This window comes from Pyrus communis, chromosome 4, assembly GCF_041283825.1.
Source record: "Pyrus communis isolate YQ-2024b chromosome 4, ASM4128382v1, whole genome shotgun sequence".
Taxonomy (NCBI): domain Eukaryota; kingdom Viridiplantae; phylum Streptophyta; class Magnoliopsida; order Rosales; family Rosaceae; genus Pyrus; species Pyrus communis.
This window is the reverse complement of record NC_142568.1, coordinates 7,078,293-7,150,381: the sequence shown is the minus strand read 5'-3', so window position 1 is coordinate 7,150,381 and position 72,089 is coordinate 7,078,293. Positions and strand designations below refer to the sequence as shown.

The 72,089-nt window shown below is 38.6% G+C and overlaps 3 protein-coding genes and 1 pseudogene across 5 annotated transcripts; 1 reads left to right on the top strand and 3 right to left on the bottom strand.

Annotated features, from left to right (window-relative positions):
* The first annotated feature begins 26,656 nt into the window (after window positions 1–26,656).
* On the top strand, window positions 26,657–28,865 carry LOC137722796 (ATP-dependent Clp protease ATP-binding subunit CLPT2, chloroplastic). Its single transcript, XM_068461888.2, has 5 exons — window positions 26,657–26,924; window positions 27,045–27,083; window positions 27,179–27,288; window positions 27,864–28,043; window positions 28,495–28,865. The coding sequence occupies exons 1-5, from the start codon at window positions 26,713–26,715 to the stop codon at window positions 28,650–28,652; spliced, it is 699 nt and encodes a 232-aa protein (XP_068317989.1). The 5' UTR covers window positions 26,657–26,712; the 3' UTR covers window positions 28,653–28,865.
* On the bottom strand, window positions 26,688–30,790 carry LOC137722257 (protein DETOXIFICATION 56 pseudogene; annotated as a pseudogene). The gene has a single exon (XR_015961539.1). The product of XR_015961539.1 is annotated as a protein DETOXIFICATION 56 pseudogene (transcript).
* A 12,966-nt stretch (window positions 30,791–43,756) lies between these two features.
* Window positions 43,757–45,386, bottom strand: LOC137734187 (uncharacterized). Its single transcript, XM_088691911.1, has 7 exons — window positions 45,094–45,386; window positions 44,944–44,948; window positions 44,639–44,878; window positions 44,297–44,515; window positions 44,084–44,182; window positions 43,915–43,995; window positions 43,757–43,813 (listed from the first exon to the last, which is right to left on the bottom strand). Exons 1-5 carry the CDS (start codon window positions 45,365–45,367, stop codon window positions 44,084–44,086), a joined length of 837 nt encoding a protein of 278 aa, XP_088548037.1. The 5' UTR covers window positions 45,368–45,386; the 3' UTR covers window positions 43,757–43,813; window positions 43,915–43,995.
* Window positions 45,387–50,405: 5,019 nt separating this feature from the next.
* Window positions 50,406–54,733, bottom strand: LOC137723350 (3-oxoacyl-[acyl-carrier-protein] synthase II, chloroplastic). 2 transcript variants are annotated; one of them, XR_015961538.1, is made up of 13 exons: window positions 54,625–54,731; window positions 54,120–54,219; window positions 53,588–53,698; window positions 53,176–53,271; window positions 52,954–52,999; window positions 52,779–52,858; window positions 52,325–52,393; window positions 51,951–52,035; window positions 51,531–51,685; window positions 51,369–51,449; window positions 51,180–51,239; window positions 50,914–51,081; window positions 50,406–50,639 (listed from the first exon to the last, which is right to left on the bottom strand). XR_015961538.1 is itself a non-coding variant. In XM_068462520.2 (12 exons), exons 3-12 carry the CDS (start codon window positions 53,651–53,653, stop codon window positions 50,965–50,967), a joined length of 855 nt encoding a protein of 284 aa, XP_068318621.2. In that variant the 5' UTR covers window positions 53,654–53,698; window positions 54,120–54,219; window positions 54,625–54,733; the 3' UTR covers window positions 50,725–50,964. The 2 variants fall into 2 exon arrangements, 1 of the variants encoding a protein (XP_068318621.2); XM_068462520.2 differs by lacking the exon at window positions 50,406–50,639 and having other exon boundaries at window positions 50,725–51,081; window positions 54,625–54,733.
* Window positions 54,734–72,089: the final 17,356 nt, after the last annotated feature.

Below are 72,089 nucleotides of genomic sequence, written 5' to 3'. Positions count from 1 at the left end.
CTGAGGGAGTAGATTTTCCCTAGAACGATGCCCTGGTGATTTTTGTACAATTGGCCCATGCAATCGTTGACAGAATCATGGTGGACAACGGTAGCTCAGTCAACATCCTACAACTGTCAATCATCCAGAAGATGGGCCTGGAAAAAATGATCCAACGCAAAGCAGATGTCTTGACTGGATTCAATGAACTCACCACAACTGTGGACCAATGCAAGCCCTTCTTTAAGGAAATCAAAAAGGCGTAGAAGGATAAGTGAGACGATGAGTGCGAGAAAGCATTTCAGGACCTAAAGAAGTACTTAACATCACTTTTACCACTATCCAAGTAGGAAGCAGCGGAGAACTTGTACATTTATCTGGCGGTATCAGAAGTAGTAGTAAGCTCTGCCCTTATACGAGAAGAGTTGGGGGTTCAATTGCCTTTATTCTATACATCCAAAGCTTTCATCGATGCGGAAACCAAATACCCGAAGATTAAAAAGCTAATTTTGGCGCTAGTGTTGCAGCTCGGAAGCTTAGACTTTACTTTCAAGGGCATCTGGTTATCGTCATGACCTAGTACCCATTGCAATCAGTTTTACACAGTCCAAACGCTTCTAAACGAGTGATGAAGTGGGCGTTGGAACTTGGCAAATATGGCTTAGCATACCAACCCTGCACAGCGATAAAAGCCCAGGCATTGGCAGACTTCATAGCAGAATTCACCCTAAGCCTGAATGATGCAGCAACACAACCCGAAATGCCCCGAAGGCAGCTGAGCATGCCATTGCCCTACCAGCCCCACTTGATGGAGATTTTTGGCGTTTGCAAGTAGATAGATCATCCAAACATCAAGGATCGGGGGCAGGCCTAGTTTTTACTACCCCAGATGGCTCGATGCTTGAGCAGGCGATCACTTTAAGCTTCAAGGCATTAAACAATGAAGCAGAGTATGAAGCCTTACTAGCAGGTCTCCGATTGGCAAAAGACCTAGCGGTGAAAAAGCTCGTATTCTATTTCGATTCCTAGCTGATCACTAACCAAACTTCAGGGGAGTACACAACAAAACATCTAAGGATGGCCTAATACCTCGAGAAGGTACGAGAGCAGCTAGCGACGTTCCAGGCGTACGCACTCACTTAGGTTCCATGAGCAGAAAATACCCACGTAGACGTACTAATAAGCCTAGGCTCTGCGCTAGACCATCAGCTCAGGCGCTCCATCCTAGTTGAGTACTTGGAAAAGCTAAGCATAGATGAGGAACCAGCAGTCGAGGTGGTGCAGATCAACACAACCCTGAGTTGGTAAGATCTCTTCATCGACTACATAGTTAATGAAACACTCCCCGCAGACAGACTGGAGTCCAGGAAGCTCCAGATAAAGACAGCACATTGCTACATGTGGAACGACATGCTCATTCAAAGATCATTTTCAAGACCGTATCTCTGCTGCCTATCGTTTTCTGATGACTTGAAGATTCTTAGCTCAATCCACAAAGGCGTCTGTGGAAACCACTATAGAGGTCGCTTTTTGGATAAAAAAACTCTCAACGCTGGCTATGTACAAAAGTGCGACAGCTGCCAGTGCTTCAAGCCCATGCCCACACTACCTGGCGACAAATAAATAGACAAGTAGTGGAATGCCTACAACCTCCCACCACTTCTTGGACCCTGTTCAAGATGAAAAAGTTCGAAGACTTAAGCAGCTTAACGAACGAGATCTCTTATGTCAAGAATTATCAGTTGTTATCTCATTATTGCTTACGATCAAAGTTAATAAAAGCCTCTATTTTCAATGAAGATTAAAAGAATTATTCACAAGTTTGGGCTAAATGAATAAACAAACCGACCAGCATGTGACAAGCAGAAGACACCTGCTACCCTGCAGGCATGGCGTAAGCTTTCCAGCGAGAGAGGATAAACTAATCAACCCTGTGATAAACAGAAGACACCTGTAGCCCTGCAGATATGGTGTAAGCTCTCCAGCGAGAAATGATAAACTAATCACCCATGTGATAAGCAGAAGACGCCCTATGCCTTGCAGACATAGTGTACCCTTGTGACAAGTAGAAAACGCCCTCTGCCGGTTCAGACATGGCGTGTACTCTCCAATACAAGAGGGTAAACTAATCCGGAATATCCAAACGTGGATGGGTGGTACGATTGTTCAGTTTCCCCTGAATACAACGACTACTTAAGCTGGACGACTCCCAGAATTGGCCATTATAGTCATTCCCCTGGAATAGATTTAGCCAACTGAAGGATTCAATTTCGCGAGATCTAGGGTCTCTAACTGGAAGAGACGCTATGTGCAGAACCCCTGTCCATGAAAGAATTCGTGTGACAAGATGGTATGTCCTCGACATGTAAATCTTCATGAAGTGACTTGGTTTTAAAGTGTTGCAATACTAGTTAAGCAACCTGCGGAATCAAAGTTGCCACTCAGAAGGATATGGCCTCTGAGGTGCGATTTTGCCTACACCTTATGCCTAAAATGCCTCCAAGGGTCAGGGATCACGCCTAAAGTGGTTACGTGGGTCGTTTGCTTTTGTAAGTGAGACGCTTAGCCGACGACCTAAAGGCTGGTGGCCCAAGGCAATTTGTAAGCTAATACTTACACCTACTATGACTATGCGGACTCGCTTACTTACTTAAAGCAGCGCTTTCGGCCGACAGTCTAAGGTTTAAGTTTTGCTAGGAAAAAGTCGAGGTACGACTACAGTAGCTACACGGACCTCCTTTGTTTCTTATGAGAAGCATGAGTCTGGTCGACGACTCTGTAAGTTAAAAATCTCGCAACATACCCTAGGAGGGCCAAAGCTCAAGAAGCCACTAAAGTCGAATGTCATGACTATAGCAGTTATGTGGTTCTTCTCTGCTTCCTACAAGAAGCATGAGTCCGGTCAATGGCTCTATAAGTTAAAAATCTTGCAACATGGCTCGGGAGGGCTAAAGCTCACGAAGCTATCCAAAGCTGAGATTCACAACTATAGTAGCTACGCAAACTCGCTTGCTTCCTTCGGAGGCAACGAGTTCAGCCATCGGCTCTATAAGTTGGAAATCTTGCATTTTTCCTCTTGCAGGTAAAGCTCTATAAGCATTAAAACCAAAATTAAAGCCTAAAGTGACTATAATCAACTGCTCCATCAAAGTAGCCAACACGACCGCCCATCCTATGGCAAAGTTTTGCAAGTTGCCTCAAGCAGGCAAGGCTCCCGAAGCCTTGAAGACAAAGCTAAAACCTAAGTGACGACGTGGGATCGGCTGCTTCATTAAGGTAGCTCACCCAACCCAACGTCTTAGGATAAAGTTTTGCAAGAAATATGGCGAAATAGAAGGATGAAGCAAAATAGGGAAAACTGTTTATTAAATTTCTAGCAAATTGATAAACCGGCTCGAAGGCCAACAAAGTTCAAGCAAAGAAAAACACAAAGAAAAAAAAGAAAAATCCTAAGTTTAAGCAAAAAGACTACTCCTTAGCAGCTTACGCAACCACTAGTTCCTTGATTGTCATGCCTTCAGCAACCGCATTGTTCCTAGTAGCTAAAGCTTACATCAGCTCATCCTCAGCCGCCCCCTGCCTGGACTGCCTGACCCTTAGCTGCTCCACCAAATGTAGCCTCAAACGAGAAATCAAGCAGATCAACTGGAGAAATGGAAAAAGTCCTTTTTGGAAAACTCATAATTCGACGACTTGCCCTGAAGATGGTTTACAAAGCCAAGCTTGAAGAAATCGGCTTGACAAGAAGCAAGCGCCATTTTGTGACCAGCTTTCTCATTCTTCAGTTGCACATTCTATTCAACAAGCCCAATGTAAGCGCCCTGCAACTCATCTAGTTTATTTTTCAAGTTCTCGCTAGCAGACAGCGCACCTTGCAAATCCACTTCCTTGGACTCAAGCTTACTAGCAACCTCCTTGAGACGAGACGCTTTAGCATGCATGAAGATAAGCTCCTCGTCCTTGGCAAAGCAAACAGATCGTAGCTCCGAATTGACACGTTCAAGGTCATCGACCATCGGAGAAACACGACTAACTTTCTTCTCTGTAGCTTCCAACATCGCCTGAGTCATACTAAGCCTAGCATTCAAATGGGTGACTTCCTGATGAGTGATCTCCAGCTACAAAGAAGTGGGGGCAGAGACATCAGGCCCTTTCAAAACGACGAGTTCAGATTTGAGCTTCTTGATCTTTTCAGCTACTGAGCGAACCTGAGTCACCATTGCCACTTTGGCCTCCTTAGCACACTTGACAGCATCTTGGCCAACGCGCATAGACTCAGCTGCCAGGATCAAAGTCTTATGCATTGTAGTAATCAGGAAGGACCTCATCGAGTAGGCATGACGCTTTGCCAAAGAGTCTGAGTAGAGGACAACTTTCCTAACACTGTTAACAAACTTGGTGCATGCATCGATGTCCTTAAGCAGCTCAGCTTTCAGCAGTGCACAAACCTCGAGAAACTCTCTAGCCTCAAACTCGATGGATCTCTCACAACTGCCTGTGTGAGTAGATTTCCCCTTCATAGGAGATGAGTCAGTCACGGCAGAAGGAGGAATAAGCTCAGGCACCATCTTAGCAGCATAATCTACCTTCCCGCTCTTCATAACGGTGAGCCTCTCAGAAGCAAAACCAGACTTAGCTCTCGACGGACGCTTCGATACAAACCCGGACACTGGAGGCGTCGCCGAACCCTTCTGCTGGGCAAGTTTCTCAGCAATGGATTTTGTTACCTTCGGAGCAGCAGGTTTCACAGTCTCAAGATTAACGGTATTCTTTGTCTCTTGGGGGAAGTTAGATTAATGACGAGCTTCTCGGCAGCAGACGAGCTCCCACGAGTAGCAGAATAAGTCGTTGGCTTCTTCTCAGCCGAAAGTTCACAAGCAGGTAAGGAATACCTTTTATTTCCACCCTTATTAGCAGCAGGCTCTATAACATCGATTAGGCGAGCCAACGCCTTGTTCTTTATCTGTTCATTCGGTGGCAGGCCACATTTCTCCTGATGAAAAGGGCTGAGCTGCCAGCGCTACCCATGGTACTTTGCAGGAATGCCCAAGGAGATGTGCACTTTCTTCATATCTGCCGAAGTCTTTGGAGTTGAACCAAACTCTTAATCTACACAAAGTAAGAAAGACGATCAATAAATTAAAGTCCTGGAGCAGGTTAACAAAAAATTCAAGCAGGATAAGAATGAAGCAGTTCACTTACCACTGATAAAGGTGGTCGGAACACGCAGCTTAGGAGAAAAGTTAGACTCCCACTCTCCGCTCACCTCCAAGGTATCTCTCGCTCACTCATGATCACTTTTGCTAGAAGCATCGAGCAACTTATGACGAGATCTCAACTACCCTACACCTTCCTTGTGGCCGATCTCAAAGAAGTACCAAAACTCATTTATGGTCAAGCCAAGATCAAAGAACCTGCTCAAGTTTGAGAATCCCACCATTGCACGAATTGCATTTAGGGAGCACTGAGAAGGCATGCATTTCATGGAGTAAATCACCTTCTGGAAAAGACGCGACATGGGAAAAGTAAATCCCAACATGAAGTAATATGGATGGAATTTGATAGCTCTCTTCCTAGTAGAAGCACCCTTGCCGTATGGTTCATGGCCGCTATCATCTTTCACCCGCTTGACACGAACCCCTAATGGAATCGCATGCTTGTACGCCTTAAGAAAATCCTAAAATAGCTCGTCAGAATTGCTCTTGACATGTGCAGCCTTAAAGTAACCCACCTTGCTGGAAGAACCACTTTGACGATACAAAGGTGGAGTATATTCATCACTTGTGCGATCGGAGGAAGACATCTCAAATTCTCTGCAAAAGTTATGAGCAAAAATATTTAAAAGCCAGCTTGTGAGAAGATAATAAAAAAAAAGAGAAACAAAAAAGGAGAACTGCAAGCCCAGTGCCCCGGCGCCAGACCTTACGACCCACATGCTCTCTCTTATGCTACTAGGCCTAACTCGGTAGGAGGCCCGAGCCTCCCTTCTATCTCCTTCAAGCGCCAAGAAGCCCAAGCAGGCCCCGTGGCCCAAATTAACATAGAGGGGGGCGGGGTGCTCCGTGTTTCTCCTCTACTCACTAGCGAGGCCTAAGGCCTCTCGGCCCATACTGTCCATTGGAGAGACTTGGCCCAAGATGGTCTCTATTTATCCTTCACTTTGCGCCTGCACGGGCCCATACCCAGCAGCCCCAAGGGCCTGGCTTGAGCATGCCCTTCTGCGCCCCAGTGCATGTTCATCTAGCCCATGCCAGCCAACGCTCGCGCCATACCATTGTTCTGGCCATGTGTGCACAGCAGCCTATGTCTTCTATGCCGTGTGTCACCAACATCTTTAGCCCTTGTCGAGACAATTTCTCAAGTCGCTAGACTCCCAAAAAAAAAAAAAAAAAAAAAAATTCAAGAAGAAGAAAATTCAATTTTTTCTTACCTTGGTGCGGCATGGACAACCATGAAAAAGTTTGCGTGACTCGATGGTCCATTCTCGAGGTGCAAGTCTTCATGAACGTAGCTTAGTTTTAAAGTGTTGCAATACTAGTTAAGCGACCTAAGGTTTCAAGTTACAACTTGGAAGGATATGGCATATGAGGCACGATTCTAACTGCACTTTATGCCTACAACGCCTCCGAGAGCCAGAGACGATGCCTGAAATAGTCATTTGGGTCGTCTACTTCTGTAAGTAAAACACCCGACTGACGACGCAAGGGTTGGCAGCCGAAGGTAATCCTTAAGCCAAGACTCACACCTACTATGAATACGCAAACCCATCTACTTTTTTAAAAGCAACGTTTTCAGCTGACAATCTACGATTTAAGTTTTGCAGGAGCTAAAGCTGCAGTACAACTATAACAACTATGTGGATTTCCTCTGCTTTTTACAAGAAGCATATGTTCGACCGTTGGCTTTATAAGTTAAAAACTTCACAACACGCCCCAAGCAAGCAAGGCGTGGGATCAACTGCTCCATCGAAGTAGCCAACACAACCGCTAGTCTTATGATAAAGTTTTGCAAGTAGCCTCAAGCAGGCAAGGCTCCCGAAGCCTCGAAGCTGAAACTAAAACCTAAGTGACGACATGGGATCAACTACTTGGTTGAAGCAGCTCACCCAACCATTCGTCATACGGTAAAGTTTTGTAAAAGACATGGCGAGATAGAATGATGAAGTAAAGCGAGAAAAGCTGTTTATTAAATTTCTAGCAAATTGATATACCGGCTCGAAGGCAAACACAGTTCGAATAAAGCAGAACAAAAAGGGAAAGAAGAAAGTTCCTAAGTTTAAACAAAAATACTACTCATCGGCAGCCGGTCCCTCTACTGCCACGCTTTCAGCAGTTAAAGCTTTCATCAACTCATCCTCAATCACCCTTGCCTAGACTGCCTGACCCTCAGTTGCTCCACCAAAGGCAACTCAAACGAGAAATCAAGCAGATCAACTAGAGAAATGAAGAAAGTCTTGAAGTTATTCTCAAAGAACTCATAATCCGACAGCCTGCCTTGAAGATGGTCTACATAACCAAGCTTGTAGAAATTGGCTTGACAAGAAGCAAGTGCCATTTCGTGACCGACTTTCTTATTCTTTAGCTGCACATTCTCCTCAACAAGCCCAGTGTGAGCACCCTACAGCTTATCCAGTTCCTTTTTCAGGTTCTCGCTAACAGATAGCGCACCTTGCAGATCCACTTCCTTGGACTCAAGCTTACTGGCAACATCCTTGAGATGAGACACTTCAGCATGCATGAAGACAAGCTCTTTGTCATTGGCAAAGCAGGCAATTCGTATTTCTGAATTGACATGCTCAAGGTCCTTGACCATCGGTAAAAAATGACTGACTTCCTTCTTTGCATTTTCCACCATTGCCTAAGTTGCGCTAAGCTTAGCTTTCAAATGAGTAACTTCTTGATGAAAGGCCTTGAGCTGCATAGAAGTGGGGGCAAATACATCAAACCCTTTCAAAACAGTGAGTTCAGATTTGAGCTTTCAATCTTTTTAGCAGCCAAGTGAAGCTAAGCCATCAACACCACTTTGGCCTTCTTAGCACACTTGACAACATCTTGATTAACACGCATAGACTCAGTTGCCAGGGTCAAAGTCTTATGCATTGTAGCAATCAAGAAGGACTTCCTCAAGTAGGTAGAATGTTTTGTAAGAGAGTCTGAGTGGATGACAACTTTCCTAACACTGTCAACAAACTTGGCGCATGCATCAAAGTATTTAAGCAGGTCAGCCTTCAGCAGCGCACAAACCTCGGGAAACTCTCAAGCCTCAGACTCGGTGGATCTCTCATAACTACTTGTGCGAGCAGATTTCCCCTTCTCAACAAACAAGTCAATCACGGCAGAAGGAGGAACAAGCCCAGGAGCCGTCTTAGCAGCGGAATCCACCTTACCACTATTCATAGCGGTGAGCCTCTCAAAAGCTGAATCAGACTTAGCCTCAACAAGCACTTTGACATAAACCTGAACATCCGGGGCACAACCGAACCTACCTTTTAGTTGGGTAATCCTCTCAACAATGAATTTGTCCACATTCGGAGCAGCAGGTTTCACATGCTCAGGCTCAACAGACTATTTTGACCCCTTTGGAAAAGTCAAATCATTGATAAGCTTCTTAGCAGTAGACGAATCCCCGCAAGCAGTAAAAGAAGTCTTTGGCTTCTTCTCGGCCGAAGCCTCACAAACAAGTGAGGAAAATCTCTTATTTCCACCCTTGTTGGCAGCATGCTCTACAATAATGATTGGATGAGCAAGCGCCTCATCCATTTTCTATTTTATCTCTTCTTTCGGAGGCAACCCGCTTTTCTCCTAACAAATAGGACTGAGCAGCCAACACCATTCACGGTACTCATCACGTATGCCAAAGGCAATGTGCACTTTCTTCAGGCTAGGAATGATGTAGTTCACTTACAACTAATAAAGATAGTCGGAACGTGTAGCTCAGGAGAGGAGTCAAACTCCTAATCTCCACTTACCTCTAAGGTGTCCTTTGCCCACTCATAATCACCTTTGCAGGGAGCATCGAGTAGCCTATGGTGAAATCTCAGCTGCCCCACGCCTTCCTTGTGGCCGATTTCAAAGAAGTACTAGAACTCATTTATAGTCAAGCCAATATCAAAAAACCTGCTTAAGTTTAAGAACCCTACCATCACACGAATTGCATTTGGGGAACATTGAGCATGCGCGCATTTCATGGAGTAGATTGCCTTCTAGAAAAGATGCGGTATGGGAAAAATGAATCCCAATATGAAGTAATATAGATGGAATTTGATAGCCATCTTCTTAGTAATGACATCTTCGCAGCACAGTTTATGGCCACTATCATCCTTCACCCACTTGACTAACGAAATTGCATGCTTGTACGTCTCAAGAAAATCCCAAAATAGCTCTTCGAAATTGATCTTGACATAAGTAACCTCGAAGTAGCCCATTTTCCTGAAGAACCACCTTGTTGGTATAAAAGTGTAGGACATTTGTCACTTTTGCAATCGGAGGAAGACATCTCAAAATCTCTGCAAAAAGTATGAAGAATAATATTTAGAAGGCAACTTGCGAGAAGAGAAACAAATATATATGTATATATATATATATATATATATATATATATATATATAGGACCATGAGCCTAGCGCCCCAGCGCCAGGCCCCTCAGCCCAACCCTCTCACTCGCAGCATGGGCCTAAATCACAGAAGCCCAATAGCCAGCCAAGCCCCACGGCCCAAACCCGACTCTATCTCTCCCACAGAACATGGCCTAAAGGCCCTTAGACGCCCAAGCACGCGGCCCGTGCCGCTCAGCCTAACACAGGAGGAAACCTGTGTGTCCCTTCCTTCTCCTTCGCACATTTGGCGCCCCAAACGAGCCCTATGGCCTATCGACCCAGTCCACCAGCAAAGGGGGAGGGGAAAGTGCCCCGTGCCTCTCTCCCTCTCCTTGACACTTCAACGGGCTCAAGCCAAGTTGTCACCTCAGCCTGAGCCGAACTGGGTCACTGGCCTACGCCAGTCACTCCCGTGCTACCCACTGTGTATAATAGCCCCGTGGCTTCTTTGCCGTGTGCCACCCACATCCTTGGCCCCCGCCAAGCCAATTTTTCAAGTCCTAAGACTCCCAAAACATTCAAGAAGAAGAAAATTCAAATTTTCTTACCTATGGTGCGGCACTAGGAAGAACAACAACAAAAAGAGACGACTCTTTGCAAGGGCAAGAGAAGAAGAAAGCTAGGTGAAGGGGTAGAAAAATTTCCTCTGATTTCTCTCTTCCAAGTTGGAATGAAGATTGGTCTCCAAATTTATTTAATCCCTTCCTTAAGGCAGAATTAAATACGTATTAGGGGCAATTGGTTTCCTTTTCCTAAAAGAAGTCTATCTCCAAATCAAGAAAAGAGATCAAGTTCAAATTGGGAAACAACTCTACAAACCTATGCAGCTTGAGATTTCTGCACCTACTACCTTTTTCCTACGTGCAGCCTAGCATGTGTGGGGGCATTTGTGGAGCCTAAAATAATCCCAAAATTTCTAGAGGTGACACATGGACTTTTGCATAAGAAAGACAAGATTGCCCTCAATAAATGGCTAGGCTTCTCAGATACTCCCATGTGCAGGTCACACCTCTGAAGATCTTAGCAGCTGAATTTGATTGCCCATAGATCACCTGCCCTTGGCAAGGAAAAGTCAAAGCATTAAAAATACGGATTAATTACCCAAGTCCTATCTTTAATACATGGGAAAACTAATGAAAATAGCTTGAAAACTTTGAGTTTTAGCCAAAAATCATGTAATAACTTTGTTTAATGGTGAGAACAAAGCCCAATATTAAATTAGTCTAATTAAAATGGCCCAAATATTGAATTTACGATTTTATCCCTAATGGCAAGCTTTTGTCAGTTAATCTCTTTTCATTATGGATCTCTCTCATATTCTCTCCCCCATGTTTTCCTGACATTCAAAACCTTCCATTTTTCTTTCTAATCTCGCATAGTAACTCCATTTCTATCACTATGTAAAAACCACAGCTTCAACCCCAAACCTAATTTTGAGCCGTCTCCATCTCTGTGAAAATCGAAAACGATCTATTACAAGCAAAACGGTATGATTTTGTCACTCTCTCTCTCTTCCTCCCTCCCAAAATTTCTCATTCTCTCTTTCTCTTCTCTGTAAAGATGAGCAAGGGATCTGCACTTTCACCGACATCGGCAAAAAAGCCAAAGGTGAATTTCTACCCTCCCTCCTCATTCATCTGATTATTAACTTTTCAATTTGATGAAGAAGAAAAGAAGAATTTGAGGTATTGTTTTTCAATTTTTCTTCTTCAGTGGAGTTCATCGTTTGTTTCTCCAGAAAACAAATTTGAGATTTGTTAGCTTTTTGTTCATTTTTTTTCTTCAGATACAATGTATTTTTTTTCCAGATACAATTTTGCCAACATTTTTTTTCCAGAAATAGTGTTATTTTTTTTTTCCAAAAACAGTGTTATATTTTGGTTTTTTTTTTCAGATACAATTTTGTTTGTACACAAACAAGACAAACACTGTATCAGATTATTTTTCTTAAAACAGTGTTATGTTTTGGTTCTTTTTTTTTTTTTTTTTTTCTAGAGATTATTAGTTTTTTTTACAGAAACAGTGTTATTTTTTTTGTTTTTCCAGAAATAGTTTTATATTTTGGATTTTTTTTTTAGAGACAGTGTTAGTTTTTTTCCAGAAACAATGTTAGTTTTTCACCGGTTTGTTTTGATTTTTTTTTCCATAAACAGTGTTATTTTTTTTTGTTTCCAGAAAGAATGTTATGTTTTTCCAAAAACAGTTTTATGTTTTGGTTTTCTTTTTTTTTCTTCTTTTTTTTTTTCTAGAGATTATTAGTTTTTTTTTTTTTACAGAAACAGTGTTATTTTTTTGTTTTTCCAGAAATAGTTTTATATTTTGGATTTTTTTTTAGAGACAGTGTTAGTTTTTTTCCAGAAACAATGTTAGTTTTTCACCGGTTTGTTTTGATTTTTTTTCCATAAACAGTGTTAGTTTATACACAAACATTGTATCTGATTTTTTTTTTTTTCCCAGAAACAGTGTTTTTTTTTTTTTGTTTCCAGAAAGAATGTTATGTTTTTCCAAAAACAGTTTTATGTTTTGGTTTCCCCCCCCCCCCCCCCCCCCAAAAAAAAACAGTGTTAGTTTTTCTTCGATTTGTTTTGAGGTGGTTCTAGTGTGTTTTGCACTTCTTTTAATTTAGTTTATTCACATGGAGGTTCTAGTACGTTTTCCACATCTTTTTCGCCGATTTGTTCCGACAGAGGTTCTGGTATGTTTTGCATTGCTTTTATGCTAGTTTGTCTCAACGAAGTTTCTGCCATTGAACTTGTTTAAGCGGCTTTGTTCCGATGAATGCTTTCTTTTTCAAATTTGATTTGGTGGTTTTTGAAATGGGGGAATTCGATTTGATAGGAAGACAGAGAGTTATTATGGCGTTTTCGTGCTGGTTTGAGGTTGGTGAAGAGTCAGGACAATATCGAATCATTTAGGGGTATTTACGGAAGTGTAGATTTGTAGTGGGTTGGGCTTGTAAGTTTGGACCGTGGACAATAGTGTTGGATGGTTTTTTATTAAATTTTGAGCTCTTTTGGTTAAATAATATTTTGGGATGGTTTTTGGTTAAATATTTGTTGGTCCAAGCCCTTTTCATTAAAGCTCCCTTAATACATTCCTATTCAATATTTCATGATATTATTTCCTATTCAATATTTGTTGGTCCAAGCCCAATTTAAATCAATTAGGGATAATTACTTCATTATCTCATGATATTATTTCCTATTCAATATCTTGAGAATATTTCTCCATAAAGCATTGGCCAATAGGATTCCTCCACGTGTAGGGTAAAACCCTAACATTATGGCTGGTCCTATCTCTATAAATACCTCATATTCTACAAAATTTCAAAAGCTTTTGCTACCCTTAAAAAGCCCTAAACATTTTACTCTATCAGAGAAATTGACTTAGACATCGGAGATCCATTGGCCTAACCCCCCCACCTCATGGGCGCGTGAGGGTTAGGCCCTTGATCAAAGGTGTTAATTGTTTTGCAGGTGCATTTTCATCAAGATTAAAGACGGTAGAAATTTGCATCGACACAAAGCATTATCAGCATAATAAATTGATTTAACTCTGAGCTTAGTACTAGCATCATCCATATGGAGCATGTAGTAATCGCGATTTCTGAGGTACGAACTGTGTGTGCGAACTGAATGTGGGCCGTTTGATGAAATCTAAACGACTGAAAAACAATCCATCAAAATGATTTTAGGGTGAAACAGGGTCATAAAATGACCTGTCACAAAATGAAAATGGTACTCAATATCAATTCAAAATATTTGGGAATTAAACTGTCCTATCTCGGATATCAACTAAAACCTTCTTAAATTTGTCTTCTCCTTCCAAAACTCTTCATCTTCCATGAGCGCTCAAACATTCTTTCCATCAAAAACTTCATTCCAGTTCAAAAACTAGCTTCCCATTCCAAGCTTAGTGGTTGCTATGTTGTGATTGTCTTATCCAGCCTCACTGCAATTCCAAACAGCAATTAAGAATATCACATGAGTTTGGTTCGAGGGTGTCCAATCAAGTCAACAGAAAAGACGTGGTGTTTCGGTTGATTCAAGCTAGGTTCAGAATCCTTGATTCCCTAATAGTCGACATCATACTTCATTCCCCAAAATAAACTTGAAATTTGATGTGTTTGGAAATTTGGAATCCTAGAAATAGATCTTATTATTTATTCAAATTTGATTAATTAATTTGATGTTTATGGTTAATTATGCAAGTTGGTTGATGAAATTAGTTGAAATTGGTTGATATTTGTGGAATTTTTTAGGAATTTGGGTAGGATGTGAGTTTATGAAATGTTGTTGACAGGTTGTGTATAAAGGATAGGTTGGTCAGTTTTGTTTTGTTGATGTTACATTGTTAAGTTAGAAATGATTTGTTTTTTTAGCCAAAAGAAACATATATTAAACAGAAAACCCTCTGGTATAATCATTTCCAACAGAATCAAAACAAAGAGCATCTAAAGCAAAAGGAGGAACCTGATGCTCTTACGAATGACAACCAGTTAATAGAAGACCCTGATGAGCAAATGCATCAGTAACGAAGTTGGCCTCTCTAAAGATACGATTCCAAGAGATAATACTAAATTTGGTCGCCATCCATTTAATATCTTTAATGGTATGCTTCAGATTCCATGGCATCAAGCACACTCCCTGCACGGCTTGAATGACCATCTTAGAATTGCCTTCCACCATGATCTTCGACACACCCTTTTCTAAGGGCAAACATTAAACCTTCTCTTAGACTTTTAGCTTCAACTTCGAAAATAGTGGCTCCGTCAATATTTAAAGCTCCACCAATAATCAGAACTCCATTATGGTCCCTGATGGCAAAGTTAGCCGCCGCTTTGCCACATGCTACGGAACCATCAAAATTTAACTTAACAAAATCCTTATTTGGTGGATGCCATTTAATAATTGTCAATTCTTCATGGGAACTCTTCTTAATATACTTTTTGTTGTAGTTAAAATATCTTTCACCAAAAGACAGAGCTAAGAATTTAGATCTCCACGGAGTAGGCATAACTCTTATGAAAGCCTTATTATTTCTATCATTCCAAATTTGCCAACATAACAATAAAAACAAACTGAGCTCACTCAGACCTTCCTTATCCACATGATTTAGAGAATCCATCCACTGAACAATAGAAGCAAAGTTATTAGTATTAACAATGTTAGCAGCATTAGAAACCAAGTTCCAAACGAGATGAGAAACACTACATTTAACAAATAAATGCAATTGGTTCTCCTTATCCATATTGCAAAAGGGACACAAACTAGCATTATTAGGCAAAGAACGACTCAATCTTTTCCTCGTTTGTAGTATTTCTCTAATAAACAACCAAGCAAACATTTTAACTTTGGGAGGGATATTGAGGTTACACATTTTATTGATCACCTATGTCTAAATGATTGCACTAGAGAGCCACTCTGGATCCAAGTCGCCGATTTAATGGAAAATTTACTGTTAATGGTAGAACCCCAAATGATCTTATCTTTGGTGTTAAGAATAGGAAGTGGAATATTGCATATTTTTTTGTCACGTTATTACAGACTACTTGGACCAGTTCTCCTTATCCCAACAATTACTAACATTAAAATCACTCACTTTCAAGTTCCAATCAATATTTTGAGAATCAATATCAGGTACGAGATGGAAGAGAGGATAAGGAAAATCCTAATTGTGGGTCTAGAACAATATGTCCTGACCACCCTTAAAAATGACATCCCTGCTCTTCAAAATGTTCTTGCAAGGTTTAACTAATATTTATAGTGAAACCAGCAATCCACACACATGCAGCAGCACGTAAAATCCCACCAGCACTAAAGCACCCCTTGCCACTCTTCCTACTGCCATCCACATTCAACTTGACATAATTAAGAGGAGGAGGATCCCAGGCTAAAAAAATCATACTTTTCACAGGCTTAGCACCAACATTTTGCACCTTAAACCATTCTTGAGCAACTTTAAAAATGAAAATCTGAGGTTGAATTGGGAAAATGAATTAGATGTAAAAATGCTTAAATTCCTCCATTTCCATAACCACCAACAATCAAAGGCAAAAACACCCTACCAAGGCAGATTATGGCAGAGCAAACTTCTCGAAAAAATATTCACTCTCATCTAAGCATGAAAGTCAATATCAACCGAGGACAAAATAATTGAATGCATACCCAATTGATTCCACATTAACTTTGCACGATCACACCGACGAAGAATATGATCAATAGATTCAACACAACCATCACCAAAGTCACAATAGAAATTATTAGTCATACCTTTCTTAGCTCTCTGTTCATTACAAAACAATCTCCTATGTAGAGTCGGCCATAAAAAATGAAGCACTTGAGGAGGTAGCTTAAGCTTCCACATATCATTCCAACTCCAATTGGCAAAAACTTCATCATCAATACTTACAAGATAAGCTGATTTAACGCTAAAATTTCCATCATTTGAAAGCTTCCAAATAATACAATCACTATCTCCATCGTTAAGACCAATAGGAATCGCAGAAATCTTCCAAACATATTCCTCCGGAAGAACAGCTCTCAAGGCAGAAACATTCCAACAATGACCATAGCAAAAGTCTATAACCTTTAAAGCTTTAGCAGAATCATCCAAAGGAATCAAGGCCTTATCAGCGAGAATGTCATCATCAAGCCAGGCATCAAACCAAAAACTAATATTAGCACCTGAGCCAACCCTCCAAATAAGACCATTTTTCAACAATTGACCACCATACACCATAACCTTCCAAGAGCTAGAAGCTACCTTACCAGTTGGTCATTTGAGAATATCGGAATTCACCCCACTTATGTACTTACCTTTGAAAGTACTAGCCCAAAGACCATTATCCAGTTGTAACAAACGCCAACTGGACTTGGCCAAAAGAGCAGCATTCATTTACTTCATTCTCTTAAGACCCCATCCACCTTTGTTCTTCGGAAGACAAATAGAACTACATCTAACCAAACAAGTTTTACTTTTGACTTCAGAAGAACCACACAAAAATTTCCTATTCAATCCATCAATTAAATCACAAGTGCTAACTGGGAGCTTAGCTGTCTGCATCACATAAACTGGAATAGCTGAAGTAACTGCTTGAATAAGAGTAGTTCTTCCAACAAGAGATAAAGTGTTGGCTTTCCATGCAGAGAGTCTACTCTGAACCTTGTTAACAACCTCCATATAGGTGCTGGAATTAATTCTAGAATGAACTAAAGGCACACCTAGATACTTTCCCAACTCATGAACAATTGGAGAGCCACAAATTTCATTAATTAAATCAGCAACACTACTGTCCACATTAGAAGAGCAAAAAATTTGAGACTTCTCAAAGCTAATTTGTTGCCTAGACAAACGACAAAAAAATGTCCAAACAACGTTTAACCACTTTAGGTTGAGAAATAGAAGCCTCGCTAAAGAGAATAATATCATCTGCAAAAAACATTTCAAAATGGCAGGCCCCCTTTTAGCTACTTTGACAGGCTTCCAACATTTATTAGAGACAGCTTCACTGATAAGATGCCCTAACTTCTCCACACATAATACAAAAAGATATAGAGAGAGGATCACCTTGCCTAACACCTCTCTCCAGCCTAAAATTGGTTGAGCATTCCCCATTAACTAAAATCTTGTAATCCATTTTACTTACATAATCCATAATAAGCTTGACAGTCAAATCATCAATACCCACTTCAACAAGCACTTCCCTTATAAAATCCAATCTAAGTCTGTCATAGGCTTTAGATAAATCAATTTTCCAAGCCATATAGCCTCTGGCCCCTCCAGTGATGGAAAACGTATGCAAAACTTCTTGTACAATTATAATGTTATTAGTAATATGTCTTCCAGGGATGAAACTAACTTGATTAGGGCTAATAACGGATTTCATAATAGGTCTCAATCTGTTAACAAGAATCTTGGTCACTACCTTATACAAAGTAGAACATAAACTTATAGGACGAAATTGGGAAATATCTTGAGGGCCATCAACCTTAGGAACAAGAGTGATTAAGGTACTACCAAGACCTTTTGGAATAGAGCCCTTCTTAAAACACTCAGTAATAAGACAAAGGATGTCAAAGCTACATAACCCCCAAAAATTTAAAAAAAATGCAGCAAGGTAACCATTTGGCCCAGAAGCCTTAAAAGCACCAATAGAAAACAAACTATCTTTAACTTCTTGAAGAGACACATCTTCTTTTAAAGCACCAAGCAAAGACTGATCGACATAAGGGAAAAGATTAGGCATCACACCGTTAGAAGTCCCATCAAAAGAATCAGCAAATAAAGAACAAAAGTGACATACCGCAATTTGCTTGAGATCCTCCTTATCATCCACCCACACGCCATCATTATTCAACAAACCTTCAATTTTTTTCTTTCTCTTTCTAATGATGGTAGAAAGATGAAAGAACCTTGTATTCCTATCTCCCTCCTGAAGCCATTTAACTTTTGATTTTTGCTTCCAAAAAATTTCCTCCTGCTCAAGAAGATTATTATAATCCTTAGATAAGGAAGTATTCAACCTCAACAAAAAAGGCCTGCAATTATTACATAGAGCCTTTTGAGCACCCTCAATTCGAGCAAGTAACCTTCTTCTCTTCCACTCAAGATGACCAAAAATATTTTTATTCCACCATCTCAACTTACCAGAAAGAAAACCAAGTTTCTGATTTATACAAACATCTTGGGACTTCCAGTTAGACTCCAAATAATGCTTGAAATTCTCATGCTTCATCCACATAGCCTCAAATTTGAACGGTTTGAACTCTGGATTGGGAATATGCTTGCTTTCCAAAGTGATGAGCACATGAGTATGATCAGAAATAGTTGTTGCAAGGTGTTTGATATGGGCTTCAGGAAACATCTCCTTCTAACCAAGATCACAAATTGCCCTATCAAGCCTTTCAAAGACTCTTACACCATTTTTATTAACACCATCCCAAGTGAAAAAAGGACCCGAAAATCCCAAATTCACCATAAAATTAACATCAAACCAATCATTAAAACCACCCAAACTAATGCTTCCAGAGCTGATAGGAGCATATTTATGCGCCTTAGTTTGCTTGTTTTCTTGCATTTATGTTGCTAGTACTTAGTAATTTTAGTACTTTAAGCTATTTTCGTGTCTTTGTAGGTCCAAAGGGCTAAAGGAGCAAGAAAGTGCATTTTGGTGCATTTTGGAGTAGTTTGGGGCATTAAATGGATTGCATATGCTTAAAGCCAAGTAGATGGACGAAATTGAAGACCAAAGGAGGCTAGGAATAAATAAAGAGATGAAGAAATGAAAATGAAGAACAAAGAGTTCACATTCATCACCAATACAACTATGCAGCCACACATTCTTTCTCCACACTTTGCTGTGCATAACCCACACCTTTCCAACCTAATCCACATGCATTCATCATCATAACCTAGCTATCATTCCACTTCTCTGCCGTGCATTATTCCCCTTTCATACAAGCCACTCCACATGCATTTCCAACCCACATGCACCCTTTAATCATTCAACCATGCAGCCACACATTCACCCACATGCACCCTTTAATCATTCAACCATGCAGCCACATATTCATTCTCCCTTGCCGTGCATTTCATACCCTTTCCAGCATTCCATTTCATTATTGCAGCCACCATTCACTCTTTAATCCACATGCATTCATCATCATTCACCCTAGCTTTAATTCACATGCTTTCACATTCATTTCCAGCACCAAACATCCATTTGCCGTGCATAACCATTCAATTCCAGCACCTCCACACACTTTGCTGCAGCTTTCCAGGTTGTCCATTTCATCATTGCAGCCACATATTCACCCACATGCACTCCCATCCCATTTCCAGCTTTCCACCAACCTCCTAGCTGTCATATTCCCTCTTTTAATCATTCATCCACCTATAAATAAACATCCATTGCAGCCACAAAGGGGGGGATTCATTCATACACAAATTGACACCAACAACAAGCCCTTTGTGCCGTGCCAACCGCACACCATTCCATCCATTCATACACATTTCAGCCATTCACCAAAACCACTTCCCTTTGCCGTGCCTTCCCCATCAATCCATTGCAACCACCCCAAAACCTATCCTTAGACCTTGTGCCGCAACAAAGAGGAAGAGAAGAGGGCCTAAACGTTCATACAATTCAAGTTTGAGTTGTTGGAATGTTTAGGTGTTTCTTTTCCTTTGATTTCAATGTTTAATTTCAATTCTCTTTGTTTTGTACGTATGAGGAACTAAAACCCCCTTGGCTAGAGGGGGATTCGAAATACATGTTTATGCTTGCAATATGATTTGATTACTTCTAATTGCGTTTCATAAGTTGTGAATTCAATTTACTTATCTATGTGAATTACACTTATTTATGTATGTTTATTGAGAGTGCACGCTTAATTTTCATGCATGAATATGACGCTAGAATATAAGTGAGTTTCACCTAATCGTTACAAACTTATATTCACAAGTAGTAAAAGTTGATGATCTCAATTACGTTAAGTAAATTCTTGGCATAAGTTTCATGCAGTTCATAGTAACGAGTGCTTCGTCAATGGTTATGGTTTTCAAAGAACTTAATGATTCTTGCTTGTATCTCTATTACGCAGTTCATATAGGGAACTTGTGGGGAATGCTTTGGGTTGTCGTATGCAATCATCCAATTCAATAACGTTAGGAAAATCTGAGGGTTAATTAGTGCAATTCACGGTTAATCTGGGGCGTTGAGAATTCATGGTTTATTGAAAAGCATTTGGAAATCGTTTTATATGCAAGTATAACATGTGTGGAGATGAACCCCTTAACTAGCATTCATCCATATTTTCATCATATTCATATTTACATTCTGCCTTTAATTACAATCTGTTCATTTAGTTTAATTTCGTCAAAACCTAAATCCCCCTTTACTTTAATGTCCAATTTAGTTAGAAAGTGTCTTAGTTTGTGTTTATAAGGGTTTTGATTCAATTTGTTAAACAAATTCGTCCAGATTCACCAAAGTGCTCAAAACTGCCCAGAAAGTGTTTTTAAGGTAGTTTTGAGTGTTTTGGGTGATGTTTGAGTCTTTTGGTTTGTTTTAGTGTTTTAAGCGTTTAGTTTCACATTCTTTGAGTCTAGTTTAGTGTTTTAAACTTTATTTTACGTTTTTGAGTCAGTTTCCAAGTGATTTGCAATCCCTCCTAATCCCCGGTTAAGAACGATCCCTACTTATACTTATACTACAGTTGTCAAAAAGAGGGTTTAATTTGTGTGCGTATATTATCCACACCAAATTTTGGCGCCGTTGCCGGGGATTAGCAACTTTGCTAAATCCCTTGGATTGTTATTTTCATTTTCTTATTAGATCAGATTCTTATGTTATTTTGTTTCTTGTTTTAGGTACTTGTTTATGACTCGGAGTTCTAATCCGGTTCACGAACATATTTTAGACTTTGACGTCAATTTGACACCATCGGCAGCCATCACTGGCCTGGTGGTCTTCATAGCTTGTTGATCATCATTATTACCAACAGTCGCAATCTCAGGCTCAACACGATTTCATTTCAAAACCTCGAATATGTAGTCTTAAACTCGAAAACAGCAGTCTCTGGTGGTCCGGAGGCTGCCATTCCACTATCGTCCGCCAGATCCACCTTGCCACTGAAAAGCACAAAGCAAAAATCACATGGAGAAAGAAAAAGGAAGAAACTGACAAGGCGCATAAAGCGTGTTCAATTCTTGCTTTTTCGCAAACCTTATTTTGGAAAAAATCTTTAATCATGCACTTAACTGAATCTTTAAGTAATTCCCAACATTCTTGGAAGAAACCAGCATTGAGGCCGTCAGGACCAAGAGCTTTAAGAGCACCAATACCATTAACAGCCTCCCAGATTTCATCATCTGAAACAACGCTCATCAGACTAGCATTTTGATCATTGGAAATACAAGGTTGTATAATATCTGCTAGGGCACAAAGGTCATCAGTGGAAAGGGGGCTATCATAGGAGAATCGTTGTTTTAAATCACGGACAAAAACCTCTTCTAGCCCCTCACAAACAGACCACCAGAAGCCATTCTCATCTTTAACATTTGAAATTCCATTCCTTTTCTTTCGGATAGATGCCATAGTTTGAAAGAAGAAAGTACTTTTGTCTCCAAGCAGAAGCCAATTTGCCTTAGCTCTTTAAGCCCACATAATTTCCTTTGAGATTAAAACATGATTTAACTCTTCCTTTAGGCACTTTTCCTTTACCAAATCACCATAATAATTGTTCATAATTAATTGTTGAATTGCTTCAAGCTCATTGAGAAGATTTCTCTTCCTTTCCTTAATATTACCATAAACATTTTTTCTCCATTTAGACACAAGAAATTTGAAAGTGCCTGCACAAGCACTAAATTGGTTATTAGGATGAACATTAGGGACACACTTCCAAGCATTTTGAGTAAAAGACTTGAAATTCGGATGTTTGAGCCACATTGCCTCAAACTTAAACATGAAAATTTTCTTAGAATCTAACGCATCCATCAGTTTTAGTAAAATTAGGCTATGATCCGTGCCAAAAATTAGATAGTTATGCAGACGATAATTTGGATACATATTTAACCAAACCAAATTAGCTACCACCCTATCTAGTCTCTCAAACACCGTTGTATTATTAGAATGGCAGTTACTCCATGTAAAAGGAACTCGAGATACATTAAGGGAGATAAGGTTACCACGATTAAGGAAATTGATGAAATTATTCATGTTAGCGTTTGTAACCTAAGTACCACCCACTTTTTCTAAAAGATCAATTATATTATTAAAATCACCCATTAAAACCCGAGGTCTATCTACATGGTTAAGCAACAACACTTCATCCCAAAGCAAATTTTGTAAATTTTTCTGAGGATAAGCATAAATGAAAGTCACTAGTTGGTCTTGCTATCGACACGAGAAAAAGCCGAATGGACGAGATCATTGACCTCATCTAAGATAGCAAACTTTGTTATGATCACCGCTTGGCTAGAAAGCTGTCCAAAAGGCTTCGAGGTACATTATTGTGCAGGGAAAACTTTACCAACAGTCTTACTCCAAACCTCACTCTATGTGTTAATCTGGAAATGGACTTACAAATTCCAAGTGACATCCATTCTAGTGTGTGCGGGAACTATTCCGTAGGAGATCCTTTGCACAAAAATCACTAACAGTTGGGTACTATTGCCCACCATGAGGCAAGACACCTTGGACTGTGCTTAGACATGTGACAAGTGTCAAAGATATGCACCAATGAATCATTAGCATGTAGAAGAACTTAACATCCTAACTAGGACATGGGCCTACATGCAGTAGGGCATATATCTCATTAGTCTGCTCAAGAAGGCCGAAGGAAACAAAGAATACCTGATAGTAGCAATGGGCCATTTCTCTAAGAGCAACTCCACCCCTATCCACTTTGCGCCAGCACCCAGCCCATTTATCCACTTAATTGAACAGTAATAGACCCAATGAACAATAATAGGCCAATGCATCTCCACTAAAAAAAAAATGTGCTGGCACCCAGTCTAAAAAATGCGCTGGCACAAACGATCTCCACCCCTACAAAATGCGCTGGCACCCAGTCCATTTAAAATATTAAATAATTTTTTTATAAAATAATTAAAAAAAAATAGTTTTAATTTCGGATAGGATTTTTAACCAATCTTGTCACGCCACGTGTCATTATCCGAACGTACTATTTTTTGAATAGATTTCTGCTAAGATTTTCAACCAATCCCGACAACCCACGTGTCACTTCCTGTTTACAATAATTTAGGCAAGATTTCGATAAGATTTTTAACCAATCTCGTCACGCCACGTGTCATTATCCGAACGTACTATTTTGTGAATAGATTTCCGCTAAGATTTTCAACCAATCCTGACACGCCATGTGTCACTTCCTATTTACAATAATTTAGCCAAGATTTCGATAAGATTTTCAACCAATCACGTAGTGCCACGTGGCATTGTCCAGAACCTCATCTTCTTCTTTTTTGTCCATATAAACCCTACATCCCTACATCCATCCTCACACTAAACTCAATCCTTTTTTTTAGCTCAGAATTCTTCTTTATCGTTTTCAAATCTTGAGTTCTTACAATGTCTTCTTCAAGGAGAGCGTATAAACAGTTGCAAGAGCAGCAGAAAAGGTTGTTGGCACAACAGGAAGAATTGGTCAATCTTGACCAAGGTGGAGGTGGAGATGAGGCATTCGCAATGGAGGAGGATGAGGATGATCACCATAGAAGGCGGAGGGCCTCACATTCCCGCCGTATCATAGAAGCTATGGGTCAGATAGCCAAACTCAGACGTGCGGCAAACATCGATAGAAGAAGGGAAAGACGAGGTAAAGATCTCTTGGAAGATTATTTTATTCCCAACAGCGTTTTCCCTAATCATGTTTTTAGACGTCATTTTAAAATGCAACGAAGTTTGTTCGCTAAAATCATGAGTGATGTTTGCAACCATGATCCATATTTTGTGCAAAAAGAGGATGCTTTTCATGTTCTAGGTCTTCTTCCTAAGCAAAAAATTACGGCTGCCTTGCGAATGCTTGCATATGGAGCATCTGCAGATCAAGTGGATGAGATCGCAAGGATGGGAAAAACAACGGTTCTGGAGTCCCTGATGCGGTTTTGCTTTGCAATTGAAGCCCTCTACACCAATGAGTACCTTCGGCAACCTACAACAAGGGACTTGCGAAGGCTTCTGAGGAAGGGTGAGATGCGAGGCTTCCCTGGCATGATTGGAAGCATCGACTGCATGCACTAGACATGGTGGTTCAATTATTTGTCTGGAAAAAACAACATCTATCGATTCAGCATTTCGCACACCGTTCTCACCGATAATGGTTTGCAATTTACCAACTCTAAAGTCATGAACTGGTACAAGGAATTCGAAACCTGCCATTTCACTTCCAATCTACGATACCCCTAGGGCAATGGTGAAGTAGAAACTTCAAACAAAAGGATCATTCAATGCTTGAAAAAAGACTTCAGTAAAAAAAGGGCAAGTGGCCAGAAGAATTGTCTGGAGTTCTATGGGGGTATCACATTATAGTTCGGAAAGCAACTAGAGAAACCCCATTTTTCATGGCTAGTTTTTAGTTTTCATTGTTTTTAAAATGAAAAGTGGATTGGTAATTACTTTCAGGTTTTAGTTCTGAAATCCAAATTTTATAATAATAATAATAATAATAATAATAATAATAATAATAAGTAACTTTGGTTTTTGGTTTGCAGTTTTCAATTTTGTCACACTAAAAAAAAGGTAGTAAACAAACACGTTTTCAATTTATAAAAATGTTAAAATAAAACTGAAAACAATACGACTATCAAATGGCCTCTGAGTTAAGGCTCATTTAAGAAGTGTTTTTAAATGACTGAAAAGGTTTTGGGAAATTTTATTTAAACCCATCTAACCTATTTCTACACCCAGCTTACTATTTGCACCCATTTGATTTTTAACTAAACTATTAATATCTCTTTAAACCTAAATTTAATACGTAATATACCCCAATAAACCCAATTCAATATGTAGATTTATTTTTACCCCCATGTGATTTTTAGAAGCTAAATTTGATGTGTTTAGACCTAAGTTCTTCCACAACACAAAAGCTGATAATTCAATTGTTACCAACAGAATATGCATGCATGCTAAAAATCACTGCAAAAAGTGGTGTATAGTTATGGGGTTGTCCTTTTGGAAATCATAACTGGGAAAAGGCTAGAGAGGGCTACGACCCCAGTGGGGAAAGTTAGTACACACATAAACAAAGACTGGAGAAGGCCACCTGTTGGGAGTGGTGACGGGTTGTGTTCGGGTAAGTGCTTGCCTGATTTTCTAACAGAGAGGAGTACCGCTCTTATAGCGTGGAAGCTACTACACAAATAACTTCTGCCATAATTAACGGTTAGACTTATGGTATTGAGTTAGTTTATTACTTGGTTTGCTTCTAGTGACAGAGGCTTTAAGTGCTTCAATAGAAATTCAACTGGTGTCTCATCTAACGAGTTTTAAGTTCACTTAGACTTGTTGAGAATGTGTCAACTTGCACAATTTTCACCTCATTAACACAAGCCCTATAACGTACCAGTGTAAATTGTATACAAATGAAACTTCTAAAATAGAAAAGCTTGTTGATTTCTTATGTTTGCTCAATTAATGATTTCATTCATGCATCATTAGTGTGCTGGATTTGAGCATATTTTAACATTACAAATGCCTTAAGAAATTGAACTTTCAATTAAAACAATCAGTACAAAAGTAGCGAACGAGGAGTCCACTTATGGGCAATTCAACCAGTTATTGGGTCCTTTCACACCAGACATTTAAAATTGTTGGATGCTTTCGTTGTTGTTTTAGCCGGAAGGTAGGATGCTTTCGTTGTATTTGTTGAAAAAAATTACAGTAAATAACTTCTACAGTCTAAAAAATTGAAATCAAATGAACAAAAAATTCATAAATTGAGTCATACCTTGATTGGAGGATTCAAAACTTCAAAATTACCAACCATCAATAAAAGAAAACTTATTTTTCTCTGTGAAAGCTATTAAGGTTTTAGCCAGAACGAACGTAAAATAAACAAAGAGTGATCGTAAGGTTTAATTATAGTGTTTGGGTTTATTGATGAATTTGAGTTTGATTATTAATTTCATTTTGTACTTAATATTAATTATGCAATAGCGTAAAATAGACAATTAACATTTAAATTTTAAGTTGGGTGTAAAAAGAGTTTAAATGGGTTTAAATAAAATTTCCCAAACGTTTTTAAAGAAAATGTTTTTGAGTTTCAAGCAGCACCAGTTATGTGCTTCTTGTTTGAAGCATTTCAAGTGCCTTTCTAGAATTAATTTACATTTCTACTAAGAATTGATTCCAAAAATATTTTTTTCTAAAAGCTTTTTGTGTTGTTTAAAAGAATTTCTTAAATGAGCTATTACCTGTAGTTTCGATGTAAAACCAATCGAATCCGGACTGTGCACACCCAACCCACAGTACGAAAGGCCCAATTGCAAAGAACTTTGGGTTGAAGGCCAGCCCAATCCATAAACAACCACAGGGAACGACGCCCTGTTCTTCATCCTATATCATATACTTCCACCTATCCAATTCAACACTGAAGCACCATATTGTTCCACAAATGGCCGCTCACTCTCTCTCCAAGCTTCCAACGACCATCTCCGCCCTCACCCACAATCACAGAACTAAACCCGATTCAAGACCCAACAGTTTGCTGAGCCCATGGCTGGGTGCCAACAGCCTTTCGCTTCCGCCCTCAAGTCTGAGAGTCAGAACCCAAGAGTCAAAGCTCCACCCTTTCTCAGCCACCGTCTGTCTCAGCCTCCCCACCGCGTAAGTCCTACTCTCTCACACCTCCACCGCCCTAATTCTCTCGAATTTTCAATTTTACATTTCTTCACGTTTTGGATGATCAAGCTGTTGTTTCAGATGCTTCTGATTTGGTCGTTGCAGAAATGAGGGAATAGTTTCTTCCACTGAGAAAGTGCCCAAGTGAGTTTTTTTGTTTGATTTTTTTGGTGGGTTTTTGGTTTTGGTTTCTGGGTATTGTTGGGATTGAGGTTTTGGTACTGGGTGGGTGGATGCAGGTGGTCTTGGAGGGCTATAAAGTCATTTGCCATGGGTGAATTAGAAGCCAGGAAGCTCAAGTTTGCAACTACCGGGACTGAAGCAATTCTCATGGGGATCCTCATTGAGGGTAAGCAATTTTTTACCATTCTATGCTTTTTACCATTGAGGGTAAGTAACTTATTTATTTTTTTGAATGTTTTTTCTGTGATCATCTTCCTATAATTTGTGTTACTGCTGCTATAATTATGTCGTGATTCCATTTTCGATCATGTTGAATCACACTTTGAGGTGGAGTTAAACAATCAATAGAATTACAGGACTAATATTCGTAAAACTAGAACTGCAAAATTTGAAATTTCGATGGTTGCAGGATATAATATAGTTTGGAATGTGGATGACAATAATGTGAACTGCATATGTTGAAGCTCAGTTAGCAAATTGTGGTGGTTAGAAGGGCCTCGTGTAGTTGTGTGCACGCTTCTACGGTTATAGTTTATGCACAATAATCACTTGTGATTGTGAAATTAGTGAAGGTATGATCCAAAACAATTAAAAGCTAAGCGGGAATGCAAATATAAGATACTTAGACTGTTATCATCTTTACCAAGAAAAGACAACAATCTTATGAGTATCTGATCCTATCACATACATACGCCGTAGGGATTATGTAGTATACTTAGCCGTCTTTGCTTTGAGCTGCAGGAACTAGTCTGGCAGCAAAATTTTTACGGGTAAATGGAATTACACTTACTAAGGTGCGTGAAGAAACAATCAAGTTGCTTGGGAAAGCTGACATGTGGTTTTTCAGTCCTGAGCATCCAGCATTGACTGAGGAAGCTCAAAGAGTACTTGATTGGGCTGTTGATAAAAAGAAAAAATCTGGTAAGTTTCCGGGCTTTCTTATTCATAAATTTTTTTTTATTCTTTGGAAATTCTTTTTTATATTTTTTGGTGGTGGTTAATTTTTATTTCTACGACAATGATGAATTTTTTTTATATTCCAATGCCATGTAAAACCCTATCAACAGACATATCTCGTTTGGAGTTTGAAAAGTAGTTGTATGTGTTCTTTGTGAGATGGGGAATATCAGATTTAATGGTTTCAATGAATGATTAACGAAATCTAAAATATTGTTTTATGTGATTGTCGACTGCAAACTAGAATAGACCTATCTGAAATGGAGATTGTGTTGCTACTTGTGCCGTGTACTCTTGCGGAATTGTTTGGTTGATCTCCAAGGGCACGTAACCATTTTTTCTTATCAGAATTATCCACTCGTATTCCTCCGCTATGAAGTCTACGTGATTTAATTTCTTAACATGTGAACTGCAGGTAATAGTGGGGAAATTACAACTTCTCATCTGCTTCTTGGCATTTGGTATGAAGGGGAATCTCCGGGTCACAAGATATTGGCAGGCCTTGGCTTCAATGAAGAAAAAGCGAAGGAGCTGGAGTCTTTAAGTACTAAACCTGGATTCATCGACGGATAATATCTTCGATTAGTGTTCATTGATCGATCTGTGATGCAAATTTCTTTATCAAAGAGGGAAAAACGATGTTAATGGTATTGCAAATTCATCCCTGTACAATGAATTTGTTCTTGTTTAATTTTGCAATTCGGAGAAAAGTTTATTCATATGGAATGTCATGCGAGTTAGCCGGATTCTTTCCGCCATGAAATTGGATCGTCCTCATATGATTTTCAACGCCACAGTGGCCTCTTGCTCTCTACCAATATCTTGACTGCATATAAATTGCGCACTTTTTATGCCAGGGGATGTTTATCTTACAATTTGACATATGGATTCATGAGGAAGAAATAACCCCACAAACTACAGAAGTTAACTGAAAGTTACTCTTTTGAAAAAAAAAACATAAAAAACATTGCTAGAACCGGCTTTCGGAGTCATGGTTTCATAGTTGGTGATCCGAAAGCCGGTTACCTGTTCCGGTTTTACTGCGATGAGATGACCTCTCTCAGGTTATTCTTCATTTCTTAGACTTCAGCATCATCAACCCTCTCCACAGTTTTGTGATTTCCATCTCTGTTAAGTTCTGGTGTTTGACAACCAACCGAGGTAAGTGTTTGTGCCTTGCAAGCTTCTTCTTCCAATTGATCCTCAAAAACAAAAATTATCAACAGAATTAAGCATGCAACCATCCCAATTAAGAACCCTCCCAACAATCCTCTGAGCCCAAGTGAAACCTTGAAGGCTAAAACAACTCCTAAGGGCAAGGCCAGGAGGTCAAACCCACCAAGATTTGCATACATGACTAACCACGGCCACGCTGTTCCCCTGACAATTCCTCCACACATTGCTAAAGGGAAATTCGCCACCTCCGCTAAGGCCATCAGCGGCATCATCTTCTTCACGCCTCCTAAAATTCACGTGTCGTGGGTGAACAAAGACCCCCAACTTCCTCTGGCTGCTAACATCACCAAACCGCCCAAGAAACCCGAGACCACACTCACTACAACAGACATAAATGCAGACTGATAAGCAGGGCCTGCTCTGTTTGCTCCAAGCTCGTTGCAGGCGCATGTTGATGCACATGTTGCCAGAGAAAGCATCACTGAGTATAGTAGATAGTCGAAGTTTAATACAATGGCTAAACTCCCACCGACTGCTTGGCCTTCTAAAGCCGGCCTGTTAGCAACATCAGAATCTCATAGCACCACCATTCAAGGCAGGTAGTGAGGCAGCAAGGTCCACAAAGCTTGAGCAGCCTTTTCCAATCATTGACACGTTGATCAAGCCATCCCCCCTTCATTCCACCTCCTTCCTTTGCCTTAATTTCAATCACACACACATACACCGCAAGTAGAATCATAACCATGGGATCAGTGATCCACACAGACATTGCAACTCCCTCGAGACCCTTGGCTTTCACAAGCAAGATGTTAACAGGTACGTTAAAAGCAAGCGCTGGACCCGAGCAGAACATTGAAGGCACTGTGATGCCTTGTGAATTCCAGTAGGCCTTGATGGGACATAAGAGTGAAGTAACTACCAAGTCTGGCAGGAGATAAAACAGGTATGTCTTTGCAACCAATGAAATGTCTTCTTGCTGGCTGAAATGGATGAGGATTTTGTCAACGTTGTGCCACAAGAACAAAATAGGAAGCGTCACGAGAAGCAGCAAGAAAGTTACCATGAGAAGGGTTTTGGGGAGGAGCTTGATATTTTTAGCTCCAAAAGCATGACCACAAATAGGTTTCATGGCAGCACAGAGCCCGTTTAAAACTGAGAAGCCGGTGACATTAGCGAAAGTGAAGCCAAGCGTACCACCAGCCAGTTGGAGCTCCCCGAGCCTGCCGAGAAAAGCTGTTGTGATGGCTATCTTGGCAAACATGTCAAGTTCACAGCCACAAGAGGAAGAGCTATTCCCCTTTGTATTTTCAGCTCCAAAAGCATCACTTTGAAGAAGTTGCCTGGCCATTTTTGAGAGGCTTTCTCAGTTGGTTTCTCTTCAAAATGTGATATTGTTGTTGCAGACATTTTCAAAAAATGGTTTGCAAGAATTGGTGGGTTTGTTAAATGGCTTCCAAATATAATTTTTTTCAAAGGGAAAGAAGAAGGTTTGGCTTTTGTTTTTTGTTTTCCTTCTTCTCTAGAGATAATACTGATTATTTATGGTGCATGGGTTTCGTGAGGATGTTTGTTTCCTAAAAGAAGTAAAATTCACAGGCTCCTTTTGTAACTTACTATTGTGAAAGAAGAGAGAGACAGAGAGTTGGTGGTCGATTTATAGTGCGTGATGATACTGCAAGGGCCCAAACTAAACCTTCATGCTTATTGATCACCATAGAATCTCATGAAACTTGTGGAATTTGTTTAGGTTATAATGATAGTGATAAGAAGAAAATCACCACTTGTAGCAAACTACATACAAGAGGTAAACTCGAAAGAAAGAAAAAAGGCAAAATAATTGAATGAAAATGCCAATCAAAACTTCTGTCTCATTCTGAAAATGACATAATCAACTTGATCAGAACGGATGTGCTCCCCCTCTTTAATTTAATGCTGAATAAGAAGAAACTTGATTTAACATGATAAGAAGTTGGCTAATGGCCAACTTAACTAGTTGAGAAAATTCGCAATCATGATAAGATCCAATTGTTGTTAATTTAGTAGTAGAAATTCTTATGATGTTCATATAGTGCACAACTTGTACTCACAACTAATTTATTGGTTAAATGTAGTTAGAATCCTCGAGGAATGACTTGTTTGGATTTATGAATAATGGTGAAAACGAATACGGATTAAAGTGAACAAAAATTAACTTGTGATGGAGAGTATTACATGCAAAACGTACAATGCCTTGGAGGCTTCAAATTCTTATTAGGAATTCCTTTTTTTTTTTTTTTCGACGAAAGATAGGAAATTTATTAGACTTAAATATGCACAGTTACATTTGCATCTTATACTAGAATATTAAAAAGAAATTCTGGTCCTAACTCATCCCAGTCAAATCACCCACCATGCTTAACAGCGTATGCCCATACCAAATAGGCCACACGATTGCATTGCCAGGGCTAAAGCAGAACCTCACCAACTGGACTCAGGACTCGGATCCGTTTGAATTGGGACCCATTATTGATGCTATAAGTCGAGAGGGTAGGCGTCAAAAAAGGAGAATTGAGGAAGTAGAGGGGATGGGTACGGATGATATTTGTATTCCTAATAAGCGAGCTTTTATTTTACTGAGGCGGAGGAGACCAGCCGTGATGGGTCTCCACGGTCGCCATGAAAACATTATGCTGGAACTGTCAAGGAATTAGGGGTTGCTTGACAGTTGATGCCTTGGTGGAGCAGGTGCAGCTCCACAACCCCAACGTACTGATCTTGTTGGAAACAAAAAATAAAAGCAATCGCTACAAATATTTACTTAAGTTGTTACAAATGGATTTTATGCAACCGGTGGAACCAAAAGGTATTGGTGGAGGTTTGTGTGTTTTTAGGAAAGATGTGGCGAATATCTCTAGCATTGTTTGGAGCAGTTTTTACATTAAATTGGGGGTGGGCAGTGATCCGATTCAGCCGGAATGGAAGATGACAGCAGCCTATGCAAGTATGGATGATAAAAAACGAAAACGACAATGGGCTAAGCTAAGTAAGTGGATCAGTAGCTCATAGGGGAATTGCATGGTGATTGGAGACTTCAATGATATTATGGATGACGAAGAGAAGGAAGGAGGGAACTATCGTTCCATGGTGAGTACGAGCGACTTTTGGGATTTTTTGGCGAATAATGAGCTCGTCGATTTGGGTTTTGAAGGTTATCCCTTTACTTGGAGGAATAAGTGGGATGATGGTTTGATTCAACAAAGGCTTGATGGTGAAGTGGCGACCTTAGGATGGGTGAATTTGTTCCCTGATGCGAAAATTAAGCATGTGTGTTGATTAAGGATGCATACTTAGTTTTCATGCATGAATTTGATGCTAGAGTATAAGGGAATTTAACCTAATCGTTATGAACTTATATTCACAAGTAGTAAAAGTCACTAGTCATGATTGTGTTAAGTAAATTTTGGGCATAAGTATCACGCAGTTCATAGTTACGAATGCCTTGTCAATGCTTATGATTTTCACAAAGTTTAATGATCTTTGATTGTATCTCTATTATGTTGTTCATGTAGGGAACTTGATAAGAATAATTTGGGTTGTCAATGCGTATTCCATCCAATTCAATGAAACTCGGAAAATCTGAAAGTTATTTTGTGCTTTTCACAATTAATTTGGGGCATTGTCATTCATGGTTTAAAGGGATAATAATTGGAAATCAATTTGTTTTGCATATGTGCATGTGTGGAGAAAGACCCTCTAACTAGCCTTTACGCATTCAATTCAACCAATTTAGTGTCTAATCTGTTTAGTTTTACAATCTGCCTAGTTTAGTTAATTAATCAAAATCAATCCCCTTTAATATTTTATGTCTTAACTTAGTTAGAATCTGTTTAAGTTTAGTTCTACTAGTGTTTAGAGTCAAGTAAATGTCAAAATTCGTCCAAATAACGCATTAGTTCTTATTTGTGTTAGTTTTGTCTCAATTCGTCATAATATGTCCATATTGAGTCTTTTGAGTTTTTAGTTCAATTTTCGTCCAAATCACTTTCTAGGACCTGTTTTGAGTCAATTTAACTTAGTTTGTGTGTTTTGAGTTTATTTAGCTTGTTTTGAGTTATTAGATTCTAGTTTTCAGTTTTTAAGCCTAATTTTATGTTTTTGAGTCAGTTTTGAGTAGATTAGTATCCCTAGTTAATCTCCGGTTTAGAACGATCCCTACTTGCATATATACTACAATTGTCACAAATAGGGTTTAATTTGTGTGTCAAGTTAATTTACACATCAAATTTTGGTGCCGTTGCCGGGGATTAGCAAACTTGCTAATCCCTTTTGTTTGTGTGGTGTCAGTGTTTCTTAAGGTCATGTGTGTCATTTGTTTCTTTGTTTCTTTCTGTTTGTGTTTGCCGTGCTCTTTTAGAGTGGTTGCTGATTTGTTTTGTTTCTTTCTTATAGGTACTAGTTTATGACTCGTAGTTCTCAACCTATTCGTGAGAATATATTGGAGTTTGATGACGATTTTGAACGAATGTTAAGAAGAAAGAGAAGGCATCCAGAACCTAGTCCACCTAGTTCTGAGGCCGAATCTGAAGAAGAAGAAGTGGAGAGGAAGAACAAGCCATGGCTACGGATAATCGAACAATCAAGGAGCTTTTAGCCTCGGGGTTAGACAATGCCGTGCCTTTATGCATTCAATACCCTAGGGAGGCTCAAGGTAAGACCGATGAGTTCAAATTGAAGTCAAGCTTGTTGCATCACCTTCCCAAATACCATGGGTTGTCCATGGAAGATCCAAACAAGCATCCTAAGGAGTTTGAAGTGGTTTGTTCGAGCATGACACCCATCAATGTCGATGGGAACATTTTGAAGATGAAGGCCTTTCCATTTTCCCTTTTGGAAAAGGCTAAAGATTGGCTATATGAATTGGCACCTGGAACCGTTACTTCTTAGGAAAACATGAAGAGAGCATTCTTAGAGAAGTTTTTCCCAACTTCGAGAGTCATTCTCTTGAGGAAGAGGATTAGTGGCATTCAAAAAAATCAAGGGGAGTCTTTTCCATCGTACTATGAGCGTTTCAAGACTATAGTTGCATCGTGCCCTCAACATCAAATGAAGGAAGATCTCTTAATTCAATATTTCTACGAGGGACTCCTTCCAATTGAGAGACAAATGCTAGATGCTTCAGCAGGAGGTGCTTTGGTTGACAAAACACCGGTGGCTGCCAAGGTCTTAATTGCAAACCGAGCCTTGAATGCACAACAATATGAAGGTGTTGGACAAAGAGAACCTTCATGGCAGCAACAACAAGTGAATGAGGTAAGTGCAATTTCTGAAATTCAAGCTCAATTGGCTAATCTCACTGTTCTTATGTCACAGGTTGTCGATGGATCCAAAGTGTAAGGTACAGCCATATGTGGAGTGTGCTCCATGCAAGGGCATCTCAATGATCAATGTCCTCAATTAATAGAGAATGAAGGATGGGAAAACGCCAATGCCATAGGTTATCAAGGCCAAAATCAGCAAAGGAATAACCCATACTCAAATACATACAATCCGAGTTGGAGAGACCATCCAAACTTCAAATGGAAGGAGCCCCAACAACCTTAGCAATAAGGAGGATATAAACAGCCACTTCTTGGGCTTTATCAAAGGCCATATGTACCACCACAACCTCTACCACAATCTGCCCAACAAAATTCAGGTTCGTCTTTGGACAATGATAAAATGCTTCAAATACTAACTTCTTTAACTCATGGATTACAAAATCAAGCCAAAGAGATGTGGGAAGTGAAAAAGCAAATTGGGCAGATGGCGGAGTTCATGGGGTAGCTTAGAGAAGAAGGCAAACTATCTAGCTCAACCATTGTCAATCCAAAAGGAGGTTTTGAACCCGCTAAGGCTATCACCTTGAGAAGTGGCAAGGAAGTTGGACCCAACCCCAAACCAACCAAATCAAGTAAAAAAAAGGACGAAAAGCTGCTGCTCGAAGAGGATGAAGTGGACAAAGCCACGACAAGGGTGGAACAAACCTTGCCGCAGCCCCCTAATGCATCAAAGTCGTCCCAAACCACCAAGGTAAGTCCAAATTCGAATTTTGCTAGTTCTATTCCACTAAATGTGCCATTTCCTAGTAGGTTTAGGCAATCAAAGAAAGAAGAGAATGAAAAAGACATTCTGGAAACCTTTAGGAAAGTTCAAGTCAATATCCCGCTTCTTGATGCAATCAAGCAAGTTCCTAAGTATGCCAAATTCTTAAAAGAGCTTTGCACAACAAGGAAGATGATTTCAAGCAAGGAGGTGGTCTAGGTAAATGAGAATGTTTATACGGTGTTACAAAGGAAACTACCACCTAAATCCAAAGATCCAGGCAGTTTTACAATTTCTTGTGTTATTGGTAATACTAAGTTTGAACATGCTATGTTAGACTTAGGAGCTTCAATTAATGTTATGCCTTACTCAATTTATGCATCTATGAACTTAGGAGAGCTAAAAAACGATGGTGTGATTATTCAATTAACTAATTGTTCTAATGCATATCCAAAAGGAGTTTTGAAAGATGTTTTGGTGCAGGTTAACAATTTGATCTTTCCAACGAACTTTTATGTGCTTGACATGGAAGATTCAGCCTACTCTACCCCATTGCCAATCCTCCTTGGGAGACCTTTCATGAAAGCAGCCCGCACCAAGATAAATGTGTTCCAGGGGATGTTAACAATGGAATTTGATAGGGAAGTTATTGATTTCAATCTTTCTGAAACTATAAAATATCCTAAGGATGATCATTCTTGTTTTTCTATTGATATATTTGATTCATTGGCGCAGGACTATCTTGACTCCTTGGAGAGAGATCCCCTTGAAATGACCATTATAAAAGGAATGGGACTCAAAAACCAAGGGGCAGGAAAGGACCAAACCCATGGCAAGCATGAAGAGGTCTTTGCCGTGCCTACATGTGAAGATGAGGCCGCGATGGTTGCTGCCCTTGAGTCGTTGCCACAACACCTTGGTAAGCTCCAAACCCAATTCCAATTCCCGTTTCTACTAACAAGTTGTTACCTTCAGTGATTCAGGCACCCGTTCTTGAGCTTAAACCATTGCCGGATCACTTGAAGTATGTCTATTTGGTAGAAAAAGAAACATTACCCGTCATTGTCTCTTCAACACTCACGGCAATGGAGGAGGAGAAATTGATTTGGGTGTTGAAAGAGCATAACACAGCCATAGGATGGACCTTGGCCGACATTAAAGGTATTAGTCCTACAACTTGTATGCATCGCATACTTCTAGAGGAGGGGGCTAAACCAACTCGAGAGGCTCAACGCCGGCTCAACCCTCCAATGATGGAAGTTGTGAAAAAAGGAGATTATCAATCTTTTTGATTGTGGAGTGATTTATGCTATCTCGGATCCGTTGGGTTTCACCGGTTCAAGTTGTGCCAAAGAAATCTGGACTGACTGTGGTGAAGAATGTCGAGAATGAGCTTGTGCCAACCCGTATCCAAACAGGTTGGAGAGTGCGCATTGACTATAGGAAGCTCAACGCCACCACAAGGAAAGATCACTTCCAAGGAAAGATCACTTCCCTTTGCCGTTCATTGTTCAAATGCTTGAAAGGTTAGCCGGTCATTCTTTTTATTGTTTTCTTAATGGTTATTTGGGATATAATCAAATTGTTATAGCTCTAGATGATCAAGAAAATACTACTTTTAATTGTCCATTTGGTACTTTTGCTTATCGTCGAATGCCATTTGGTTTATGTAATGCATCAGCCACCTTTCAAAGATACATGGTAAGTATCTTTTCAAATTTTGTAGAGAAGATTATTGAAGTTTTCATGGATGATTTTAGCGTATTTGGTGATTCGTTTGATGATTGTTTAGATAATCTCACATTAATCTTGAAACAATGCATTGAAACTAACCTTGTTTTAAATTGGGGAAAATGTCACTTTATGGTAAAACAAGGCATAGTTTTAGGACACATTGTTTCGGCCAAGGGTATTAAGGTTGACAAATCGAAAATAGATCTTGTACGCTACTTACCCTCTTCTACTTCGGTTAGAGAGGTTTGTTCTTTTCTTGGACATGCAGGATTCTATAGACAATTCATCAAGGACTTTTCTAAGATTTCCCAACCTCTATGCCGACTTCTCCAAAAAGATGTGCCCTTTATGTTCAATGAGGAATGTGAAAAGGCCTTCAAACACCTCAAGGAGATGCTCACTTCAGCTCCTATCAATGTTCCACCAGATTGGAGCATTCCTTTTGAGTTTATGTGTGATGCATCAAATTATGCATTAGGAGCTGTTTTAGGCCAAAGGAAGAACAAGCAGCCACATGTCATATATTATGCATCCCGGACCCTCAATGATGCTCAATTGAACTACTCCACAATGGAAAAAGAACTTCTTACTGTTGTTTTTACTTTAGATAAGTTTCGTTTGTATTTACTTGGTACTAAAGTCATAATCTACTCTGATCATGCAACGTTAAAGTACTTACTTATGAAGAAGGAGGCCAAACCAAGGCTTATTCGTTGGATGCTCATTCTTCAAGAATTCGATATCGAAATCCAGGACAAAAAAGGAAGTGAAAACGTGGTGGCTGACCACTTGAGCCGTATGGTGCATGAGGAGGATGCCGTGCCTATCCCAGAGACATTCTCAGATGAGCAGCTGCTGTCCATAGAGGTAAGTGTCCCATGGTATGCTGACTTAGTGAACTATTTGGTGTCTAAACAAGTTCCAAGCAACCTAAACAAGCACCAACGTGATAAACTTAAAAAGGATGCACGTTTTTATCTGTGGGATGACCCATATGTGTGGAAAAATGCCCTGATCAGATTCTACATAGGTGTGTGCATGAAACAGAGTTTAATTCAATTTTAACTTTCTGTCACACTTATGCATGTGGGGGTCATTTTGGCACCCAAAGACCAGCACATAAAGTTTTAGAGTGTGGATTTTATTGGCCTACTATATTTAAAGATGCTAGAACTTTTTGTGTGACTTGTGATCGTTGCCAAAGAACGGGCAATATAGGTGCAAAAGACCAAATGCCGCAACATCCCATCTTTTCTGTCGAAATTTTTGATGTTTGGGGTATTGATTTTATGGGTCCTGTTCCTTCCTCTCATGGTTTTGTTTATATTTTACTTGCCGTTGATTATGTTTCGAAATGGGTGGAAGCAAAAGCCACCCGTACTAATGATTCCAAAGTGGTTGCAGAATTTGTGAAAATTAACATATTTGTAAGATTTGGAATGCCAAGGGTTCTTATAAGTGATGGAGGTTCTTACTTTTGTAATCGGACCATAGAGGCGTTGCTCAAGAAGTATAATGTCATGTATAAGGTTTCCACACCTTATCATCCTCAAACAAGTGGGCAAGCCGAGGTTTCTAATCGAGAAATCAAGTAGGTTTTGGAGAAGACCGTTGGGCCAACTCGGAAGGATTGGAGCTTGCGTTTGAATGATGCATTGTGGGTGTATCGTACCTCCTACAAAACACCAATTGGAATGTCCCCATTTCGGCTCATCTATGGGAAACCATGCCATCTTTCCGTTGAATTGGTGCACAAAGCACATTCGGCTGTCAAGACGTTCAATATGGACATAGATGCCGCTGGAATTCATAGGAAGCTTCAATTGAATGAGCTTGAGGAGATAAGGAATGAGGCTTATGAGAACATGCGCATTTATAAAGAGAAAACAAAGGCTTTCTATGACAAGATGATTCGTAGCAAGATATTCTCTATAAGGCAGAAAGTGTTACTTTTCAATTCTCGCCTTCGTTTGTTTTCGGGTAAGTTACGTTCTAAATGGATTGGTCCCTTTGTTATTACTAATGTCTTTCCTTATGGTGGAATACAACTTCAAAGTTTGAAGACGGGACATGAATTTAAAGTGAATGGACATCGTTTGAAGCCCTACTATAAGAATTTCAAGGAGCATGCAATGGAGGACATACCCTTCCAAGTCGTGAGCCCTATTAAAGCTTAAAAGGAGGTATTGTCCGGCTGGAAGACGTTAAAGCATGTGCTTCTTGGGAGGCAACCCATGTGTTCAAACGAGGAGATGATGGAATTCTAGCTCCAAAACCAGATTTGCGTTTTTAACCCTACTCTTTATTGCTTTTACTTTGCCATGATTGTCATGTTTGTTAGTTGTGTTATTTGTTTGTTTGTTTGTGAGTCTATGCTTAAAACATTGAGGACAATGTTTGGTTTAAGTGTGGGGGGAGGGGGGGTAAACAAGCTGTTTTTGCATGATTTTCGTGGGATTTTATCACCTATCAATTCTAAAGTTGTTACTCACTGTTTTTAAGTGTTTTGAGTGTGTTTTGGAGTGTTTTTATGTGTCTTAAACAGAAAATACGAAAATTTGAAAAAAAACATCAAAAAAGAGTGTTTGAAAAACCCAAAAGAGTCGTTTTTAGAGTCATTTGTGTGTGTTTGTTTGTGTCTTAGGGTACCTTCCAACTTATTGATGAGGATTTGGTTTTTAATTGCATGACTGTTAAAGAAAGTTACAAACATGGATGCAAGTTTGATTTGCTCTTTGGTTTATGCTTTGTTGTAGTTGACATTTACGAAATCACATGTAATCACAAAAAGGAAAAAAATTAGTTTTTGTAACATGCTTGAAGGAAGAAACTCAAACTAACGCTACAACCCTGAGAGACTTGAGCCTAAACTTTATTTGGAGAGTTATTAATCTTGATGTTTTTGTTTTCTAAAGTCGTTGCATGATCTCATTATTCTTTGCTTGGTTGCTACTTAGAATGCGTTTCATCACTATAGTTCCAAATACTAGAACTCATACCTGTTTCATTCAAAGCATGAAATTGATTAGCATAACAAATAACAAGATGAAGTTGTTTAGTTTAAGCCCAGAGCCAAAAAGCCTTAACCCTTTGTATATGTATTGTAGGATTAGCCCCTTTAAGCCTTATTTAGTCTATTTTCTTTGTTAACCACATTATCCTTACCTAGCCTACAATAGGAATATCCATACCCTTGTTCTTAAAGTATAGTGGAGTATGACTTTGAGGGAATTTCTTTTGTTCTACAAATTGCAGAAAAACAAGTGTGAGGGAAAGGATTTTCGTTGGAATTCCATGAAGATATTTGTTTATATGAAAAAAAAAAAGAGAAAAAGTTGAAGAAAAGAAAAGAAAAAAAGAGTTGAAAATAAGTGAGAATGAACTCACAAGTGTTGGTTGTTGAAGAAAGGGTCCAAAAGTTTGAATATAGCCCTAAGTGTTGTGTGAATCTTCCTTTCGTGTTTAGAGTTGATTGCTGCATTCAAAAGTAAATTCTAAGTGCTTATTTCATTACTTTGCTTACTATTGCTTTAAGAACATTTGTTTATCCTTACCTTTCTTTATTAGCCGATACCTTAGTCCCGTTACAACCCTTAGACTTCGATCTTGATTGTTATGTGTTTCAATATGTGGAGTTTAAAATTGGTATGAGCATATGGTATCCCTGGTTCTCGCGTCTAAGTAGTGGCATTCCATTCATGAGATCATATTCATGTTAATAATTCCAAAAAGTGCCTTATTTGATTATACATATGTGAGTATTAGTCTACATGTTTACATCAATCTTCTCACATATACCTAGTGTAGGGAGTGTAGTCAGAAAATCTGTATGAAAATAGAGTGTATCCAGTGAGGAATTGAGGGAATTCTCTAAGGCATGTTACTACATTCAAAATCATGTTTTAATTGATTAAATGGGAGCTAGTGAGTGGTGACTATGGTTAAGTATATGCTTGAGGGTAAGGATGACTAAAATCTATGTGAGTGGTGATCTTTAACATGTCATGTTGCATTGGAAATCCCTGAGGTAATGTTGGAAGGTTTAGGTTGTGTTTTGTTTGTTTTGTTTGTTCCATTTTGCTCGAGGACTAGCAAAAGCTAAGTGTGGGGGAATTTGATAGGAGCATATTTATGCTACTTAGTTATGTTGTTTCCTTGCATTTAGTTAGTTATTACTATTTATTATAGTGTTTTAAGCTATTTTCATGTGTTTGTAGGTCCTAATGACAAAAGAAAAAGCAATTTTGAGCCTTTTAGGGCAATTTTGGGCTTATTATGGATAGCTTGCATATGGAGCAAGGTGGATGGACGAATTTGGAGTCTAAAGAGGCTAGGAACATGCAACAAATCTGGAGAAACAAGTTTAAGACAAAGAAGATAAGGAAAGAGCAAGAAATATGGAAACTTATCCTAAAAACCTTATCTTATCCAAACCTTATCCTATCTTATCCTGACCTAATCTTGTTCCACCTTATTTCCGGCTATAAGGGGACCTAAATACATGATTTCTAGAAGCCTTATTTGCTCCTAAAAGGGTGCCGCACCCTTCCCCCTTTATTCCTTCTAGAAGTACCAAAATCTGCCACAAACCACATAGTTTCTAGAAGGCCTAACTTCTGGCAAATTTCCCTAACCTTTTTTCTCTTGGATTCTGATTTGAATTGGCCCTTTTTCCTTGTGGATTTGGATTGTATAAGTCCATATCAGAAATTAATTGGGCTATGACTTATTTCCCAAGCCTTGTGCAGCACCCTAAGGGCCCTAATTCTTTGTTTCTGCTAAGTTCTAACCCTCATTCTGATTTCCTAGGGTTTGCCTTGCATTATATATACATATCTAAGTTTTTTCGCATCCTCCTTCAGAAAATCACCTTTGCCGCAACCTTGGGAGAAGAAGGAGGTTGCCGTGGCTTCCATAGGAGAAAGAGGACCTTGTGCCGCAAGCAATCTGCATCCATTGGAGATTTTCAGAGTTCTTTCTTTCCTCGTTTCGTTTCCATGTTTAAAGGGATAATAATTGGAAATCAATTTGTGTTGCATATGTGCATGTGTGGAGAAGGATCCTCTAACTAGCCTTTACCCATTCAATTCAACCAATTTAGTGTCTAATATGTTTAGTTTTGCAATCTACCTAGTTTAGTTAATTTTTTCAAAATCAATCCCCTTTAATATTTTGTGTCTTAACTTAGAATCTGTTTAAGTTTAGTTCTATTAGTGTTTAGAGTCAAGTAAAGGTCAAAATTCGTCCAAATAACCCATTAGTTCTTATTTGTGTTAGTTTTGTCCCAATTCGTCATAATCTATCCATATTGAGTCTTTTGAGTTTTTTTTTAGTTCAATTTTCGTCCAAATCACTTTCTAGGACCTGTTTTGAGTCAATTTAACTTAGTTTCTGTGTTTTGAGTTTATTTAGCTTGTTTTGAGTTATTAGATTCTAGTTTTATGTTTTTGAGTCAGTTTTGAGTAGATTAGCATCCTTAGTATCCCCGGTTTAGAACGATCCCTACTTGCATATATACTACAATTGTCACAAATAGGGTTTAATTTGTGTGTCAAGTTAATTTACACATCAATGAGCACTAGTACAAAAAATACTTTGGGTGACATAGGTCCTTTGTCGCACAAAGTCAAAAAAACGTCGCGCGACAAGCGTCGCGCCACGCCTGTGAAAGAAGGTTTTGCGCAACGAAGAAGTTACATGCGTCACGCAAAGTGTCTTTGCGTGACGTAGTAACATGCGTCACGCAAAGTGGGTTGGTGTGACCAAGGTGTGCGTCACGCAAAGTGGGTTAGCGTGACGTAGGATGCGTCACGCAAAGTGGGTTGGCGTGACGGAGGATGCGTCACTCAAAGTGGGTTGGCGTGACGTAGGATGCGTCACGCAAAGTGGGTTGGCGTGACGGAGGATGCGTCACTCAAAGTGGGTTGGCGTGACGTAGGATGCGTCACGCAAAGTGGGTTGGCGTCACTCAAAGACACTTTGCGTGACACATACCTACGTCACGCAAACCCACTTTGCGTGACCTATGAAACTTTTTCGTCGCGCAAAATTTTTATGTTTTAATTTTTTTTTAATTTTTTTGACAAAAATATTTTGGATTTATTAATATTTTTGATTTAATTTTTAATAAATATTGTAATTATTCTAAACAATAAACAATAAACCAAGAAAAAATTTAATTATAAACCATATGAAAATGTGCATGCAAGATGTCTAAACAAAAAAAGAAAAAACTACAACAAGTAGTCTTCTAGGTTTGAAAACTACTGGGTATCGGGTAGGTGAGGTGGCTGGGAGGTCGAAGGTGGAGTAAGATCAGGTGCTGGCAGTTGGATTTGGAGACCAGACACCGCTAAGGCTTGTACAATCATACTCATCTGCGCCCTCATCTGTTCGTTCTCAGCTCTCATTTGCTCGTTCTCCGCCTTTATATGCTCGCTCTGGGCCCTCATCTGCTCACTTTGGGCCTTTATCTGCTCGTCCTCGGCTGCAAGCTGACCTTTTAGGGTTGTCACTTCCTCCTTTAGGGCGTTGACCTCTCCTGTGGTCGATTTGGAAGAAGAGGCACCCGTCTCACGAACCCACGCCTTCCCCATACCCCGAACAACCTTGCCATGAAGACGACCGTACTTTTGATCCAGGACCTTAGTCATGATCTGAAAACCTACATCCTCAGGTAAAGTGACGTCCTTCATCGGGGTTTCTGAGGGAAGTTGCGATGTTGCTTCTTGGAGAACAGCATCGCCCTTTTCCACCATAGTAGCCTGTAATAATAAAGAAAAAACGTATAATGGTTAATAACAAAATATAAATAATATTTGAACGATTCATAAATATAAGAATAATAACAATTACATCTACTTACATGAAGATGCTCAGCGATCTCATTGCCAGGTCGAACGTAAACGTCCTTGAACACGTCGATCTCTGGGAACTTAGAACCCTCCTAAAAAAAAAAAAAACCATTAGGAAAATTTTATTAATCAATAATAAAAAATAAATTGTATAAAATTTCAAAATTAATATACTTTTACCTAACGTCGTGTCTCAAGCCTATACGAAAAGGGCTTCGAACCGGAATGGTGGAGAAGTGTCTTAGACTCCCGAGCTATCTTGCCAGCAACAGATTTCTTCTGTTAAACACACAATATACATGTTAGTGTGACTATTTGAAAGAAATTATTTAAAAAAGCTTAAAAAAATAACTAAAAATTTAATGAATTATTATTAAAATATTAAGTACATACCACAAATTTTGGGTCCGTAAAATGGTTGCAGAGCCATTCCCAATCCTCTGGCCGGTCCTCCAACTCGGATGGGCAACCCTCTAGGCGAGCAACCTCTGGATCATTAAATTTCTTAAAATGCGCATGAAGATCGCTCTTCCAATTTTTGTACCGATTTGCGAAGGTCTCGTCTAAGTAGGTGATGACCTCAGGGGATATGTCCTTAAAATCAAAATTGACCTACAAATAAAACAACAAAATAATAGTAAGAAATTTAATAATATTAAGATAATATACTTTGGTTTATAATATTTGTAAACATAATTAAAAAAATGATAAAAGGCCAAAAATTAATATACTAACCGACAACTTGTCTCGCACCAGTATCTTCGTCTCCTGAGGAATTTCTGCCCAAGTCTCCCACTGCATAGGACAACAATTCTGAATAACACAACCACAGCTAGTAGCGACGATGCTATGTTGCTGTGAGGTAGCCGCTCCACGATGTCGCGAGTCATATGCAATCTTGATCAAGGAGGCAGACAGACGTACATTCTGTGCCGTCTTCAGCATTCGATTAGGCCCCCTGGTTTTTTTTTTTAGCTATCCAAAAAAACTTAAATGGTGAAAATCCTAAGCTTAAATTTCTATAGAAAATTTTGCAAAACCTCCCCTAATAGTATATCATTTCCCAAAACCTTAAAAAAGTAAAATAACAGTAATTCACAACCCGCAACAAATTTTCACAATCATAAAAATAATAGTTTTAAAATGAAAAAAAAATACAACGTAGTGAGAATTAGGAAAAAAAAAACTACCTGGCTGGGAGCCCCCATCCTCAACTCTGGATGATGAGGAAGTGTGAACAGAAGGCTCCAAATCGCAGCGGTGCCGGTGAGGCCGCCGTGCACTGAGCGACTGAACCGACACTGATGACGTCGATGATACAGGTACCTGGGATTCCGTAGCAGTAGCCTCAGTAAGGGGTGTAGGCTCCCCAATCAATGGAGCACTCATGGATGGAGTAGTAAATGCTGATAATGCGGGAGGCGCATTGGTCACACTCCTACGACGAGTGATCAACTGCGACATCTATACACTTTTTGAAGAAAGCATTCAACTCAACATCATTTGAAAGACAAACTTATCAATAAGAAATTTAACAAAAGAATAGAAAACAAAAGGCGAAAGCATAAATCTTTTCTCGCTAAAAAGAAGGTAAAAGGCTTAAAAGCATGCCACACAAAATGTTGAAAGAATACCTTTTCAGCTTTTATAATATTTGCTTAATGGAATATAGGATTTCAAGGTTCAACCACCAAGTTCTTGATGAGAAATACATAACAAAAAGAAATTGTGCAAAGGTCTAATTAAACCAATGTTATAACAATGGAACGAAAAGTTTCACATGCCGAAACTGAAACACACACTACACTGCTACAACTTAGAAATTAAAATGCCAATTATCTAAAGTTAGTCAATTCTACTTCACATATCACACATCACAACTTAGTCAATTCTGAAGTTAGTCAATTCTAAAGTTAGTCAATTCTAAAAACTTCACACATCACATATCACATATCACAACTTAGTCAACTTAGAAATTAAAATGCCAATTATCTAAAGTTAGTCAATTCTAATTCACATATCACAACTTAGAAATTAAAATGCCAATTATCTAAAGTTACTAAATTCTACTTCACATATCACACATCACAACTTAGTCAATTCTAAAGTTAGTCAATTCTAAAAACTTCACATATCACATATCACACATCACATATCACATATCACAACTTAGTCAACTTAGAAATTAAAATGCCAATTATCTAAAGTTAGTCAATTCTAAAGTTAGTCAATTCTACTTCACATATCACAACTTAGAAATTAAAATGTCAATTATCTAAAGTTAGTCAATTCTACTTCACATATCACACATCACAACTTAGTCAATTCTAAAGTTAGTCAATTATCTAAAGTTAGTCAATTCTAAAAACTTCACATATCACACATCACATATCACATATCACAACTTAGTCAACTTAGAAATTAAAATGCCAATTATCTAAAGTTAGTCAATTCTACTTCACATATCACAACTTAGAAATTAAAATGCCAATTATCTAAAGTTAGTCAATTCTACTTCACATATCACACATCACAACTTAGTCAATTCTAAAGTTAGTCAATTCTAAAAACTTCACATATCACATATCACACATCACATATCACATATCACAACTTAGTCAACTTAGAAATTAAAATGCCAATTATCTAAAGTTAGTCAATTCTACTTCACATATCTAAAGTTAGTCAATTCTACTTCACACATCACAATAACTCAATTTTTTCCTACTAATGACAAGTTCGCTTCTAAATGCAATTGGTTTTCTCAAATCATCTTAAACCCAAATGCTCAATGGCTATACAATCACAAATTATGATTCAAAATAATTGAAATTGTGCTAAATGGCTATACAATGGCTGTATAAGACAATAAGGTCTTAATCACATTGATCTAGTACAATCGAAAAGGCCTCCGTGCATGTTTTTCCAAATATACCCAGGTTACAGAAATACCTTGTTCAGCTGGTAGTGAACTTTGATTCCCTGTAGTATCCTTTTAGAGATGTTCCACCATACCCAAGTCACCGATAAGATTCCCAGAGGGAACACACTCTTTCCAACCCTAAGTGTAAACTTCACCAGTCTCTGTAGAATGTAGATTGACCAATAATCCCAATTAGTTCACATTCTGGTCCTGTAGAAATTCATTACAAATAAATTGTTTATGTATGAAAAAGACATGAAGCCCGTGTTTATTCATCTAGAATTCACTACAACCACAAATTAAAAACATGAAGCCCGTGTTTATTCATCCAGAAAGCACAGGAAAAACAAATTAAAAACACCAAATTTCCACTTTTAAATCTTCTTTTTTTCCTATGATGTCAAATAACAACAATGATTCAAATAACAATAATCATTACTAAAAAATTCGATTCATAATTCGATTCAAATAACAATAAACATTTGAGCACAAATTCAATTCAATAGGGTAGGGGACTGAACATGGGTGTGCGGGTGGTGGTAAATGGGGACAAGTCGTTCCCCCCTTAAATAAATTTGTTTTTCAATCACAAAACGAAACAACTCTGGGCCAGTGGTTCATATGCATTTCGGAAGTAGAATCTCGATGCAGTAAAATGTCTATATACTATGCCTGACAGGCTGACAGCCCACATTTAAGAAGCATTACGAATTCAACTCTCAGAAGGATCAATATATATCCTTTCCTTAAAATCTCCATTCAAGTGAAACCCTGCTTAATGTAAAGAAATTTTGGAAGACAAGCTCACCCTAATCCCTAAATAACAATGAACTGCAATTTCACCCTAATCCCTAATCCCTACAATGAACTGCAATTTCACCCATCCCTGCTTTCAACTCCTGCAACTCTGCCACTGCAAGAAGCACGGCTGCTAACGTCGTCGAATCAAAACCCATCCCACCCACAACCATATCTCCAAAACCTCGTATGGAATCAGCGTAATAACAATTCCTCACCAACCCAGATATCATCGTATTCCACAAAACCGTGTCCTTCTCGGGCAATCCATCAAACACCTTCTGTGCTAACTCAACCCGGGAAAGCTTGAAGTAAAAGTCAACAACAATCGACCCAACATACAAATTCAATCCTAACCCATCAACAATCGAGTGCGCGTGCAGCAAAATCACAAACCCTAATCGTAGTGAAACCCTACAATGAACTGCAATTTCACCCTAATCCCTAAATAACAAAAACCCATCGCAAATCACAAACCCTTACCTTGATTTTGGGACTTGATTCCCGTCGGCTTCGAGATTCGTGTGGCTACCTGTCGTTTAGAACGAGAAGGAAGAGAGAAGTCTATGGGAAAGAGAGAGGGAAGACAAGTCTGGGTTAAAGATTTGGGGATCAAGGTTGCGAAGAGGAGAGATGAGCAAGAGGGAAGAGATAGAGGAGACGCAGGACTTGAGCGAGAGGAAAAGAGGAAAGTCTTTTCCTGCAATTTGATTTGCAATTTCAGCGAGAGGAAAGTCTGCAATTTAAGCAAGAGGAAGAGGAAAAGAGGTCTGCAATTTGAGGAAAAGAGGTATACGGAAAGAAAAACCGAGAGGAAAAGAGGATAGGATATATGGTTGCAAAACTTGGAAAAATTGAAAAAAAACGCCTATTTTTCGCCATGGACCGCCAAAATTATCAATTCGCGTGACGTAGGTATACAATTCGACGTCACGCAAAGTGGTTTTGCGCAACGCTTAAAGCGTCGCGCAAGGTTTTTTTATTTTTTTTTTAAAGTAATAAAAAAATTACCAAAAATGTGACTTTACTCCTTTCAAGTTCAATTTTTATTTCACATAAACCCCACAATAATATATTATTCTAAAAGAAACCCATAATAATTTTTTTTACATATATATCATTCAATTTCTTAAGTGTTATAAGTACAAAATAAATAAATTAAAATCTACTTAGTAAATACATATACCATTGCACTTGATGGGAAACACATTGTACGAAACTAGTTTCAACGATCCAAGCGTCAAACTTGTTTATATATGCTTCGAGATTGCATACGCCAAAAAATAGGAAAAGAAAAACATTTAGAGATAAAGTAACGCGACAAAACTTTTCGACGGTCATAAATGAAAAATAACGATTTAACGGTAGTTTTAACTCCGATTTTGATGATTTTTTACAGCTACACTCCTTGACCCTATATGAATCCAATGAACTAATTTGATCGTCCATTTAAAGTATTTACACAAGTGGATACCACAAAATCTTATGTTATACTTAATGAAAGTATTAATAAACTCTAAGTGTTAGTAAATCTACCATTTTGATGGGAAACACATTGTACGAAACTAGTTTCAACGATCCAACCGTCAAACTTGTTTGTATATGCTTCAAGATCGCATACGCCAAAAATAGGAAAAAAAAAACATTTAGAGATCAGGTAACGCGACAAAACTTTTCGACGGTTATAAATGAAAAATAACGATTTAACGGTAGTTTTAACTCCGATTTTGATGATTTTTTACAGCTACACTCCTTGACCCTATATGAATCCAATGAACTAATTCGATCGTCCATTTAAAGTATTTACACAAGTGGATACCACAAAATCTTATGTTATACTTAATGAAAGTATTAATAAACTCTAAGTGTTAGTAAATCTACCATTTTGATGGGAAACACATTGTACGAAACTAGTTTCAACGATCCAACCGTCAAACTTGTTTGTATATGCTTCGAGATCGCATACGCCAAAAATGAAAAATAACGATTTAACGGTAGTTTTAACTCCGATTTTGATGATTTTTTACTCAACCATTTGTTTGTTTTGTTTACTCAACCATTTGTTTGTTTTGTTTGCTTCACCAATGATGGATAAACTGAAAGGGAAGAGAAAAATTTATTAAATTCTCCAACTTTCTGTTTGGTTTTTACTAGATTTCTAGATTTCAGAATGTAGACAAGGATCTACGGCCCAAACCAAACAAGGGTCATCTCTTCACAAGGTTATAATGTTGTCGATGGAGGTTTATTTGTTCTTATTTTTACACTTGTTGCTTACCTAGTTTGTCTTTCAAACTTCCTTCTCATGTGACTATTAACTCATATGATGTCTTTGTTGTTTTGGATTCTTAAGTATTTTCTTTATGTACCTCTTCTCATGTTCTGAATTTATTTTTTGCAGAGGCCTGTGAGAACATCGTTCGAGCTGATTTTGGATGGTCTTCTGTTTTTTTTGGAATTTCATCTTACTGCTTGGCAGCTTCCACCACTGCTCTAGTTTTACACACGAGAATAATTTACTTGGAATTTTTTTTTAAGACAGTCATGTTACATTTGAGAAATGTTATTCCAAATGCATCAGATTTTCATCGTTCTTCATCACATCAGCTATAAGTTGATTGCGAGAATGCTCAATTTGTTAAAATTGTACATTTACTTATGGGACTGATGTTTTAACAAACTGCTAAATGGAAAATAAGAACAGAAACAATGTAAAGAAAAATTCAATCAGTTTGCCAGGGGTTCCATCGAGACCCCCTTTATGGAACGTATATGAAGGAACATAAAAGGAACAAACACTACTGTGGCTATGGAAGGGGAATTTTTCTAACAATAACAAGAAAAAGTATTTCTTGTTAACCATTGGGTGAGCTCTTAATATTTTCTACTTAGGGGCCTCCTCAACATTCTTCTCGACCGATTCAGTTTTCGTAGCTGCAATCCATCCGACCATAGTGAAGATCAAATACAAGGGAGACTTCTTGGGTGCTTACTTCAATGTGGACTCAGTCTTATCTGCAGATAACTAGTTCTGCTTAATTTGCAAGAAAAATAAACGAAAGAAAGATCATTGATTTCATTGTTGAAGAAATATGTGACAGTGCTCGTAACTGTTCTACTATGTTGATTTCAAGTTGAAAAATATTTACTCTCAGACAGAGTCACAATACTGCAGAATTATGTTTCGTACTACTATTTTTCATACGAAATCCCGACACTTTGCTTGATTTGTTTACATATTACAATTCTTTCTCATTTCTAATAAAAAGGTGGCAGTATGCAAACGTACCTTCAGTACAATTGCAGCAAAGGTTGGAGTAGCACACTTAGATCTGTGTTTCTACTTGTATGGGGCAAACAAGACCGATGAGTTGTGGCCACCGAACCCAAATGAGTTAGACAATGCCACCTTAACGTCTAGTCTCTCTTTCTTTGGACCCACTAGTAGTTTTGTATCTTGCATTCACGTGCTGACAGAGTTAGATGATTCCAAATACACTTTCATTGGACATTATATACCAGAAAAGGGTTACAAGGGAACGGAAGACAACGTACCATGCCCTCATCTGGGTTTTCCAGATTAATATTTGGATGTATCCACCCAGTTCTTATCGCCTACCCAAAAAGAAGAAAACATGTCAAGAACTACACTTCAAGCTAAACAAACAAGAATTGTATTTGGTCTTACATATCTGGTCTAAAAATAGTACGGTTTTTCCAAGTCAAAAACATCACGTAAGTTACCTGTACTGCTGCAACAGCTTTTACAGCACCAGATGCTCCCAGTAGGTGACCAATCATGGATTTTGTAGAGTTCACTCTCAACTGTGAAACGTAAAGATCTCATCGAACATAGAAATACAGGAATTAAGAAAACATGTAACGCATCCTATGTATTGTTGTTACCTTAGGATTTTGGCCAAAACAATGAATGAGAGCATTATACTCCTTGAGATCTCCGGCCGGTGTGGATGTAGCATGTGCATTAATGTAATTAACATCTTCCCTAGGCACTCCAGACTGTTCTAAAGCCTTTTCAATGCAGAGAATAACCCCAGCCCCTGTTTCCAAGGACATTAATAAAATAATTCAAATTCCAGGACTTGATGTAATTCATTGAAACAAAGTGCAAGGCGAATAAAATTATTCACACAAAAAGCATGCTATAACGACATTAGTCATACAAATATTTCCACATAATGTTCTTTGATAATGAACCTCTACTAGATCAACAGAAACAAGTTGCCAAAAACTTCTTGGTTCCACAGCTCAACAAAAGAATATGAGAAGCGTATGAGTGAGATTTCCAAAGATAACGCATATTACCATCAGGGTGTGGCTCGGTCATGTGGTAAGCATCACATGTGAAGCTTCCACCAAGGAATTCTGCATAAATAGTTACACCTCTTTTCTGTAATAAAAAAAAAATCGATGAATTAAATCTTCTTTTCTGTAAGATAGAAATGAATGATTAGAAAATGTGTTTGTGAGACTATAGGGGTAGCAGCAAGTTCAAGAAACGTAACAGAAAGCATGATACGGATTAACTTGAGGGAACCACAGGATACAGAATGTCCCTACAGACTTTGCACCTACAACCTTACAGTTACAGATGATGTGATCCTACACAGAAAGAAGAAAAAAGGATATCCAGACAGATACCCAAGTGCCATTGCCAAGGTCAAAGATTTAGAAAATACCTTAGCATGTTCTAACTCTTCTAGAAGCAAAGCGCCAGCTCCTTCCCCCATAACAAAGCCATCACGATTCTGTCCAATAACCAAAAACAAGATTTCGTTAAAAACAACAACTAGGTAAGTCTACATGTAAGTAAGAAACAATTATTACAGTTTCAAACTTTCTTTCGCAATGCAGTAACTTTGCACTTGTTTAACGTTTCTACAATTAAGAAACTCAAAGCTCAAGCTCAATAGATATGACTAGGTTTAGTTATAAATTACGACACATCATTTCAAAAGAGCTGACTAGATTCCAACACAAATTTACGTTGACATCCAATATATGACATGCCTTTCGATGATTTTTACCATTCTTGTTCATAACAATATTCACAAAATTTTCATCATATAACCTAACCAATAATAGTGGAAATAAAAGAATAAATGAATCGAGCATTGTTATTGGCTACATTACACTATCCCAAGGGCGTGATGCTTTGGTCGGATCATTGTTTCTTTGTGACAGTGCTCTGCATGCCACAAAGCCTCCCAATCCTGCAATGATAGCATAAGAATAAGATTATTATATTATTATACGTGCAACTCTGAGTAAACTAAGAAATCAAATATGCAAAGAATGGGAGCAATACCAATAGGTATCATCATTGAATCTGAACCACCACAAAGCATAAGGTCCTGCATAATAGTTCAAAGAAAATTGTAACTCTGTTATTATAATACACTCAAAGATCGTTCATCAGCATACCATTACTTTCAATTTTGCATCTAAACTACCACTAAATTACCTCACGTTGTAGGAAAATATTTTGCATCTAAACTCTACCACTTAATATGATTAGCAGAATACTTACTGCTTCACCTCTAATGATATGATTAGCCGAATTCAAAATACAGAAATTGCTTGTAGCAGAAGCAGTAGAAATTGAATAATTTGGGCCCATCCAACCCTGCAAGTGTAAGAGTAAGTATCAGTTAAATGGACAAGTACAAAATCTCAGCGGTCATCACAAACTGTAAGAGTATGCATCAAATATGTATATATACACACACACACATATACATATATATACATATATATATATATATATATACATAGATACATATATATATATATATACACACATATATACATATAGATACACATAGATACATAGATACATATAGATATACATAGATACATATATATATATACATATGCATGCATACATACATACATACATACATACATACATACATACATATATATATATATTATAATCTCACCAGATCCATTGCCAGCATGGCAGAACCCATATTTGTGGTTGCGAAAGGTACACAGAAAGGGTTCATCTTCTTATAGGAAACCCGTAAAGCTTCAATTGCATCATTGAAGATCTGTTCAATATCAAAACGCAAAATGGATTTATCAAACATGACCGAAGCGATGAAAAACACATCAGATCTTGTCCCAAAAGCAGATTTTGTGGATCATTGTGAGACTATTTGGCTTGGAATTTAATTTTTGTGAGCTACGTTTACAAGATGTTACTACAGGAGAGAGATACTGATACACTGTCTTAAATTAACAAATAAAGAACATAAACAAGTCCACTTCTAAAATCAAAGAAACTAGTTTTCGTGCATCTCCACCAAAAATGACATTTGGAGGATGCGACATAACATTACAAACTGTGATTGTATATAGCCACAGAAGCGAGAATGCTCAATTTGTTAAAATTGTACATATACTTATGGAACGTATATACATATAAACAAGATATAAGCATAAACGTAACGTAAAGATTATAAGACTCACATCAGCTTGCCAGGGGTTCCACCGAGACCCCTGTGATTGTATAAGACCTATCCTCAGGATGAGAAAGTGCTACCTTCACCCCCTTTAAGGCCTTTTTAACCTGTAAGTAACCGAATGCCAATCAGTTTCCAGGACAAATATCTTTAAAAGTAACCATTTGTGAACAAACATAAGTAAATACATAGAACTCTGAATAATTTAGCCTATGTGGACATATACACCTGATCTAAATGAAGTGAATCCAAAATGAACAGGTCAATTCATAATAAAAGCAAATGATTACATGCTAAAACAAAATGCAGCTTCAAAACCGAATAAGCATGAATACTAGCATCTTTGCATAAATAGAACCTATAACAAGTGTAAATAACTTCTACTTCGTTGTTCAGACTGGTAAAAAATAATTACAAACTATCAACATTGTATTTTATTTATATAGCTTAACTTTTAGATAAGTTGCCTATCAAAACTGCATGAAACAAATCAAAGTAAAAATGGAGAATACCTTCAAACGATCACGATCAGATTCTTCCCGTGCCTTTTTTTAGTTTGACTTTGTCTCTCCTCAATCTCCTGGTTTTTCCTTTACAAGTTTATATTAATCCTCATCTGAACTACAATAATAACTCTCACTATCCTCACTACTATCATTTTCGGATTTCCATTCATCCTCATCTTCATTTGCCTCTTCCGGTGCATTGTATCGTGGCAGATCACCAAGGTCAATTGAAATTGACTCTATTGGTATTTCGAATTCGGGAACTCCATCTACTTCAAACGGTTCTTGGACAACATTAGTATCTCGGAGTGTTTCTTCACCAATTTTTATCAAAGATGATAACTGTTGGTCAGCGATGTTGTCGTCGTTGTCATCTTGATTTAGTTCCGGAATATCATATAGCCCTCTTCGATCAATCTTCTGAACAACTTTCCAACCATTGCCGGCTTTCGGGTCGTCTAGAAAGAATATTTGTTTTGCCATAGTTGCCAAAATGTATGGGTCTTCATCGTACCAACGTCTGGTAGTGTTTATTAATAGTAAACCATGGTCTCGCTTAACACTCATTCGGTTATGTGGGTTTGTATCAAACCAAAGACACTTAAACAGTATCACTTGACACCTGTCTTTGTAAAGCAATTGTACTACACTAGTTAGTTTACCATAAAAATCAATGTCTTCACTGTCGCCTGCACCCGGGACGTGGACACCACTATTTTGAGTAGACGACTTGTCATCACGTGTTGCCCCCAAGAACTTGATCCCGTTGACATGACAACCTGAGAACAATTCAACGTGAAGCGGTCCTCTTGCCAAGTTATATAATTCTTCATCGTAAGAGGGTGAATTCAATTCCTTCAATTTGTTCATCTAATATAACATATACAAAAAGTTAACTTGTTAGTGTAACCAAATTTGAAGACAGGCATGAACAAGTTGAAAAATATGCTGAATTCAAAACACATACAACTTACATGTTCGTGAAACCACGAAGGAAACAATTCACGGTGCTTCTTGGCATATAAATGTGAAGGATGTTCCCGCTTCATCAACCGTTCATGTGCTCTTCAAGGTATGGCAAAACCTCATCACAATTGTTGAGTATGAACCAATGTGCTACCTTCATGTCTTTTTTGGTAAACGATTCGCCTTTTACAGGCTCGCCGAATGGTCGCGCAATTTGGGCAAAAACATATAGTTTCTCTTTTCTGACACCACCGTCATTATTGCGTTGAGGACGATTGAAAGCTGTCTCAACATCTTGAAGATACATTGCACAAAAAGTAAGTGACTCATATGCGACCCATGCCTCCACAAGTGATCCTTCGGGCTTTGCCCTATTTCGGACACACTTTTTCAACTCACCAAGATATCTACACAAATAAAAGGTATGCTACAAATTATTCAAAGCGTTCGTTGATCATTAATCTGTTATATATATATATATATACGCTTAATTAAGTACCTTTCTATTGGATACATTCATCGGCAATTGACTGGTCCAGCAAGCAATGCCTCATCTGGCAAGTGAATCATCACGTGAATCATACTTGTAAAGAAAGCTGGAGGAAATATCTGTTCGAACTTGCATAAGACGTTCACAATGTCGTCCTGCAATTGTTTAACATCCGACTTCCGCAAACACCTTGCAGTCAATTGTGAAAAAAATCTAGACAACAACACGATTGGTTTCACCACATCAAGAGGCAATAAGTGTCGAATACCAACCGGTAGAAGGCGTTGGAGTATCACATGACAATCATGACTCTTCATGTTTGAAAATTTACACCCTCTCACGTTCACGCAACGCGAGATATTGGAAGCATACCCATCTGGAAACTTTACAGAAGAAATAAAGTTGAAAAACTCTTTCTTCCCATTCGGATTAACTGTAAAAAAAGGATGGCCTTTCTTCAATGTACCACCAACTTTCTTCATCCACAAGGATGGCCTAATGCCCATTCGTTCTAAATCAAGGCGAGCTTCGACCGTGTCTTTCGTTTTTCCTTCAATGTCTAGAATTGTCCCGACCAAAGTATCAAACACATTTTTCTCAATATGCATAACATCGAGCTTGTGTCTCAATTTTAACTTTGACCAGTATGGGAGCTCAAATAACATACTCTTGTGTGTCCAGTTCAGATGTGTAGTTGGTCTGGGCTTACTGACCCCTTTGCCAAAATGACCAAATTCCAAACAGTTTAATTTATCCAAAATCTCATCTCCAGACCATTATCTTGGTCTTGGTCGAGTCTCTTTTGTGCCGTGGAAGGCTTTATCGTTCTGACGCTACTCGTTGTTGATAGGAGCATATTTATGCGACTTAAATGGCTTGTTCTCGTACATTTACGTTATGTTTCTTTAGTTATTTTAGTACTTTAAGCTATTTTCGTGTGTTTGTAGGTCCAAAGGGCTAAAGGAGCAAAAAGATGCATTTTGGAGACTTTTGGAGCACTTTTGGGCTAAGGACGGATAACTTATGCTTGAAGCCAAAGTGTTGGACGAAATTGAAGACCTAATTGGAGCCAAAGTGTTGGAACCTTGTTCTCTTTAGTTTTAGGACATTTAAACCTTTCCTAATCCCAATCATGCCATGCATAACACACATCCATTCTAACACATTGTCATTGCACATGCATTTCCTTCATTAGTTAACCCACATGCACTTATCACTTATCATCACCACATATCATATCACTTAATCACTTATCACTTATCATCACCACTTAACCACTTATCATATCATATCACTTATCACTTATCACTTAACATATCATCCACTTACTTCACCTACAACATCCACCTACTTCACCTACAACATCCACCTACTTCACCTACAAATGACATAGCCATATGTTCCCTCCACTACTCCTATAAATACCCTTGCATTCATTCATTCATGCACATCTCATTTTTTCATACACAACACACCACAAACACATCCCTTTCTCTCTTAGCCGTGAGTCTCCCTTAGAATCCAAAAACCATCTTTCCATTTCCATCACTCCTCACTCCATTCCACACTTCCATTCCCCCAAACCAACTATCCTTAGACCTTATGCTACAATAAAGAGGAAGAGAAGAGGGCCTAAACGTTCATACAATTCAAGTTTGAGTTGTTGGAATGTTTAGGTGTTTCTTTGATTTCAAAGTTATGAGGAACTAAACCCTTTTTGGCTAGGGGTGATTTCAATACCATGATTATTTATGTGATATGAATTGATGAATTCCGGTTATGAACTCTTGATTCGTGAATGCAATTGGCTTAACTATTTGATGATTAACTTATTTGTGTTTGTTGATTGAGGGTCGACACTTAATTAGCATGCATGAATATGTGGCTAAAGTTTAAGGAGGTTTCACATAATCGTTACTAACTTATACTTGAAAGTAGTAAAGGTCGCTTGTCACGATCGCGTTAAGTTTAATTCTTAGCATGAGTAACATGATGTCATAGTTGCAAATGCTTTGTCAATGCTTATGGTTTTCATTATTCTTAATGATCTTCGATTGTATCTCTATTATGATGACATGTAGGGAACTTTTGAGAATGTTTTGGGTTGTCGAATGATGCCATCCATCCCAACTTTGCTAATCCCTTGGTTTTTTTTTTTTTTTTTTTTGTTTAGTTGTTTTCGTTTTAGTTTCTAAATTAGTGTTGTTTTCTTTGTTTGTTGTTACTTTTCATATTTGATTTAGTTCTCTTTCTTTGATTTTAGGTGCTAAAGAAGTAAGATATGGATTTTGCTAGCATTCAAGCTCAATTGGCAAATCTTACTTCTAAATTGTCGCCGTATGCCGAAAGGACCACAATGCAGAGTGTCCCTACATTTGATGCTTCATATAGGCAAGGATTTCAAGCCAATCAATGTCCACAAAGAGATTGGAGGGATCATTCAAACTCTATATGGTGGGAAGATCAACAAGTTCAACGTGAAGCATATTGGCAACCATATGAGGAGTTCTATTCAAGACCTATGCAGCCACCACAACTTCATATGCAATATGCTCAATTAAATTCAAGTTCGCCAATAGATTATATTCAAATTCTTAATGAAATAAATTCTTTGGCGCAGGGGTCACAAAATCAAGCCAAGGAGGCTCAACAAGAAGCATATTGGCAACCATATGAGGAGTTCAATACAACACCTATGCAGCCACCACAACCTCCCCCACAACAATTCCAATCAAGTTCAAGTATGTCCATGGATAATGATAAAAATTTTCAATTACTAACCTCTTTGACGCAGGACGAACAAAATCAAGACAAGAAGTTGGGTAAATTGGACGAGCAATTTGGGCAGATTATGGAGTTCATGAAACAAATTCAAGAGCAAAGTGAACTCTCCAACTCAACTATTGAAAACTCGAAGGAAGATTTTGAAATCCATAATGCTATCACTTTGGGAAGTGCTATGGAGGTTGGAGCTGACCTAAAAATGTCCAAACATAGCCTAGAAGTGGAGGAAGAGCTGCTAATTGAGGAGGAGGAAGAAGACATGCACACGGCAAGGGTAGAACAACCCTTGCCGCAGCCCCCTAAGCCCTCTAAACCACCCACCACCAGTAAGGACGTCCCAATTCCATGTTATTCTGATGTTATTCCACCCAATGTCCCTTTTCCTAGCAGGTTTTTGATTCCCAACCAAGAAGAGAGTAAAAAGGATATCGTGGAAGCCTTCCCAAAGGTGCAAAATGCTATTCAAATTCTTGGTGCAACACAGCAAGTTTTAGATGGTGTTGAATTCTTCAAAGGACTTTGTACACCAAGAAGAATGATTCAAGAGAAGGTAGTGGCTGGAGAAGATGTAGAAGGCATCAAAGAGGACATATTTGAAACCACAATTCCCAAGGAAGTTGGATTTTATGACACGGGACAAGTCATAACTTTCGAAGGGGTGTTTATTCTGGAGTTCATTTTGGAGCACACAGGTAAGCCGCCTCCCCGAATTTCAATTTTCTTTTATACTAACATGTGGTTAATGATTCAGGCACCCAATCTGGAATTTAAACTATTACCGGATCATTTCAAGTATCACCGCCCATTCAAAGATAAATTCCATGCCGTTTGATTTTATTTATGTACAAAAAAAAAAAAAAAAAAAAAAAAGATACTAAACATGGAGAAAGATGGAGCCTTCACAGAGGATGTTTATGTGAAGCCCCGCTACGAGGCGTCGAAGCAGAAGGAATAGAAGCGGAAGGCATAGGAGCGGAAGGCGCAGAAGCGGGAGGCATCGGAGCGGAAGCCATCGGAGCTAGAGCATTCCAGGCCTCAATACTTGGCCAAGCGCTGGATGACCCAGGAAAAATGTGCCTCTGGAGACAAGCCGCAAGCCTTTGACGGTCACTGTGAATTCGACCCTCAGATTCTTGCAGCTCATCAAGCTTTCTCTTCATGCCCGACGAATAGTTATTTGCAAGCACATGCAAACTTCTATTCTCGTACTTAAGCTGCTGGATCTCTTGCTTAAGACTCTCCACCTCTGCCATCAATGATTCCACCTGACGGGAGCGGGCAAGCAGGCGTTAGCCCATGTTGGACACAGAACTCGCACACTGAACACTAAGTGCGAGGGACTCTTGAACGGCCAACTCATCGGACCGTCCTGACAGCAGCCTACTATCTTTTGGAGTGAGGAGGTTCCTAGCTACTATTGTAGCTGTTGTGGCGTCCTGCATCACGGAGTCTTCACCTGTAAGAAGACCGTTAGAAGATAAGAAAGAAGGGCGCCATACGTTACCTTGACGCGGCGCGCCCGTATCACTGCTAAGGCTCAATTCCAAGCTAAGGTTCGATGAGTTTGCCATTTTTCAAAAGTGTTCAAAGAAAAGGGATGGAGTTAAATTTCAAAGGGCCGGAGTCGATCTTCAAGAATGGGAAATCTTCAGAGTGTGTTTGTTGTGGTGATCGATAACTCAATAAAAAAGCCAAGGCGACGCGTCCACCGATTCAAAAAGCCGGAATTTCCGGCGTAATTTTGGCGACGCTTTCTCGGCTTTTCAGAAGACGCGTTCAACTTTGTCAAAAGATTTCTTCTTTTCAGACAACACGTGGAGGCCATCACCCCAACTACATATCTTTAGCCGACAAGCGCAAAGTTCGGCGACGCTTTCTCTGCTTTTCAGAAGACGCGCGCAGCTTTGTCAAAAGGAGCCGCATCTGCACTACCACGTGTCGTTCAGAAAGCGAAGGGGCGTCGTTCAGAAATCGAAGGGGCGCCTGCTCAGAAATCGAAGAGGCGTATTCAGAGATCGAAGAGGCGCCACTATTTCAAAAAGCCGGAATTGCGGGATCAAAACGTTTGTCGACAAGGGTAAAAAGTACCACCACTTGATATTATCTCTATATATGTCGACCTTCGTCTTTTATGGCAGGGCAAACCTGAAGAAAATGCCCAACTCTCCCTCACCTCTGAGGGTGCACTCCCAGCAAAGCCTTTCGAAACACTAAATTCTTTCTTCTTCCCCAAAGATGATACCAGATATCTGGAGTACAGATGACCCAGGAGGAAACAGCACAACAAATACATGTGCTGATTCATTCACCGCTTCTTCAAAAGCAAAGGTATCTCATATCATCAAGGTCAAAAGCAAAAGTATCTCATATCATGCTCTTTCCCTGTCTTTTTCTTTGTCTTTGTTCTTACTCGCATGGCAAAGTAAAACAAGCAATCAGCCGGCACTTGGAGTCAGTCTTCCGTTCTGGAGCCAACTGCCTGGAATCTATTCCTGATTGCTTACCTAGCGTTGCTCTCGAGTAGTCATCTTCAACGGTTGATACACTTCCGGAGAAGGGACCACTTCTGCAAAGGGGAGCGAGTAAGGCAAGTGAAAATGATACATTGAAGCATGTGGAGACAAACATAGGCTGAGTTATCCTCCAACCCTTTTCAATACGAATTGGAAAGATTGAACAAAGAAACAGATAAAAGGGATAAGCTCAGACCTTCGGGGGAGACCAAAAGAACCATCCTGCTGCCCAGTTCAAGAAGTAGCACAAAGGAAAATCAACGATGGGCAGAAACCAGTTCAAGAGTAAGCCTGTGGAATCACAAAGATCAAAAGCCTCAATGCAATTACCAAGGAGAAGATGGAATTTACACTCTATAACCAGATTTGCGTCTCTAAACTCTTCTCTTTGTTAATTACATTCTGCCATGTTTAGTATGTTTAAGTGCTTCTTGTGTATTTACTTATGCTTTGTGTGAATCTATGCTTAAAACATTGAGGACAATGTTTGATTTAAGTGTGGGGGGGGTAACTAAGTATGTTGATGCAAATTCGTTGAATTTTATCACCCATAACTTCAAGTGTTGTTCCTTGCTGTTTTAAATGTTTTTAAGGTGTTTTTAAACTGTTTTAGCGTGTTTTGTTTTATAACTCCGAAAATCACATAAAAATTTGAAAAACATTTTTTTGAAAAGCCTAAAAAGAGTGTTTTGAGTTGTTTTTGTGTCTTAGGGAACCTTCCAACGTTATGATGAGGATTTGGTTTGTAATTGCATGACGGTTAGAAAGAGTTATAAACATAGAGAACAGTTTGATTTACTCTTGGTATATGCTTGGTTATGGTTATAATGTATGACTTCACATGCAATCATTAAAGAAACAAAATTCGTTTTTGTAACATGCTTGAAGGAAGGAACTCAAACAAACGCTACAACCCTGAGAGACTTGAGCCTATAACGTTCTTTGGAGAGTATAATCTGTGATTTCTTGTTTTCTAAAGTCGTTGCATGATCTCATTATTCTTTGCTTGGTTACTACTTAGAAGGCGTTTCATCATATAGTTCCAAATGCTAGAACTCATGCCCATTTCATTCAAAGCATGTTATTGATTTGCATAACACATATTCAAGATGAAGTTGTGTAGTTGCCACCATAGCCAAATAGCCTCACTTCCCATATTTCGTATATATTGTAAGTTGTACCCCCGTTGAGCCGTGTTAGCCCATGTTCTTTGTTAACCCACTTTTTCCTCACCTAGCCTAGTTTAGGACAATCCCCACCCTTGTTCTTAAAAGATAGTGAGCATGACTTAATTGAATTCCTTTTGAGTTACATTATGAAAGAAAATAAGTGTGGGGGAGAGAATGTTTAAGTGTTTATGTTTTGAGATTCAAAAAGAAAAGAAAAAAAAAAAAAAAAAAAAAAAAAAAAAAAAAAAAAAAAAGAGAAAAGAATAAGTGATTGAAGAAAGGTTCCAAAACACCAATTCTGGGCGTAAATTGTCTAAATTCTCCCTTTTTGTTCAAAAGTTGAGTTTTCATTCAAAAGTGAATTCTAAGTTGATTCAAATGCTTTGCTCACTATTTTTTTTTAAGAACCTTTGTTTTCCATATCCCTTCTTTGTTATCCACATACCCCAAGCCCCGTTACAACCCTTGACTTCTATCTTGAGTGTTGTGTATTTCAATTTGTGGAGTTTGAACTTGGTATGAGCTTATGGTGTCACTGGTTCTCGCATCTAAGTAGTAGCATTCCATTCATGAGATCATATCTAAACATGCTTATTAACTCCAGAAAATGCTTTCCTTATTATAACATATGTGAGTGTTCGTCTACATGTTTACATCAATCTTCTCACATATACCTAGTGTAGGGTGTGTAGTCAGAAAATCTGTGTGAAAAACGAGAGTACATCTAGTAAGAAATTGAGGGAATTCTCTAAAGCATGTTACTACATTCAAAACATGGTTTTAAATGCTTAATTGTGAACTAGTATGTGGTGACTATGAGTAAGAATGTACTTAAGTGTAAAGATGGCTCAAATCTGTGAGAATAATGATTTTTAATTTGTCATGTGCATTGGAAGTCCCTGATACGATTGTTGGAAGGTGTAGGTTGTGTTTTGTTCTTTTTGTTTTGTTTTTCTGTTTTGCTCGAGGACTAGCAAAAGCTAAGTGTGGGGGTATTTGATAGGAGCATATTTATGCGACTTAAATGGCTTGTTCTCGTACATTTACGTTATGTTTCTTTAGTTATTTTAGTACTTTAAGCTATTTTCGTGTGTTTGTAGGTCCAAAGGGCTAAAGGAGCAAAAAGATGCATTTTGGAGACTTTTGGAGCACTTTTGGGCTAAGGACGGATAGCTTATGCTTGAAGCCAAAGTGTTGGACGAAATTGAAGACCTAATTGGAGCCAAAGTGTTGGAACCTTGTTCTCTTTAGTTTTAGGACATTTAAACCTTTCCTAATCCCAATCATGCCATGCATAACACACATCCATTCTAACACATTGTCATTGCACATGCATTTCCTTCATTAGTTAACCCACATGCACTTATCACTTATCATCACCACATATCATATCACTTAATCACTTATCACTTATCATCACCACTTAACCACTTATCATATCATAACCACATATCATATCACTTATCACTTATCACTTAACATATCATCCACCTACTTCACCTACAACATCCACCCACTTCACCTACAACATCCACCTACTTCACCTACAAATGACATAGCCATATGTTCCCTCCACTACTCCTATAAATACCCTTGCATTCATTCATTCATGCACATCTCATTTTTTCATACACAACACACCACAAACACATCCCTTTCTCTCTTAGCCGTGAGTCTCCCTTAGAATCCAAAAACCATCTTTCCATTTCCATCACTCCTCACTCCATTCCACACTTCCATTCCCCCAAACCAACTATCCTTAGACCTTATGCTACAATAAAGAGGAAGAGAAGAGGGCCTAAACGTTCATACAATTCAAGTTTGAGTTGTTGGAATGTTTAGGTGTTTCTTTGATTTCAAAGTTGTGAGGAACTAAACCCTTTTTGGCTAGGGGTGATTTCAATACCATGATTATTTATGTGATATGAATTGATGAATTCCGGTTATGAACTCTTGATTCGTGAATGCAATTGGCTTAACTATTTGATGATTAACTTATTTGTGTTTGTTGATTGAGGGTCGACACTTAATTAGCATGCATGAATATGTGGCTAAAGTTTAAGGAGGTTTCACATAATCGTTACTAACTTATATTTGAAAGTAGTAAAGGTCGCTTGTCACGATCGCGTTAAGTTTAATTCTTAGCATGAGTAACATGATGTCATAGTTGCAAATGCTTTGTCAATGCTTATGGTTTTCATTATTCTTAATGATCTTCGATTGTATCTCTATTATGATGACATGTAGGGAACTTTTGAGAATGTTTTGGGTTGTCGAATGATGCCGTCCAATCCAATAATATAAGGAAAATCTGAGGGTTAACTAGTGATGTCACGGTTAATTTGGGGCATTGTCGTTCATAATTCAATGAAGGAATAACTGGAAATTGATTCATATGCATAAATATCATGTGTAGAGATAGAACCCTTAGCTAGCTTCCCATCCATTCATTTCCGTCAAATCCATATTTACAATTTATTTTGTTTCCAAGTATTCATTTTAGTTTAAATTCGTCCAAATCCAATTCCCCCCTATTTCGTTGAAGTCTTAGTCTTAATCTTTCTTATTTTTAGTTTTGCTTTCTTCGAGCATTAAATAGTGTTTTATATTGTGTTTTTATGTTTTTAAGTCAATTTAGAAGGTTTTAGCAAGCCCTCCTAATCCCCGGTCTAGAACGATCCCTACTTATACTTATACTACAAATCGACAAAAAGAGGGTTTAATTTGTGTGCGTATAATTCTCGCATCAGTTGTCCCAAGGGAGCCATTGCATGAACCTGCGAGGAAAAGGTACATTGGGCAGATTAGGACGTGAAGTACATGAATTTGAACTTAAATTACCTGATTTGGCCGAGTTAGGGTGATCTGCCTCAGGTTGTGTCGTCTCTTCATCTACTTTCTGGGCAGATTTGGGATTGTTTGGCTTGGTCCCAACTTCTTTTCCACCCCTTAGGGTGATGGCCTTGGCGGATTCGAATCCTCCCTTTGGATTGACTGTGGTTGAGCTAGGAAGCTTTCCTTGCTCTCTAATCTGTCCAAGGAACTCAGAAATTTGCCCTATTTGTTTCTTCATATCCGTCATCTCCTTCTCGTTATTTGCTATTCGGTTGTTTTGATTTTGCAACCCCTGCGAAATAGAGGTTAGTAATTGCATAGCTTGATCACTTTCCAAGGACGTACCTGAATGAGATGATGTCGAAGGTTGTTGGGGTGCATACGGCTTGGAATAAAAACCAGGGGGGTTTGGCCTAAATCCTCCTTGTTGGGCAGCTTGTTGTGGCTCCCTCCATTTGAAGTTTGGATGGTCCCTCCATCCGGCATTGTAAGTGTTCGAGTATGGGTTGTTTTGATTTTGTCCTTGGAAACCAATTGCATTGGCAGATTCCCACCCACCATTCTCGATTAGTTGAGGGCACTTGTCGGATGGATGCCCTTGAATTGAGCACACGCCACAAACTTGGTGTTCTTGTGCTTTTGGACCAATCACAACCTGAGAAACAAGAGAATTAAGATTAGCAAGTTGTGATTGAATTTCAGAAATAGCACTCACCTCATTTATACTTTGTTGCCGTGGGGCTTCCCTTTGGCCCACTCCTTCATATTGTTGAGCGTTGAGCGCTCGGTTGGCTATGAGAATCTTGGCATCCCTTGGTGTTTTGTCCACCAATGCTCCTCCCGCTGATGCATCAAGCATTTGACGTTCGATAGGAAGGAGGCCCTCATAGAAATATTGAAGGAGAAGTTCCTCCTTCATTTGATGTTGAGGACATGAAGCTACAAGGCCCTTGAAGCGCTCATAATAAGCCGGGAATGTCTCACCATGATTCTGTTGAATACCACTAATTTTCTTCCGTAGGAGAATCACTCTCGAAGTAGGGAAGAATTTCTCCAAGAAAGCACGCTTCATACTCTCCCACGAAGTCACAGTTCCCGGGGCTAGTTCGTAGAGCCAATCTTTGGCCTTGTCCATAAGTGAAAATGGAAAGGCCTTCATCTTCAATATACTCCCATCCACATTGACGGTCATGCTCGAACAAACCACCTCGAACTCCTTCAAGTGTTTGTTGGGGTCTTCCATAGACAAGCCATGGAACTTCGGAATATGGTGTAACAAACTGGATTTGAGTTCAAATTCCTCAGTCTTCCCCTCTGCAGCCGTGGGGTATTGGATACAAAGAGGCAATGCATTATCCAAACCCGAGGCCGAAAGCTCCTTGATGGTTCTATTATCTGCTGCCATGGCTTGTTCTTCTTCAAAAACCTGATCCGTGGGCTTTCCTTCTACACCTACTTCGTCTTCTTCAAGCCCAGGTTGTGGTGGAGGTTGTGGTGGCTCTTGTTGACTCCTCGTTCTCCTCAAAGTGCGTTCAAAATCACCGTCAAAGTCGGAGATGTTCTCTATAATAGGCCGAGAGCTACGAGTCATACACAGTACCTAAAAAAACAAGGAAACAAACAAACTAAGAATCTGAAATAAGAATGCACGAAAAACAAAATATAAAAATAAAGACAAAGGATTAGCAAAGTTGCTAATCCCCGGCAACGGCGCCAAAATTTGATGCGAGATTTACTTGACACTCAAATTAAACCCTCGTTTGACAATTGTAGTAGAATGGATAAGTGAGGGATCGTTCTAGACCGGGGATTAGGAGGGCTTGCTAAAACCTTCTAAATTGACTTAAAAACATAAAAACTAAATTAAAATACTCTTAACAAGACTACTATGACTCAGAATGGCTTTGAAAAACTCAAATTGTCTAAAACAATCAAATTGACTCAAATAGAAGCTAGAACTTGATTTAGACGAATTTGCAATTGTTTATGACTCCAAAAGCTTAAAGATACAAAAATAAAACAAATACGAATGAATAAGACTTAACAAAATAGGGGGGGGAAATTGTGGTTGGACGATATTAAATTAAAAAGACAGAATATAATTAAAGGCAAAATGTAAATATGAATGTGATAAAAATATGGATGATGGAATAGCCAAGGGGTTCTTCTCCACACATGTTACACTTGCAAACAAAATTGATTCTCAGTTGGTCTTTCGATAAGTTGTGAAACTCAATGCTCCAAGTTAATTAGATCCGCTTAGATTAACTTTCAGATTTCCCTAAATTCGTTGGATTGAATGGAATACGCATTACAACCAAATTATTCTTAATCAAAGTCCCTAACTATGGAATACGCATGATAGAGACATTTAACCAAGATCATTAAGTTCAACGGAAATCATAAACATCGACGAGGCATTCGTTACTATGGAATACGCATGAAACTTATGCCAAGAATTCGTTTAACGCGATTGTTTATAAGCAACCTCTACTACTTGTGAATATAAGTTCATAACGATTAGGTGAAATTCACTTATATTCTAGCGTCATATTTATGCATGAAAATTAAGCTTGCAATCTCAATGAACATACATAAATAAGTTATCAATCAAACAGTTAAACGAATTAAATCCACAACTTATGAAATTCCAACCAAACGTAATCAATTCAAAATGCAAATATAAACATAGTTTCGAATCACCCCCTAGCTAAAGGGGGTTTAGTTCCTCATAACTTTGAAATCAAAGAAACACCTAAACATTATTTATAGGAGTAGTGGAGGGAACATATGGTTGTTTGTTTAAGATGCAAGTGGCTAATTAATGATGGAAAAGTATGTGATTGATTTAAAGGATGCAAAGTGAATGAATCATGAATCATTGTGGATGAAAGGTGGAAGTGCATGTGTTGATGACTAGGTTAGTGGGTGGAAATCTGAAAATGGCATATAGGAATGGGAGCTCAAGGTTTGAATGTGTAAAGTGTGTGTGAATGCATGTGAAGATGCAATAAATAATGCATGTAGGGTTAGGAAATAATGAAGAAATGCATGTGAGATGTTTGGAAAGGAAATGGGAACCCACGGCAATGAAGTTGTTTTGTGTTGTGAATTATGATGAATGCATGTGAGTTAAAGAGGGAGAATGTGGTGAAATGATGAAGTAGGAAGGTGGAAATGCAAGTGAGATGTTTGGAAAGGAATAAAGAATGAATGGTGGAAATGTGAGTGAATGATGTGCATGTGTGAGAATGCATGTGGAATTAAGAGGAGTATGGAAGTGAAATAAATGAATGATATGTTAAGTGATAAGTGAATGATATGTGGTGAGTGATAAGTGAATGGTTTGATAAGTGATAAATGAACTAGTTTAAAGGGCTAGGGTTTAAGTACATAGAATGGGCCTAAAATAGGTTGGTTTGTATGGCATAATGTGTTATGTGATTGGGTTAGGGCCATTGTTTTGTGTCTTCAAGTGCATACAAGGCCTTCAAATTCGTCCATCCTCTTGGCTCCATGGATAAGCTATCCAATCCATGCCCAAAAATGCTCCAAATGGCCTCAAAATGCACTTACTTGCTCCCTAGGCCCTTAGAACCTGAAAACACACAAAAGAAGCATAAAGGACTAAAATAACGAGAGAAACATAACGTAAATGCACGAGAACAAGCCATTTAAGTCGCATGAATATGCTCCTATCAAATACCCCCACACTTAGCTTTTGCTAGTCCTCGAGCAAAACAGAATAAAAACGAATAAACAAAACGACACTAAACACGTAAAACACAACCTAAACCTTCCAACAACCGTCTTAGGGATTTCCAATGCACATGACATGTTAAAAATCATCATTCTCACAGATTTTAGTCATCTTCACACTTAAGTACATTCTTAATCATAGTCACCATATACTAGTTCACAATTAAGCATTTAAAACCATGTTTTGAATGTAGTAACATGCCTTAGAGAATTTGCTCAATTTCTTTCAAGATATGCACTCAATTTTTACTCAGATTTTCTAACTACACACCCTAATCTAGTCATATGTGAGAAGATTGATGTAAACATGAAAACGACACTCACATATATGTATCACAAAGAACGCAAATTCTGGAGTTAATAATCAAGTTTAGATATGATCTCATGAATGGAATGCTACTACTTAGACGCGAGAACCAGTGACACCATAAGCTCATACCAAGTTCAAACTCCACAAATTGAAATACACAACACTCAAGATAGAAGTCAAGGGTTGTAACGGGGCTTGGGGTATGTGGATAACAAAGAAGGGATATGGAAAACAAAGGTTCTTAAAGAAATAGTGAGCAAAGCATTTGAATCAACTTAGAATTCACTTTTGAATGAAAACTCAACTTTTGAACAAAAAGGGAGAATTTAGACAATTTACGCCCAGAATTGGTGTTTTGGAACCTTTCTTCAATCACTTATTCTTTTCTCTCTTTTTTTTTTTTTTTTTTTTTTTTTTTTTTTTTGAATCTCAAAACAAAAACACTTAAACATTCTCTCCCCCACACTTATTTTCTTTCATAATGTAACTCAAAAGGAATTCAATTAAGTCATGCTCACTATCTTTTAAGAACAAGGGTAAGGACGGTCATATTCTAGGTTAGGTGAAGATAAAGTGGGTTAACAAAGAACATGGGTTAACATGGCTCAACGGGGGTAAAACTTACAACATATACGAAATATGGGAAGCGAGGCTATTTGGCTATGGTGGCAACTACACAACTTCATCTTGATATATGTTATGCAAATCAATAACATGCTTTGAATGAAATGGGCATGAGTTCTAGCATTTGGAACTATATGATGAAACGCCTTCTAAGCAGTAACCAAGCAAAGAATAATGAGATCATGCAACGATTTTAGAAAACAAGAAATCACAGATTATACTCTCCAAAGAACGTTATAGGCTCAAGTCTCTCAGGGTTGTAGCGTTTGTTTGAGTTCCTTCCTTCAAGCATGTTACAAAAACGAAATTTTTTTTTTATTTTTATGATTGCATGTGAAATCATACATTATAACCATAACCAAGCATATACCAATAGTAAATCAAACTTTTCTCTATGTTTATAACTCTTTCTAACCGTCATGCAATTATAAACCAAATCCTTATCATTGTGTTGGAAGGTATCCTAAGACACAAACACACACACAAAAACAACTTTAAAACAACTCTTTTTGGGTTTTTCAAAACAATTTTTCAAATTTTTATGGGATTTTCGAATTTTTAAGACAAAACACTCTAAAAACGCTTAAAACAGCAAGAAACAACATGTGAAGTGATAGGTGAATAAATCCAACGAATTTGCATCAAATATACTTAGTTACCCCCCCACACTTAAATCAAACATTGTCCTCAATGTTTTAAGCATAGATTCACACAAAGCATAAGTAAATACACAAAAAGCACTTAAACATACTAAACATGGCATAATGTAATTAACAAAGAGAAGAGTTTAGAGACGCAAATCTGGTTATAGAGTGTAAATTCCATCTTCTCCTTGGTAATTGCATTGAGGCTTTGATCTTTGTGATTCCACAGGCTTACTCTTGAACTGGTTTCTGCCCCTCGTTGATTTTCCTTTGTGCTACTTCTTGAACTGGGCAGCAGGATGGTTCTTTTGGTCTCCCCCGAAGGTCTGAGCTTACCCCTTTGGTCTGTTTCTTTGTTCAATCTTTCCAATTCGTATTGAAAAGGGTTGGAGGATAACTCAGCCTATGTTTGTCTCCACATGCTTCAATGTATCATTTTCACTTGCCTTACTCGCTCCCCTTTGCAGAAGTGGTCCCTTCTCCGGAAGTGTATCAACCGTTGAAGATGACTACTCGAGAGCAACGCTAGGTAAGCAATCAGGAATAGATTCCAGGCAGTTGGCTCCAGATCGGAAGACTGACTCCAAGTGCCGGCTGATTGCTTCGTTTACTTTGCCATGCGAGTAAGAACAAGGACAAAGAAAAAGACAGGGAAAGAGCATGATATGAGATACTTTTGCTTTTGACCTTGATGATATGAGATACCTTTGCTTTTGAAGAAGCGGTGAATGAATCAGCACATGTTTCAATCCGCCGTTTCCTCCTGGGTCATATGTACTCCAGGCATCTGGTATCATCTTTGGGGAAGAAGAAAGAATTGAGTATTTCAAAAGGCTTTGCTGGGAGTGCGCCCTCAGAGGTGAGGGAGAGTTGGGCATTTTCTTCAGGTTTGCCCTGCCATAAAAGACGAAGGTCGACATATATAGAGATAATATCAAGTTGTGGTATTTTTTTACCTTTGTCGACAAACGTTTTGATCCCGCAAATCCGGCTTTTTGAAATAATGGCGCCTCTTCGATCTCTGAACACGCCTCTTCGATTTCTGAGCAGGCGCCCCTTCGCTTTCTGAACGACACGTGGTAGTGCAGATGCGGCTCCTTTTGACAAAGCTGCACGCGTCTTCTGAAAAGCCGAGAAAGCGTCGCCGAACTTTGCGCTTGTCGGCTAAAGATGTGTAGTTGTGATGATGGTCTCCACGTGTTGTCTGAAAAGAAGAAATCTTTTGACAAAGTTGACGCGTCTTCTGAAAAGCCGAGAACGCGTCGCCTAAATTACGCCGGAAAATCTGGCTTTTTGAATTGGTGGACGCGTCGCCTTGGCTTTTTTATTGAGCTATCGATCACCACAACAAACACACTCTGAAGATTTCCCATTCTT

What these genes read in the sequence shown, in the direction of transcription:
- LOC137722796 (XM_068461888.2), top strand. Translation starts at nt 26,713, where the DNA reads ATGGCCGCTCACTCTCTCTCCAAGCTTCCAACGACCATCTCCGCCCTC. An exon ending in TCCACTGAGAAAGTGCCCAA is followed by an intron (nt 27,084 to 27,178) that starts GTGAGTTTTTTT and finishes GGGTGGATGCAG; the next exon opens with GTGGTCTTGGAGGGCTATAA. An exon ending in CATGGGGATCCTCATTGAGG is followed by an intron (nt 27,289 to 27,863) that starts GTAAGCAATTTT and finishes TTTGAGCTGCAG; the next exon opens with GAACTAGTCTGGCAGCAAAA.
- LOC137734187 (XM_088691911.1), bottom strand. Translation starts at nt 45,367, where the DNA reads ATGTCGCAGTTGATCACTCGTCGTAGGAGTGTGACCAATGCGCCTCCC. An exon ending in TGGTGCGAGACAAGTTGTCG is followed by an intron (nt 44,516 to 44,638) that starts GTTAGTATATTA and finishes TTTTATTTGTAG; the next exon opens with GTCAATTTTGATTTTAAGGA. An exon ending in TTACGGACCCAAAATTTGTG is followed by an intron (nt 44,183 to 44,296) that starts GTATGTACTTAA and finishes TGTGTTTAACAG; the next exon opens with AAGAAATCTGTTGCTGGCAA.
- LOC137723350 (XM_068462520.2), bottom strand. Translation starts at nt 53,653, where the DNA reads ATGAACCCTTTCTGTGTACCTTTCGCAACCACAAATATGGGTTCTGCC. An exon ending in TTCAATGATGATACCTATTG is followed by an intron (nt 52,859 to 52,953) that starts GTATTGCTCCCA and finishes CTATCATTGCAG; the next exon opens with GATTGGGAGGCTTTGTGGCA. An exon ending in AAGCTGTTGCAGCAGTACAG is followed by an intron (nt 51,240 to 51,368) that starts GTAACTTACGTG and finishes CTTTTTGGGTAG; the next exon opens with GCGATAAGAACTGGGTGGAT.